Here is a 72,089-nt window from a genome sequence, read left to right as displayed (position 1 = left end):
ATATTTAATGTTAAATTGTGTTGTATTGATGATTTTTAAATTGTTTTATTTCATAGCAAACATTGTGCTGGAAACCTCGACTAAGAAAGAAAAAGATAAAGTTAACGAGGAGTAGCTTGGAAGTTCTGGTTTGTATTTCTATAATTCTAATTTAATAATTAATTGTTGAATTTGTTACTTAATGTGTATGGTAAGTAAATTGAGGTAAGAAATTAATATTGTGATATTGAATGGAATGGAATTGAATTTTATAAGCATATGTGAACAGATGAATTGAATTTATGAGAAATTATGATTGGTGTGGATTTTGATTGAAATTGAATTGAGAAATTGAAATTGAAAACCCTATTAACTGTATCGGGCTAAGTCAGATATAGTTGGCATGTCATAGGATTGGAAGTGTTCAGGGATACTTCGACCACAAGTTAATGAGACACTTGGTGTCAAACTATTACTTCGGATAAATTCGATGAGGTACTAGGTACCAATTTACTTCGGCATGGCCGATGAGACACTGGGTGTAAAATTATTATTTCAAATTATCCGATGAGGCACTGGGTGCCAAATTGGTGTGTTTTGGTTGGATCCGTGTATCCGTCTAAGTTCGAGTCTTGTCAATATGGGTAATTGAATAATAAAGTCTTACAATTGATATTGAAATGATATGATATGAGAAATGGAAGTGATATAGTGATTGAAAATAGAATGTGAAATATGTTGACAATACATAGAATATATAAGTTATATATTCATGAATTGAGTACTGCATGACTGATGCCATTGTACGAATAAATATGGTTGATATGTGAATAATCATTTATATAGCAATTGTGTGAATTAGGATATTGTTTAATAACTAAAAAAAATGATAGTTATGATATGATACTGAACATTAATATGTCCTTATAAATTTAATTGTACCTATTATATATATTATATTATATTGTTTTTAAATATTCAAATTATAGAAATACCACTGAGTTTTTACTCAGCGTACGGTTTTGTTTTCCGTGCGTAGATTAGGTACAGTGATTTTGAAGAGTTGTAATTGAGGTCGTAAGCATTCATCTCATCACATCTCCAAGTGCCAAGAGGGTATGTTTCAAAATTTTGAATAGAATGACATGTACTTAGGAAGATCAAGTATGTTCCAAGTAGTAGGGACTAACATATAAATTATAAAATTTTTTTAATGTTCAAATATATTAGTGATTAGCCAAAATCACTTTGGCACCAAATGTAATATTCCTATATCAGGTTCCTTGGGTCGAACCTGGTATAGGGGTGTTATAGAATAAACAAATCATATGCTAAACAATAAAGCTCAATAGTACTTTCATGATTCAAATCAACAATACAATAAACATAGCATGCTAGGATTGCTTTCAAAAATTGTCTAATTTCCAACAATTCCAATGCATCATTCATGTCTCAAATAACAACTCATGTCATCTTTCATTTGGCAAACACATAAGAGCAATCCATACTATATCTCTATCATCATATTTCATTCACTTATGTTTCATAGAATATTACTAGCTTATATGATTTTCTTATTCCTTTCTTGAATCTATTGATTCATTTTATTACCATATCGACCCTCAGGGCTCATTTTAATCGATTCTCATAATTTTTCACATATTATCATTTGTCTCATTTGTCACATTTCATATATATATTCATCACATACCATTTTTAATTAACAATCAATATCAGCTATCATTTAGTAAGTTCATGTTTTAAAATCCCTATTAACTATATATAGACTCAAGACTGATACATAGATCATTCAACCATCAAACTAATCTAACACTCGGTGCCCCATCAAAACGTCCAAAGTAAAAATTGTACTCTGTGCCTCATTGGTATAACCAAAGCATAATATGCACTCCATGCCTCATCAGTATAAATCGAAGTATAATCCCGTACACTAATCTTATGGCATGTCAAATATACCTGACTTTGCCCAAGACAGTTAATAGGGTACCAATGTTCCAATTACATATCATAACATATTTCACATATCATGTTTTCATATTATGCTCGGTTATTCTATGATCATCTCAATTTAATTCTCAACATATTATATCATAAAACATGAACTGATTCATGAGACAAGTAATAATTCTTACTTAATAGCTAGTTTGGAACAATCATGCATGTTTATATATTAAACTTGAATAATAAAAGTACAAACCGAAAATTTTCGTCACTCATCTATGACTCTCGTCTTTCTTTTCTCTCAAGATGGCCTGACGTTGTCTTTAACTACATTGGATAATTCAATTATAAAAACAATATCAGTTCACATCCAAATCACAATAAAACACATACTCAACATATTTTGCATTTTATTCATTTTAGTCCTTATATCGTAATACTCTCATTTTTCAATATCTAACATTGAATCAAAATCCAATTTCATATTCTTTCATTAGGGACCTTGTACTATTCATCTATAGCATAATTTCATGGTAGGTTTTAATTTATTCAATTTAGTCCCTAATGTCACAAAATTTTCTAACAAGATTAATTTAATATCTAACTTAATCCTTAACATAATTCAAGCTTTCTAACTACAAATGTCTTCACATTTAAGCCTAATTCATCAATTTCACTCTAATGAAAATTTGTTACATGTCTAACAATTGAAGAAATTGATACACAGGCTAGCTAAATCAAGCTCCCATGATCAAGAATCTATAAAAATTTCAAGAAAAAGATTTGATTACATTAGCCAATTTTGAACCAAAATGGAGAAGATGAAAATAGCAATTTTTCTTTCTTCTTTCTTAGCTTGGACTGTTGTAAGAGAAAGATGATAAATTCATCTTTCTCCAACTAGTTTTATATTTATACCATGATTAAAATTTAATTAACCTTAATTAATCATGCTTGATTCCACTAATATAATGTTTACATCTTTTAATTATTATTATAAAATTTTAATGGCTATCATCATCATTCTTCACTATCTCAAATAAAACAATGGTTTATTAACCATTTCTGTCTATTGGATAACTGCTAACTAGGTTCCCAAACATTTTCTAAATTAAAACTCAATAGTGATTAGACTTTTACAATTTAATTCATGAGCTTTAATTAAGGATTTTCTCAGTTAAACTACTTAACAAATCTCTAATATTTTTTCATACTAACTCTGTACATCTTCCTATTTTATCCTTACGAACTCAGTTTATGAAAATGGAATTCCAAAATCGCATTTTCTGACACTAGTAAAAGTTGGGTCATTACAAATTTACTAGCTTTAAAGCACTAAAATTTTTTTAACAATTGTTTTGAAAGAACTCATGTTTAGGTTTTTTTAAAAGGGTTTATCAAGATAGTAAATACTTATATATCAAATTAGCCATTTTCGCATGGCATATTATATACAACAATTCAAATATAAATGTTGGATTTTTGACTTGTTAAAATATTTTTTTTAGGGTTTATAAATGAAATAGATTTGACACTAATTTTGACTTATTCAATGATTGTGTACTTTTATTTAAGTTTAGTGGTTTCTCTTTTGTTATGTTTGTGTTAAGATGTAAGGGTAACCTTTACTGTCGTGATTTTTGACTTGTTGAAATTTCATCTCAAACATTTTATGTGTTTAAACTTCCATTAAATCTTTATTTTAGTTTTTTTTTCTTATTTAACTATGATTTGTGTTGGATTTAAGGTTCACAGTGCAAATGAAATCTCTCTACTGTAATTGATTCAAATAAGTGCAACTTTTGTTATTTAGTGGATTGGTAACAAAGGTAAGGAACAGTGAAATTTTGTTTGGTGTTTGATATGTTGTTTAATATGTTATTAATAAATACTTTAATTAATATTATTAATTTATGTTTTGTACAATACAAATGGCTTGCCCCAAGTACACCCTACACATGCATTCGGGTTGTAATTTTGAATAGAACACTATTGTATCATATGTTAATGGTATAGTAAAAGAATAGGACATAAACTCTGATTATTTATCCTTTTATGTGTTAGTTGGCATAGTAGAAGAGAAAGATTTTAGGTCAGCTAGGAATTTCTACGACTATGAAACTAGCATAGGATTTAGTGATGGAACTAGAAATTGCTATGATAATTTTTATTGAAATGAGTAGTCATTTTATGAAATTAGGTTCCTTGCATGTATATATAGAACATGGCATTGACACACCTGAAGTTGTTGAATTGCCAATGCTACCATGTGTAGACAATGTTACAAGGGATGGGATAACTACAAAGGTAGAAGGTGCTAGTAAGGATTGTAATGAGGGTGGTGAGTGTAATGAGGGTGAAGGTGTTGGTGGGAATATTAATGTTGTTGACCAATGTGGGCAACATGCGAGCAATAGTGGTAAGGCTCAATGGGTCAATGATGAGTAGTCTATTAATTTAAGAAGTATAGGTGATAGTGTTGGCTGTGGGTTAGCTCTAAAGATGAAGTACGAACTGTAAAGCAATATGCTAGAGCTTATATAGATAAAAAGACAAAAAAAAAATGTTATGGAAGAAGATATAGAGGCTAAAACAAAATTTCCTGGCCTGGGTAATAACTTGAGGAGAAAAAAAAAGTTAGGTTAGCAACTGCAATAGATGGTAGTTCGAATGGAGATACATCTTATATAGATTCTTTTGATTTTGGAAATTTTGAAAGTGGTTTAGAGGATGAAATAGTTTTAATAAAAGCAAGGTGTTGTTTTATGATCATACTAACACAGTACCAAGGTTGGAGCTCGGTATGGTCTTCTAGATTTTAAATAAATCGTGGCATGGGACCTAGGATTTAGGCTTGATTTTATTTTGCATGACATTCAATTTTAAGTTTTAATTAGGATTTTAGGCTATTATTATTTGATGAACCCCGAGATTATTAAAAACATAAGTAATTGTTATCTTTTCCACTGTTAGATAATAAATAAAACTTGAGGAATAATAAATCAAGTATTTAACTAAGCTTTCTAAACAAATTAAAAAAATGTTTTAAAATGACCATTTTCAAAAACTCTGATGGCTTACTGGGTCACTTTGGTGGCTAATGTAATTTTTGAACTCCGGTTTAATATTTAGGCCAGGTTAGGGAGGTTACATCTCGAGTTTAGGGACTAAATTGAACAAAATAAAAATATGTTTGACTTTTTATTTGAACATAAATTGGATGAATTTTGATATTTTTTACTTATTTAATTGTCATACGTAGCTAAAGATGACACCGATTCGTCAAGAGGGAAAGGAAAAACAAGAATTGTTAACAAGTGACGCGAGATTTCGATTTGTGCTTTTATGGTTCAAGATTAGTCTATTGATTTCATATGCATGTTAAATTGTATGTTTGAGCATTGAGGTGAGTTAATAATTGTAGTATGAATTAATTCATTATGATTGGTATTGAAAATCTAGATTGGACTGAATTGAATAAAATGGAAAGTAGCATGATTAAATTTATACATGATACATGATACGAAAATTGTTTGAAAAATGTTATATGATATGAGGAAATTGGTAATTGATGATGAATTGAGAATGATGATATGTGAATTGGTTATATAATGTAATCAGAATATTGATTACCCTATTAATTGTTAGGATAAGGCTAGATATAGTTGGCATGCCATAGGGTTACGATTTGATTAGAAACCATCGTTGTTGACAACCAAGGGTGGTAGAATGTATATATAGAGTCATCATTATTGGGCAACCCAGGATGGCAAATCATGTAGACTGCGAAACTCATCATTGTCGGGCAACCTAGAGTTGTAGTATGTACATGTTTCAAAGTCATCATTGTCGAGCAACCTGGGGTGACAGAGTATAGATCCGTGTATCCATTCTAAGTCTGTGTTTGGTTAATATGGTTATAAAATATGATTTGTTGAATTGACAATTGAGATTAAAGTAATTGAATTGGTATACTAGTATATATGTGACATGTAGAAAGCAATAGCATGTGAAAGACCTCTGCGAATCGATTTATATGTGCCTTAGGGGCCGAATCAAATTTGAACGAGTTAGTAGACTCAAGAAAGAAAATTGAATTGTAAAATGAATGATTAGATAGCAATGGATGAAATAAGATTGAATGCCATAATGATTTATGAATATATGAATTTGAGATGGAAAGGGTTATATCCTTGATAATTGAATGTCTAGTATTGTATGTTTAGTTTGATTATCGATTGGAATGGTGTATAAGTGGCGCATTTGAGTATTGATTATGTAAACTGATTTGATTGAATTGTGGTATAATTGGATCGAACCTTTATATTTAATATGTTCATTTTATGACTTGAACCATAAAAGTACCACTGAGCTTTATCAATAAGCGTATGGTTTGTTTATTCCGTGCATAGGTTTAGGTAAATCTCAAGGTCCAGAGACATGATTCAACATCTAGCCAATGATCCTCGACTCACCAATATTTGTATAGTCCTTTTGTTTTAATATATGGCATATACCTAGGTTTGAGTCGGTTTGGTATATCATAGATGAATAGGTTTAAACTTGAGTAGAAATGGTTAACTTAATATGGTTAAGGTAATGTAAATGTCATGTTTGAGATGGTTGAAATTGAAATTGATCATGTTATGTTATGTTAAATGGAATTGACTTGGTACCAAATGTTCAAATGGTTCAAAATGGTTGAAATTGTCATAGGTATCAATGTATTAAATGACATTTTGAGTAATGTATTTGTTAAGTGTTGTTTTGTGGGTAGAATTGAGCATACAAATGTGTCATTTTTGGTTAAATGGTTGAATGGAAGCATTGGTTATGTGTTTGAATAATTTAAATAGGTACCAAATGGACCCTTTTGGAAATAGCCGGTCATGTTGTGACGTTGAACCATTGTCGTTGCAACGAGGAACCCACGTAGTTGTGACAACAACCCGATATTTTGCAAACATTACAATTTAGTCACCTTAAGAGCTTCCGTAAGCTCATAAAGGACCTCAAAATGAATGTTTATCATATAGTGAATGAATGTTCCAAATTAATAACATGTATATATCGTTAAATAGAATTGTGTTTGATTGTAGTTGCTCCAGCAATAAATGTGACATCCCGTAGCTTGGACTTGGCGATTAGGTTGGGTATGGGATGTTGCAGAAAGAATATTTTCTTTGTTGTTGATGCCAATTTTCTCGATGTGTCCTTAATAGTTAGTTGTATATATACTAAAAAATAGCTTTCTTTTTGTGGTTATTGTGATTGAAAAAGACCTTTGAATGTGACGGTGGCACTATAGATGGCTAAGGTTAAGAAAGCAACAACAGCAAAAGAAGAAGAAGAAGAAAAAGAATAGAAGGAAAAATAAATAAAGGCTTATAGATATAAAATTAAAAGGCCCATAAGAAAAGAAAATTAAAAAAAAAATCAACTAAGGCCCTCAACTTAGTTCACATCCAATTGAGCTCTTGCATTAACAAAAAAATCAATTAAGAATTAGATAGTGACACATGACAACCCCTAGTTTAATATTTTATTTTCCATGTAAATAAAATCATAAAACCAATAAGTGGTTAGATGTAATGGTAAGACACATTGCACTCCTAAGGAAAGAATGCAGGTTCGAACCTTGAAGATGATATTATTGGGAGTGATAGCGAAGTACCTCGAACATGGACTCTGTAAAATGGACATGGAAAATACAAAAAAATATTAAAATATTAAAATTACAAACTTATAAAAAATATAAAAAAATTATAAGAACTTGGAAAAAACTCTAAAAATGATATACAAATTTATAAAAATAATAAAAATATAAAACATATTTAAAATTTTATATAACTTATAAAATTATTAAAAAATAAAGTCTAAAAATTATAATTTTTTAAAAAATATTTGTTATAAAAAGTCATTTATTGGTTCCTCATTTTGAGAATTGAATCCTTAAAATCAGAATAAACACATGACATCAGACCAACTATTGGATAATGAGAATAGTTGTCAAAATATTTCACATTGACATATAATAATATTTGCAACCGTTGGATAGTAAAATTTTAGTTTTATAATATTTAATCAAATTGAAAACACTTTATAGCATACAATTTTTAGCAAACACTCTTTAACTTTTCAAGTTCCAAACTAATGTACTTTACTTAAAAATTGGAGATAAAAAAATAAAATATAAATCAATAACATTAGTGATTATATAATAATTTTTTAAAGTTTAGTGATTAAAATATAAATTTACTTAAATAAAAGTGATTAATTTTATAGTTTACCTAAAAACAATGGATGAATTTACGTTTCATTCATATATTGTTTATATTTTATGTGTTGAAATTATATTTAAATATTAAAAATTATTTAAATTAAAATATAATTAATAATTTTTATGAATTTTAAAAATATTTATATATTTTTATCATGTGTTTATTTATCATATTTTTACTATTTCTAATTTCTTTTATTGAATAATCCTATCGTATACAAAATTGTGTCATTTCGAGTTGAAGTGTGAGCATAATTACATTGGGTTAATATTTTATTTCGCTCTTGAATTATAATTAAAATATTATTAGTGTGGTATTTATATATTTTTAATAATAATTTCAAAAATAATCTAATAATCATAAAATTCTAAAAAAAAAACTTCATAATTTATTTCATAAAAAATATTTTTAAAATTATAATTTTTTAAAATAATTAAAATTTCATAAAATTCTAAGAAATGCCTAAAATTTCAAAAAGAAAAGTTAATATTTCTATTTGTGTTAATAAAATTCCAAAAATATGATAAAATAAAATAAAATTTGGAATTGAAATTTCCAACACTGGTTTGGGTTTTAAGTATGAGATGATGTTGGGTGTGCATTTGTCTATATTCATTTGTATAGATAACTAATGACCTTAATTATAATTTTCTCTCTTTTGGAATATCTTTGTATTTTTTTGCTGATATTTAAAATGTTTTATATTAAAATATTTTTTTAATAAATTAAAATGTTCTTAGTTATAAAACTTTTATATATGAATTTATATTTCATATATTTACATCTATATTATTTTTAATCCTTTTATTGAGTTTCTATGACTTACGATTATTTTATTATTTTACTTATGATATAATAATTGAATAATTTTTTTTATAAAATATAATTTTAATATTAATTTTTATTTCACTTAAGTTGTGGGTGTGTCTTAATTTAACTATGTAGTATATATACAATCATGATGTGAATGTGTAATACATATATTTATTAAAAAATTTTATATAAAAATCAAATGAATTATTGGTTGAAATGATGAAGTTAAATGTATAGAATTTAACGAGTTCAAATATTATAATAATTATTTATTTATTACTTTTATATAAAAATGTAAAAAAATAAAAAAAAATAGTCTCTAATAGTATAACTTATTTTTGTATATATATAAAAAGAATACTTTAGTGAATTTCCATCCGAGTTAGTGTAAAAACAAATATTCTTTATATATAAATTAAATTATATTTTTATAAAGTGTTTTTTTTTGTCTTTTTCATATAATAAAAAATTAATCAAAAGGAAAAGTTTAAACCTAAAAAATATGCATAATAAACAATTAAATTTACCATTATAACCAAAGTATCTATTGGTTACAATGTGATATTTTTCATAAATGTATTTATTATATAATCATTTCTTCATGTGAGTGTGGGGTAAATTTAATTTCAAAAAAATATATTTTAAATCTCATGTGATGACCTAATGGTCCAACGTGTTTATTAGTCCAAGTGTAATTTGGATTCGAGTCGTCTGTTGTTTGAGATTTACTTGTTATTATAATTTATCAAAAAATTAAAATATATCTTACATGAAAAATTAAAATATTTTACTGCAATTTAAAAAAAAAAGGGCATCCAGGGCAAATCACTGTTTTATGACTAAAATCGACAGAAAAGATGTAGAAGAAACAACAAGAGAAAAGCTATACATAAAATAAATTGGAGATATTTAGATGATAATAATATGGATCGATAATAATGATAATTTTTGTAGTGTGAGAGCAGGGGTCATAATGTTGTAGAAACCTGGAAAACGAAGGGGTAAAAGCGGGAAAAGAAAATTTGGGGGTATATATACGTATATAAAAAGAGAGAGAGAAAAAGATAGAAATCCGCTGTTTGAAATTAGCCCATAGATTTGCGTTTGCAGGTGAAGTTGTATCCAAGACCATGGCCCCTGGTTTTTCAATCTCTCTATCAAATACCAACTGTTCATTCTTTCACCTTAACCCTAAACCTTCATTTATTTCCCCTTCTTCTTCTTGTCTCCCTCGCATTTCATCTCTTCTCCCTTTTTTTTTTCACCGAACTCCTACGGCGATGCGATATTTCACGTCTCTGTTTTCATTTTGTACGAAAATCCCATCCAAAATTACCTAAGAAGATACAATTTTTACTCCACTCTTTTCTGTCCCCTGTTCCTTCTGTTTAAACCCTGTTTTCCTTTTTTTTTTTGGCTTGTTCATCAGCATTTTCTCTGTTGTTTTAACTTTTTTTTTGATATCCAGATTTTGATTTCCAATTTTCGATAGTTTTCAGAAATACCCATATCGGAATTTAGCTCCCCTTTTTTGTTTGTTTGTTTGTTTGTGTCTATGCCTCTGATAGAGTTGATTCAGAATTCTAAATGGGGAGAGCAACCGTGGCTGATATAAAAGGGAGAGATTTTAGTGAATTGGATAAGGAAGCCAAAGAAAATACAGAAAACACTAATAAAGGTTCCAATACGAATAAGAATAGGAATACTACTACTTCAGATAGCAGGGGAAGGAAAAATCGGCGGCGGCAGAAGAAGACGATGGTGGTGCACCCCGTTCAACGGCTTTTCGATGCTTGCAAGGACGTTTTCGCCCATGCCGGGACTGGATTTGTCCCACCCCCTGATAAAATTGAGCAGCTTAGCGCTCTTTTGGGTATGTTTTTTTTTTCATTGTGATTATAGTGGATCGCAGGTTGACTTTTTGAGTCTAAATGCAGTTTAACCATACCCAAAAGTCCTTAAATGTGTTGATATTTAAGATCATATGTCTCGAATTTGATTGAAGTTTGGGGATAATTAACCATGAATTTCTGAAATTGGTTCAGCATTTGTGTTCCTGAACTACATTTTTGATCCTACACTTGAAAATGGCTTCATTCTATAAATATAATAATATTTTACTAATCTTTTCAAAGGGGTTTCCTTGGCATTCAGTCATTGGCTTATCATTTATCCACCTATGCATTTGTTTGTATTTGAGGACTATAGGAACCTGATATCATAAACTACTTTGTAGGTACGTATGTCACATTATTTAGGCAGATAAACTGTAAAAAAAATGTTGGGAAGTGTACTACTGTTGTTTGGGTTGAGTGCATTGCTATTTAATCATGTCGGTCTTGCATGTGATTCATTATTACATGTATTTTTTGTGTTTGTGCGTGTGTTTTTTTATTGTCCAAGTGTCGGTTAAAGTCTCTCAATAAATTATATGACAACTTGGTATCGTGCGTTTCAGTCTTTGAAATGTCAAATGGAAGATATCTCATGTCTGTTTTTCCTTTTGTTTGCTCTAATTTTCATGCAACTTGGTTATGTATGATACAAACTCTCCCATCCTGTCTGTATTCGGTTGGTTAGTGTGGGAAGAGATAGAACTGATATAAATATCTAATTTCGTTTCATTTAGTTGTTTAATCTCTCAAGAAAGTGTTAAGTGATGAAGACAGTGTGATACTAACTAACATTGCTTCTTTTTGTTCATTGGTGTAGATGACATTAAGCCGGTTGATGTTGGTCTTAGTCCACGAATGTCATTTTTCAGTCCGCAAGCAGCTCGGCGAGCTCCAACAATAACCTACCTGCATATTCATGAATGTGAAAAGTTTTCGGTAAGTACAACCTAATTGAAATGCTTCTTTGGTTATCAAGCAATAATTTGGGAGTTGTAAAAATTTTCATGTAATGCAGATGGGCATCTTTTGCTTGCCTCCATCCGGTGTTCTTCCCCTTCACAATCATCCTGGAATGACGGTATTCAGTAAGCTTCTCTTCGGAACTATGCACATCAAATCGTACGATTGGGTTGTTGGTGCCCCTAGCAATGCATCAGCTGTTGCGGAACCTTCACAAAGTAAGTTTTTATTTTTATAAAGTAATTGTTTACTATTATTTTCGCATTATAAAGGACAGGATGAACTTCCATTATTGTGATTTCATTAGCAAAGAAAATAGATTGATCATGTTAAACCAAATTCTTGATGCTGTTAGGCACCGATTTTGGATCGAGTTATATTAGTAGAATGTAGATGCTTACTGTGTTTTTATGAATTGTTAGTGACAATAGTTAAAAGCATCATCCATGTAAAGAGCTTACCCTGACACCATTTTTGTTAATGGTAACAGCAGCACAATGTTCGGAAGTTCGGTTGGCTAAAGTTAAGGTCGATTCCAACTTGACCGCACCTTGCAAGACCTCCATACTTTATCCAGCTGATGGAGGCAACATGCATTGCTTCACTGCTGTCACAGCATGTGCGGTGTTGGATGTTCTAGGCCCTCCGTACTCGGATGCCGAAGGACGGCACTGTACGTACTACTTGGCCTACCCATTCACAAAATTCTCAGGTACCCTTTTCCCATAACTTAATCCAAATTTCCCTATCATGTTTGGTTATTGAAATCAAACTAAAGAGTAAAAAGATGATACAGGTGATGAACAAGTATCAATTCCGGATGAAGAGAAGAATAACTATGCTTGGCTTCAAGAGAGGGACAAACCTGAGGATTTGGTTGTGAAGGGGGCTTTGTACACTGGTCCCGTCATCCGGGAAAACTGATCTCAGAGTCTCATTACATATCATCTTGTAATACAAAAAAAAAAAAAAGAATCATTTTCTTATCCATGTTGTCTTGTCAGTGGTTGCTGTTCCAGCTTTAGAAACTTCTATTTTCCTTCTTTTATTTTTTGTTTTTTCCTCTTTCCCTCTTAGTGGGACATGGGTACTCTGTTTTTTTTTTTCACCACAGTTTCTTGTACATAAAAGGGAAAAATAACAAACAAAAAAAAAGAAGAAAAAAAAAGGGGGAAAAGGGAAAAACTTTTGTAAAGTGCACCGGATGAAGTTTGTAGTTGAATGAGAAAATTGTTAAGAAGTGCACATTTATAGGGCACCTCTCTTATTTCCCCCCATGTTTTATCATATTGTAAATGAGTGAGGTTGATGCAAGTAGTAATTCTTTTTATCCTTTTAGCATTATCCCAAAGTAGCATACTTTTATTTTGATGCTATTTGCCTTAAAAGGGATTTAAATCCAGAATATTGAATAACCTAGAATTAGCAAAATTCGAATTATGTTTTATGTTTTGGAAGGCAGGTATGGATTATGTGTTACATCTTTTATATAATTTTTTGGTATAAAATAAAGCTTTAAATAAAGTAAAAAAAAACATATATTTGACTTATGAAAAAAAATTAAAAAAATAACTCACTAATTTTTGTTTGTAATATGGATAGTGATGTTGGTAGAAGTGAAATATTTAAAATTTATTACATAAGGTTAAATTGCATGACAATTTTTAAAAAAATTAAAAACTCAATTTTGAAGGAAAAATAATTTAAATATTATTAAATTTATACAATGATTTTTTTTGCCCCAACTTTATAGAAAAAAGGTTCTTTTTGTCATTTTAAACCTTTGATTTTGTATTGCCTATTAAGTGGAAATGTTAATTGTTTGGAAACTTTGTTGACATGATATCTACATGAATTGTCATGTTAATAATTAAACTTTTAAATTTAAAAATTATAAAAAATTATAAAAAATATTTTAAAAATAAAAATATTACAGTTATTAAAAAATATAAAAAAACATATATATTTTTTAAAAATTAATTGGTGATGTGGATGCCATAATTTTGAGGTAATTTAACAAACAATACAAGTTTAAAGGTGAAAAATTAAATGAAATATTAAAATAGCTTTTTTTAAGTTGGAGGGCTTAAAAAGTCATTATGCCTTTATTTTATGTTAGACACAATTTAATATCCTATAGTAAATAAGATATATGAGTTTACAGTTTAAATATATATGAAGTAATCATTTAATATAACTATAATTATATCTTTATGTTAATTGAATAATATTTTTATTTTTATAATAAGTATTAAATTTAAATTTAATATTAAGATAAATATTAAAATAAACATGATTTAACTTGATTTTAATAAAATATTATTATTTTTTAAGATAAATATCATTTTATTTTTATTTTTGAATTTTGAACTTTAAACTATATTTTTATAAATTAAAAATATATTATTTAAATTAAATTTCCATAAACTTTTTAACTTTATACTAAACATTAAAATCTATCAATTTAAAATTAGAATTTAAAATAAAAATATTAAAATTAAAATTGTGTTAGGATTTTTATGAAAGGATAAATAAATTTTAAATATATAGATAAATAATATTTATCTTTACGATAATATTTATGAAAAATATTAAAATAATTTTAACATTAAGATAAATATTATTTAACTTTAATTTTCTTAAAAAATTTAATTAAATAATATTTATTTGTATGATAAATATTATATTATATTTTTATTTTTAAAATTTGAACCTTAAACTATATATTTTTAAGAATAAATAAAAAATAATATTTAAATTAAAATTTCTATGAAAATTTTAACTTTAAAACTAAATATAAAAATTAATGAATTTAAAATAATAATTTAATAACACAATTAAAATCCAAAAGTTAGAACTCAAGTTATCTTAAATTTTTAAATAAAAATAAAAATTTAGAATCAAAACTAAAATAATAAAAAAATGACTTAAGTATAAAGATATCAATAAAATAAGATATTATGATGAAGTTACTTAAATGAAATAAGTAGTTAAATCATAACCATGTAAAATATAAACGATCTAAAATGAAATTAACCCAAATTAAATATTTGAATATCCATTCTAATATGAAATATCAACACTATTCGGGCCTGGGTTTTATTTCTTTTCATTTTTTTTATTTTGTCAATGCTAAAATTAACCATATAAATAATATTTAAATTGATTATTTTGTTTTATTTAGATCATTCGTTTATTTACTTCATAATTTGAAATTACATGTTATTATTTGATTATTTTATTAACCACACTAATTTTTTAATAATACAAATAAATAAAATTTTTTAAAAAAAATGATCAATTTACTCTTTTATTTGATATATAAAAATTAATTTAAAGGATAAAAAAACATTTTAACGTTTTAGTACCATAATTTTACTGTACTCTACATCTACCAAAATAATAATGTCTTTCAAGATGTCCCTAGTAACTTTCAGCTAGACTCTCACAAAGGGGGACAATGGAGGTACGGTATTATTTTACAGGTTTTTTTTTTCTTTATTTGATGGAACAAGGCAAGAAACATTGTTTGACTTTTAAGGTTCTCGTACTTTAAATAAATCAAACAACAACAGGTGTTTTGTCTCATGCCATGTTCCTAACAAGTTTATATGATGATTGATGATGAGATCATCAGCGTCATGTTATATAAATGTGTAACAGTACTGATGATAATCAATCAACTAATTGAGTTGTTCTTTCATTTCCAAAAATGTTTGCTGCATGCTTTTTTATTCCTAGACAACTTCGGGGAAAAGTAAGTTTCGATAATATTAATCTAAAAATTTAGAGAAATTATGCTCGAGTTGTTGTCATGATTATTTAATTTTAAAAATTTTTAATTTAGATATTAGTGTTTGAGTTGGTTCCAATTTTAGTCACCACTCATTATATTGGTAACTGGATAACGGAAATTTTTTTAGTGGGTATAATAATATATTTAGTTTTTAATACTTATATATTCTATCAATTTGGTCCTAATTCTAAATAATTTAATAAATTTAATTCTTCACATTTTCAAATTCTATTAATTTGATTCTCAAACTTCCTAACGAAAGCTTTCAACTTTTAAAACAGTGCATTTCAAATAGAATTTGTAAATGTGAAGAATTAAATTTATTGAACTATTTAGAATTAGGATCAAATTGATAGAATATACAGTATTGAGGACTAAATGTATTATTATTATATCAACTAGAAAAAAGGCTTTTTGTTATTAATTTAACAATAAGTGACTAAAACAGAAATAAACTTAAATATTAATATCTAAATTAAAAATTCTTAAAGTCAAGTGACTAAAGCAAGAACACGAATATAATTGGATGACCATTTATAAAGTTTACCCAAAATTAATTAAAATATGATATTAGATATAAATGATTAATAAAATAACACGGATTTTACATGCAACTGTAGAGAAGAATCGTGGTGTTTTCCGGCCTTCTCTATATCATTACCTAGTAAGTTTGTTGTATGTGGATTGAGGCTTTAACTTAATTATCACTATTATTATTATTATTATTATTATTATTATTATTATTATTATTATTATTAAAAAGATGTGAATTTAAGTCCATCATAAGGCACTTTGTTCTAAAAAAAAAATCACTAGGAAATATTGATATGTGTAAGAGAATAAAAGTAATTTAAAACCTGCTAAGAAAATGTTACATTATTCGGATTTTTAATTTTGGGATTAAATGACATTAAAAAATTTAGTCTTTTTTGCATTAATAAAATTAAATCATGTTATCAATTTTTAAAATATAAAAAATATAAATAGAATTTAAATTATATTAGAATGTCCCACAATTTTTTAGGCATCCAATAAAAAATGTATCTTTATATTTTTTTAAAAGAATTCCTAATTAATATCATATGCTTTCTAACACTAGATCAGGGGCAAATTCAAAAACTTTTTAGTAAGGGTCGAAATTGAATTATAAATTTTTTAAGAGGTCAAAATATAATTTTATCATTTATTAGTTTTTTATTTCATCATTTTCAAAGGAACTCATCATAATTCTTTTCATTATTTTGGGAGTCAAAGTACAATTTTATCATATATTAACTTAAAGAGACTAAATTGCATGATTTTCATTTTTTTGGAGAAGGCAAGACCACTGCCTTCCCCCTTAAGTTCGCCATGACTATATCGATTCTCAATAGTATTTTAATCTTAATTAGTGTTGATTAACTAAATAAAATTAATATAAAAAATTAAACAAAATTAACAAATAGTAATAGTAAGGTAAGGTTTAAGGTTTTTTTGTTGAACTAATTTTATGATTTATGGTATGGTGTGTTAGAATTTAGAATTTTAACATTTATGATTTTAGGGAAAGGGTTTGATTAGGATTTAGGTCTAAATTGGTTTAGCATTTAGAATATTAGGGTTTAAGGTTTAGGGTTTTAGAATTATATATAAAAACAGATTAATTTTAGAGTTAAAAATAGTATTAAGAGTTAATTTGATGTTTTTTGATGTATTATATCGATAATATGTCCAATTTACATGTTTATTGTGCTTTTTGACAAATTCTTCAATGAGATGCCATTAATTTTGGGTTTAGTACTTGATTTTTGATTAGGTGAAAAAGCAAACCTAAAAAGTCAAAAAGAGTCAAAGATGCGGGTTGTCGTAAAAGTTTTAGAGCAGGTTGTCGTAAAAGTTTTAGGCAAAAAACAAAGTTGATAGACAATGATCTATTTTAGGAACTTTTATTTTAGAATTTTTTTGTAAAAATAATAATTTTAATTTTTTATTAGGATAATATTTTTATTTTTCTAGTATTTTATTTTTACTTTATTTAACTTCCCAATATTAGAATTTTCATATCCCTAAAATTGGGTTAGAAGAAATTGGGTTAGTGAAACCAAGAGTGGTTACATCTTGATTTTTGAGTTAGAATATTTTGATAAATAATTTGATTTGGTTCAATGGTTAGGTGTTGGATGTTGTATGTGTGAGGTTTTAGGTTTGAATCTTATTCCATAAATTTTGTTAAATTTTAGTTCAACCCATATCTCTAGTCTTTTGGCTTAAATCTTATTTATGTGCAAGTTTTGATAGAATGAGCTTGCTGGTTTAGTAAGACGGTGTCAACTTAACTTAAGTCTTAAGTTCAACTCTTGAAGTGTGCAAATTTGAAATATTTTTGCTATTTGTTTAACTAATATTTCTTGGTAGCTTTTTCTTTTATTAATGTTTGCTGATGGTTTCGTTGTAGGGGTTGCATTGCTTCTCGGTGTCAGTCATAAAGAGAAAATAGTGTAAGTTTTGTCGTTGATTTTTCTGTTATTGTTCGATTTAACTCGTTCTTTGTCAAGATTGAATTTTAAAATATTAGTTTCGTTCTATAATTTGTTAAATGTCCAACTAGTTTTGTTTTAGGCGAGAGGGTTATGTATTATGATTCTTTAGCAGAGGACGCTCGATTTTGGGTGTTGTTTCAAAGAAGTAAGTAATTGAAATGTGATTTTGGGACTAAAATTTCGGTTTAAGGATGTGATTTTAGATGGGTTTCTTTTGGTTAATTAGTACAAGTTGGTGAACAATTGTAGGTTTTTGGGAGTTCCAATTGTGTAGCCGATTAAATCAACAATCAGGTGTGTGAAATCGACCCCAAAACTCATTAGAAACTTGATAAAATCATGAAACTGGGTTGTTCTTCGAAACTGCCCAACGCCACTTGGCCGTGTGAAATCGTGTAGATTGTGTAGGTAGACCGTGTGGACCACACGGTCGTGTGAAATTGTGTAGACCGTGTGGGCCACACAATCTTGTGAAATCGTGCAGACCATGTAGGTAGACCGTGTAGACTAGATGGCCGTGTGAAATAAGGGAATGTGATAGGCCATTGTGGCCAGGTGATTCGATAGAGAAATAAAGGAATGTCGAGCAATGCTCTATTCATCGACTCCATTCATTGGGGATCGTAAGGGTATACATTTTCGGAGAGTGTGAGCATTCGTGCTACACTTATATGGCGATTTGAATGACTCTGTGAGTCTTAGGGTGTGTTTTGGGAGATCAGTTTATCTAATAAGTATATGATTTAACTATGTTTCCTTTTTACGAACTGCCAATATATCACTGAACTGAACTGGGTTGGATATATATATATGAACCGATGATATTAAGTCTACTATATGTGATTTGTTTGTATGTGAGTTGTTTGGTATGTGGCTAATTGATGTGTTTTCGAGTGTTGTATACATGTGTATTCACTGAGCTTTCGCAAGCTCATATCTTTATTTTTCTTTTCCCCTTCAAATAAGTTGTGCGCGAAATAGAGAGAAGGGTGGCAGTTCAGTGATCCATTGCACACACTTTCTTTCTATAGTATGTGCGTTGAGCTTATAAAACCCCAATAAGGCAATATGGGGCATTCTTAGGCTAGAGACTTAGAATGAGACTTAGATAACTTCATAAAATTTATAAATCATTTCTTTTTCAAGGGTTGTAAATAAATTGTTTCGAACTATTTAGTTTTTGGGACTTTTAAATCTCCGCGTTTGCTTGTTTGGTTGAAACTGCTGCTTGAATTATATAATACTACTTAGATGAACTAATGAGACATTCTGCAGCTAGTAGAGCCTGCCGAAATTCAAGTATTCCTTATTCCACTGATTATATGAGTTATTGTTTGATTTGGAAAAACATGCTCTTAAGACTAAATGCTTGTATGAAATATTCTGTATATGTATGGTGAGTATGGATGTTTGGTGTGATTTGTGGTTGTTTAACAGAGAGTCACCTCAGTGGCTAATGTGTAACTTGAAATTCGGGTTGAACAGTCTCGACCAAATTTGGGTTGTCACAAATCTATACAAAAAAATTAAAGAACAATTACTTAGGGACTTGAATTTCTGGTTGGATGTAAAAGAAATGTTGTAGGTGTAACAACCCGATTTACACCCTATTCGGAATGGTGGTTTCGGGACCACGAATCTGAGTCAGAAAAATATTTTAAAATTATATTCTGTGTTTATTATGTGTGAATTTATATGTGTGAAATTTTCATGATTTAATTTTGTCATTTGAGTGTCCGATTAAATAAAAGGGCTTAATCGCGTAAAATGAAAACTTGATAGTTTAATGTGTAAGGGCCAAATTGTTATTGTCTTTTTAAATGGAAGCATTTAAGTTGCAAATAGACCATTGGAGTTAGTGATGGAATGTTGTATCCTTGATATATATGTTTTAGTTATTTAATTATAAAGGTTATATTTGTAAAATATATAATATGTTAATATATCATAAAACATAAAACAATTATAGTTCATTCATATTTTTGTTCTTGGTGACCGAAACTAAAGAAAAGAGAAATAAAATATAGCCTAGGTTATTCGGCCTTTGTCAAGCTTGATTCAAGGTGAGTTCTAGCTCGGTTTTTGATAATTTTTACGCTTTTTAGATTGTTGCTATGTTATCTACAAAGCCCATGCTTGAATTTTTGATCTTGATGAATATTTTGAATTATTCCATTGATGAATATTTGAGCTTTATGAAGTTAGTTGGTGAAATATGAAAGATATGTTTTGGATTAACATGTTTTGTATTGGAATTTTGATGATTTTGAGTAATTAGGACTAAATTGAAAAAATAATAAATTGAGGGACTAAAATATGAAATAAATGAAATGTATGGACTTGTATGAACACTAGGAACATTCGACCTAGGCATGGTGTGTGAAAATTTTGCATGTTTTGTGTTTTGCGCAATTTGGACTAAACTGTAAAAAGTGTGAAATGTCAGGGGTAAAATGGTAATTTGTCCACTTATGTGTTTTTGGACTAAATTGAGTGAAAATATGTTTGAATGAGTTTAATTTGAATATGTTTAGATCAAGAACCAAAGAAATCAGATTTGGATCGGGGGAAGACCAAAGTTGTTGATTAGTCATCTCGTTCTGATTTTCATCATTCGAGGTACGTTTATAAGCAAATAGATATTGTTAATTTTAAATAAATATGAGATCTATATGCTGAAATGAATTATTTGAAAATATATATATGTTAGCCGAAAGTAAATAAGCTTGGGAGATATGTTAACGAATTTGTTTCGACTGAGTTATGACGTCCGAAAGCCCCATACAAACCATAGGATTTTGATATATGTGATTTCATGTAAGACCATGTCTAGGACGTTGGCATCGATATATGTGGTTACGTGTAAGACCATGTCTGAGACATCGGTATCGTATTCGATTCGTGTAAGACCACGTCTGGGACGTTGGCATCGATATATGTGGTTACGTGTAAGACCATGTCTAAGACATCAGCATCGAATTCGATTCATGTAAGACCCTGTCTGGGACAGTGACATCGATATGAGATAGCATGTAAGACCACGTCTGGTACATTGGCATTGTTCAATATATGTGATTATCCGAGTATCCTATTCGACCCTGAATGGTTCAAAGGGCAATATCAAGTTTAGATCGAATGTGAAATTGAACTAAAATATCAAGTATTTGTTAAGTTAAATGTCTTAAAAGATAAAGTGAGTATATATTTGAGATGAACAAATGAAATATGCATTATGGAATTGAGAATTATATATGCTTATAAACTATGTGTATTCGGCCAAGTTAATATAACTACATATCGTTTATGTGATGATATATGAGTTTCAAGCATGAAAAATGTGTATTTGATTATAGATTATTTGATTCAGTTTAGTTGACTCAATACTAATGTTCATTTAATGATTTTTTGCTTATGACTTACTAAGTTTAAATAGCTTACTGTGTGTTATGTTTGCCTCTGTTTTTATAGATTTTGAGATCTAGTTACGAGCTCGGGGATCATTAGCAAAGTCCATCACACTATTGACCATTGTTGGTATTTGATAAGTTTACACTTGAACCTATGGCATGTATAAGCTAGATTGTTTTTGGTCAATTTTGAAGTATGTATATATTAAGCCATGCGAAAATGGCTAATAGAAACTTTAGTTAAGCTTATATATGTTATATGCATGGAACATGGTTGACGATTTTGGTTGTGATTTGGTTGAAACGGTTTTCGTATATACATGATTATGAAATATGTTTGTTAGGTTACTCATGGTAAAAATGATGTGCGTATGTTTTGTATTAGATATTAATAGTCATTTTGGGTTGATGAGTGAATTCGACTAAATGCTGAATATGGATAATGAATATGTTTAATTGATGATTCGGCACTTGCATATATATATATTTAGGTATATATATAGGTATGTATGAGATGTTTGATATATTTGTTAACGGTTAAGTCATATGTTTAATGAATGACTTTAGTTGATCATGTCTAATGGTAATGTGCATTTACTGACATAATATATGTGTAAGAAATGTATGATATCATGGATGGATGTATTCGGCAACTAAGATTGAAAATGGATTAATATGTGATATTTAGTACATGTTTTGGTTAAGCTATGTGATGACTTTGCTATATAGTGAAATTGGTTATTTGGTGTGTTTTTAGTCCTGACACAAACTTTGATATATAATTTGACTTGTAAAATTTGCTTGGAATTGGTAAATGATATGTATGTATATTCGGCTAATAATATATATATATATATATATTAAATACGTATGCATATAACACATATGTTGGTGATTTGGTTAGAAATAATGAATTATGAGTATAAGTAATATTTGGCTATATGGTCATGACATTAAAGTTGATTATGAGTTTAGACAATCCTTAATGTAATAGTTTGTTTGAATTGTAATAAGCAGAAATGATTTGTCATGTTAATTAGATATATTGGCATATATTCAATATTTGTGTTTGAATGTCTTATTGTTTATATATGGAGTTTGTCATGTAGACATCTATGTTATGATTTTGATTAAACGAATGTTATGAGAGATGTAAATATATTTCGTATAATTGAGTTATAATCTCTTAAACATGAATAACAATAATTGATATTTTTTAAGCTGTGTATGGTTCAGTAATGTCTTATACCCCTAATCTAGCGACGGATATGAGTTCGGAGTGTTACAGTAGGTTTATTTGGTTCTTCAAAAATAGTGGACAAGGAACAAGATGAAGTGTTTTCATCTTTCTTCCCACTTTCTTTGTTATTTATACTAACTTTAATGATTTAATTAACTTAATTAACTATTATTAACCTTTAATTAAAACATTTCTTATACATTAATCTATTATTAATTAACTTAAGTGACATATATCATCCTTTTCCACTAAGCTTAATAGAATAATGGTTTATTAAGCATTCTAATCCTTTAGATAATTGCTTAAGTATTTTTTAAAATTAAAATTTAATAGCAATTGGATTTTTATAATTTAGTCCCTAAGCCTTTATTAACCATTTTCTTGGATAAATTACTTAATCAAATTTTATTATATTTTCATATTAATTCCTTAAATATTTCTATTTTATATTTACAGACTCGATTTACAGAAACGAGATTTTGAAATTGTATTTTTTGACAGCACCGGAATTCGAGTCGTTACATTGATAGACTCCTATAAACCCAAGCTAACATGCTTACCCTATACACTAAGACCTATGTCTCTTGAACGTATTAGAAGAAAAAGCAAAACTATCCAAATTTAAGAAAAAGGACAAAGCATTAAACAAGGGTACTCGAGCAAGCTCATGAGCCGCCTTGATAGCAATTCGTCAAGTCCAATGAAATGACAAGTGCTAAAAGGATGCACACAACAAAAAGCAATCTTTAACAACTACACGAAACTCAGAAAGGTTCAAACTAGTCGAATTAAGAGCCATAATCATATCATTACAGTTTGATTTAAGAACTACATTATCAAAGCCTAGGTCCTTAAGCCATGAGAGAGCCTTGCAGATAGCAAGGAGTTCCACTATGCGAGTAGGGGCGAAGCTAGAACAATTTTTGAAGGGGCGAATGAAATTTTAATTTTTTATAGTTTATATCTTTATAATTTTTAAAAGATTAAATCAAATTTTTATAATTTTAGAGGGGACAAAGTACAATTTTACTTTTACTAATTTAAAATTTAAAAAAAAATTGTAAGAACCTAAATAACAATTTTTTATTTTAAGAGGGTCGGGGCCTGCTAGCTCCCCTGGATTCGCCTCTGCATGCGAGGTTCATAGATACTTGGAAAGGAACCACAAACCCCCTGCACAAAATTGTCGTCATGGTTCTGAAGAATGGCAGGAAAAGAAGACACCCTGGGCGACATGAGTTGTGGCATCCAAATTACATTTCAGAAGATTTCTCCTCGGTCGAACCCAGTTAGCATTCAGAGTCTGGCATCAGCCTGCTACAATCGTCCAAAACCCTCACGGGCTGCTGTCCAGTCCTGCACAAAACGATCCGCCACCGAGATAATGGTATGGTACGAGGCTGACACCCCTTTTGAAAGTAGGAGATTGCGATGTAGCCATAAACTCCATGCACCTCTCATTAGACGCTGCAAAATTGAGATGCTAGACAAGCTCAGTATTGAATCGTACTTTTTTTTCTCAATCTATGAGCCTTGGACAAGCTCATGGTTATCTTATACACAATGGGGGAGTCAAAAATTGGTGACGCTCAAAAACGAACAACATACTGTTGGTGAGCATGTGGTCTGCTACAGTATTACAATTCATCAAAACATGTTGTATAGTTACTCTCCAATCCTTCTGCAGAAGCTTATTAATTTGCTTAACACCAAACCACTTGTTGTCGATCTTCCTTGCTGTAACAGCTCAACCATTATCATATCAGATTTGAAACACACATTTTGGTAACCATTCACGCATGCCAAGAAAAGGCCGTCAGAGGCCCAAAGCAAATACCAATACTGCGAGAGTAACCCAGGATTTGGTCACCACCCACATTACGCACGCTTCAATTCAAATACAACAATTTCAAAAACAAAGATTACTATACTATAATTCAACCCAACAAACATATAAATAATGCAATTTGACATCCATGCATGCAAGATTGAAGCCTAGTTCCCTCCACTACAGTGCTTAGCCGAGCTCAAGGGTGAGCCACCAAAATACAAATTACTCTTATGGAGATAAATAAAAGCGTACCCACCTATGAATAAACTAGTTCTTACATACCTTTGTCACCTTAACAGATTGTCTTCATTACCTCTACCAAACTTACTTCCTCTACAACTGATGCTCTCCTAAGCATGGGTCAAGGGAGTTAATAATATAAGACTCTTTTCCAACAAAATTCAAGCTAGAATTCATTAATTTAGGGGGTGGAACTTACGGTATAAGGCTTCTGTCTCTTTTTCTTTTTGACTCTTCCTTCCCACCGATCTTAAGAGAACATAGCAATTTTTCTTTCCTCTTTCTTAAAACTCGGTTAGAAGCAAAAAGAAAAGGGTAAACCCTTTAATTTCATGAGATGTTTAGACCTTGATCTAAGGTTGATAAATCAAAGTAAATGGGAATTAAAGTTGATCAATGGCTATAGTTGTATTCATCCACCAACAATTAGGTTAAAGGTTTAATTGCCATAACAACCTTAATCGATTTACTCATTTGGTTCCATTCATTTCTGAAATAATTCAATTCTTTTCTTCATATTTGACTTTCTAATTTGTCCTCTTACAATTTAATCCATATCCCAACTTTAACCATTCTCAATTCAAATCAATTTCAAAATTTTTTTATGTCAAATATAATTAATAAATATAAAATTATTACGGTGCTCGTTCTCGAAAATTAATTCATTAAGTTCAGTTTTTTTGAAATGGTGTAATTGATGACACCAAAAATTTCAAGACGTTACAAATTATCTTGGAGATGATATTGTAAGTAGTGGTGTACAAGATGAGAGGTCTGAATTGATTAATGGTACTAGCATCCCTTGATTTCCAGAAAAGTATGATTACAGTGTGGAACCAAAAATATACATCTATACCTTTTATTAAAGTTGTCCTCAAATTTAATGTATTCTAGAATTTAACTTGTAAAAGCTTTGGATATTATAATTAAACTAAAAGGTTGGGTAAATTAGGAAGATTATTTGTATATTTTAGAAAACAAAATATTCATTATAATTAAGGGTCATATATCAAAATTATACATGAATGGTTATTTAATATTTAAATCGATATATTAACTTTGATTTTTTACTATTTAATATGTGAATATTAATTTCAGTTAATTTTTTACAAATTATTAACACCATTGATGTAGCATCAATTTAGGTTTACTTTTTGCATATAAAAAATTATTTTATTTATTTAACATAAAAATAATTAATATATTAACGTTTTATGCGTACAATTGAAATAAATTAAAGTTCATGTATCATATTGTGTATGAAATCTAAGTTCATGTATAATTGGTATATGATTCTATTACTAACATTAATTGCATCCAAAATTATTGTTTGATTAATGAAATATGAATAATATAAGCTATTTTGGCCCATAATTAGACATAGCATTTATAATTATGTTATAATTTGTCTCTTTGGTGTTATATTTTAATTGTCCAAAATACTATAAATTTATATAAAAGCATTACATGTTAATAATTTATTCTAATAGACTTTAACATGTTGATATATCTATGTTATGTTCATGGTATTTTTTTTGGTCATGTTTAATTATTATTTTTATGTATTTGTGTTGATATCTCAGTCCATAAAACATTTCATATAATTTGTTATAAAAATTTCATTCTTACGTCTAAATATAATTACTTACAAATTTGATTATTATATTTTTATTTAATATAATTATCATAAATATTGTTTAAAATTGTAATTCAATTTTTCGCAGTATAACAAGGGCATGTTCTAGTTAACGTAAAAGTCACTTGAGCTTAAAGTGTAATATCTTTTCTTATATTTTCAGGTTTTTAATAATAATAATAATAATCAAGTGCTGAATGAAGTGATAAAGATATATTTCATTCTTAAAGAAAAAATGTAAGTTTAAATATTAAAAAACAACATTTTCAATAAAAAAAATATAAATCTTGAATATAAATAGTAAAATAAGCCTAAAGAATACAAAGTAATAATAATAGTAATAGTAATAATAATAATGGATTTGACTTTATAATTTACTTTGAAATTATCATGAAAATGGCTGTGCAACTTCAGCTTGACATTGTTCTAAATAGGAGGCTAACTTCCCATGATGAGTCACGATTTGTGAAATTACTAATCCATTGAAAATGTCTTAACATTTTTCTTTTTGTTATTATGTGTGAAAAGATTTTTGGTTTTCTCAAGCCAATGATTCCTATTGTTTTAATTACTTCTCTTTTTAGATGAGCATTTAATAATGATATACATTTATTTAAAAGGTAAACAACTCAATTCTAACTTCCATTTGAATTCAACTTCAAGTTGGTCAAAATTAGTACATAATTATAAATATATATTTAGATTATCTAAATCTGTTGGTTCCAATTGAAGATATTTTTTAAGGACTTCACAAAATAAATAATATATGTTTAGATAATTATTATTAAAATAAATTAATTTAAAATATAATTATAATTAATCTATTCAGAAAAGCGAGGAATAAATCCCAAGCCATAACATAGAAAAAAGATTACAAAATAAGAGTGTCAATGTTACAACTAGCCAATAAATTATTAAAGCTTCCTTAAAAACCAAACTAAGCAATAAAGTACCTTGTATTTTTCTCTTCGCGTTAAGTTATTTCGCAATATCTTCTACACCTTAGCCCGTAATAGTACCTTGATTGACTCCAAATTCAATAGAAACAAGAGCATGACCTACACATGATGAAATTTAAATTTATAATAAATTTGAAGTAGAAATTAAATATAATGGCTAGAACCTAAAACATTAAAGTTCTCAAGTCTTCATTGACTCAATTCTTGAAGAATAAAATACTCCCAATTTGGGTAAAATAAGTTTGGTGTTGGTTCATAATCTTATGTTAAATGAGGATTGCCATATAAATAGATATTATATCCTTGCTTAAAGCATTGCATTTAATTACAAGTCTTAAATACATAGATTTTAAAGTGGTTTTGAGTCTTTGATTTTAATGCAAAGATGACGCTAAAAGGCGTTGACCCTTTCATTTACAACCTCGTCTCTCAATGGCCTATGCTTTAAATTTAGGTATTAAGACAAGGTTGCTTCACGGGTCTTGTCATTTAGATAGTAAAATTTTTGTTTGTTTTAAGGTTGTATTTTGGTCTCTCTCGTCGGGTTTGAAAAACTGATTTATTATTATATTTCAAAAATATTTATGCTAATATTAATATATTTTATAAGATAAATAGTAAATTGAGTTGTGTAAACCATGTTTAAATCTTAAATGTATTATTTCAAATTCGTCTTAAACAAATATGAACATAATTGACTTGTAAAATTAGCAACCAAATCCAAAAATTCTTCTTCTATTAGTATTCTATTAAGAAATAAATCCCTCTATTAACTATATTATTTTAAGTAATTAAACAAATATAATTTCCTAACCATAGGTCGAAGGTCCATTAAAATTTCAAAGTTCATCGGCTAAAAATAATATTGGTGACCTTTTATTATTATTATTATAGTTTGGGCAGCTCTTATGGCCAACTTAATGGCAATATGAATAGGATCCATCCACCAAACATTTAATTTGATAAATGGGTAATAAAGTTTATTATAACAACTGAGATTTCAAACTCTATATAATAAAACCTTGAGAAATCATGTACTTTAAAATAATACAATGTTTTTATTTAGGCTAAATAATACAACTTTTAGTTTGAGATACGTTACGCTATATTTATAAAATCTTATAAATTAAGAAACACATTGACGCCATGATTTTATTTTATTTTATAATGACGCCAAGATTTTTTAAATTTTATTTAATTAACCTGAGTTTGATTGGTAGTCTAAAAGAAATAAGTGAAAAGAATCAAAAGATTAAAAAATCAGCATATTCATCATTAGTAAAAATTACCCTTTTTTTTTTTTTAACTAAGGATGTGTTTGTAAGTAAATTTTTTTGTCTTGTTATAAGTTTGAAAACTTTTAAGTTGTTTACTATTTTTCTTTTGTTTTCTTTTTCATCGGTAATGTCGGTTTTTATGTTGGTTACGATTCACCTTTCTTTTTCTTTCCCTTTTCCTCATTCATTTCATATGTTTTTTTCCTCTTTTCAATTTGTAAATGTATTTTGTGAGTGTTTTTGTTGACTTCACAAGTTGTGATGGATAAATGATGTTGTTTGTCGTCACTAAAAATACCAGTATTTTCTCTTGAGAAGTGGGTGGCTCTTCGTCGTCTTCTTAATCTATTTATGGTCTGAGAGTATTTAAGAATAATAAATGATTTCATAAGTCGGTTTGAACCTGTTTTTATCATAAGTTTTATATATTTTTTATTTGTTTTTCATTATTTAATAAGTCTTCACTATTAGAAGTTTTTATCTTCTCTTGTAGCACATTTTTTTAGTCTTGCTTATGCATATAGTCTTGTTTTTGCAAGTGATTTTAGGGATGATTTTGTTGTCTTTCTCTCTAAATTAGTGGATACTCAGTTCTTTTGTTGATTTTTGCTCGTCGCTTTGGACCATCCGATGCTAATTTCCTTATCGTCTTTAGTGTTTGCGTTCACTCCAAATATGCCATGCTTGTGACAAAGTCAATTGTCAATGAGTCATAATGTTGATTTGATGCTGAGGCTAAAGTTTTTATTATGTCAATAGAACTTATTCTTCACGTAATACGAGTGTTTATTTTTTTCTCATATTGTTTGATTCCATTCATAGAATAAATTAATAAATTCTCCTTTAAAAAAATTCAAAACTTTTAGAGCAAACATTTTTTTATTTTTAAATTATTATTAAATATGCAAGTAAATTATGTTCTAGAAAATTTATTTTAATGGCAAAATATGTACTACTAAAGGATAATGAAAAATAGGAAGAAATTAAGATTTGAGTGATTGGTAGAAAAAAATGCCAAAGAAATTTGTGTGTGTGTTTTTAATAACTTATTGTGTATGGAAAATGTGGGAACATTTTCTGCTTCTTCAAAAATTATGGAAGTTATACATCCTAGCTTTAGAGTGTACTAGAATATCTATCATATGCATAATTATGTATTTAGAATATTGGAGCATGTTGAAAAATAACATAAAATAAATAATAAAATGTATAATTTAAAACTGATTAATAATAACAAATGCAATATATACGATATTAAAATGAAAAAAATTAGATTAAATTGTGAGTAAAATGAAATTTAAACACATAAATACATCAGATTAAGAATACTAAATGAGTACAATTGTTTATTATGATGTTATCATCAATCATTAGTTGGTGTCGAGTTAACTTGTGATATCAACTCAATCAAGAACATTATTAATAGAAATACGATCACACCGTATATGTGTCGAAACTACATAATTACTGTTAGAATAACAATTATTTCTGTTATTCTGTTATTTTTGGTTAAGCAAAGCAGTTAGCCGTTAAGGTTTAGCTAAACTGTTGTTATCATTTCTATATAACATGTACAACACCTTTGTGCAAGGACACTTCTTGAAGAATAAAGTTTTCTTCTCTTCATGTATAACTTCAACATGGTATCAGAGGTGCCTATCTTCTTGGGGTTCTCTACTTGATCCACTGTGTGTCCCATGGATTGTTCTTCCAGTCTGTTTGTGGTGCAATCTACTACACCTGTGATGGTGTCCAATCTCACTAATGGGGTCGTTGACAGTCGTTTCTTTTCCACCAAGAAAATCAGTGTGTTTCTTGATGACAACAACTACTTGTTGTGGCGTCAACAAGTTCTCTTAGCAATCAAAATATACAAACTTCAACATTTTCTTGATTCTCAAATTGTTCCTCCGCCGCAACAGCTTCTGGATGATACTGGCCTGTTACAAGAAAACCCTGCGTTTTCTATATTCAAACAACAAGACAATGCACTTGCATATTGGCTATTGTCATCGGTTAATCCTGTGGTTCTTCTTCATCTCATTGGTTTGGATACTTGTGCTCAAATTTGGAATACACTTGTCAATTTGTATGACAACCAAACCACCTATCGGTTGATGTTTTACAGAAGGGCGCTGCACTCCCAACGCAAAGCTGATCTTTCCATGAAAGATTTTTTGATGAAAATCAAGGGATTTTGTGATAGCCTTGCTAGTTGTGGAGAAGTTATCAGTGAACGTGAACATGTTACTGCCATTCTTAATAGTTTATTGCCTGATTATGAGTCTGCTATCACGATTATCACTGCGAGCCAAGTACACTACACTGTTCAGGGTGTTACTTCCATACTTCTTGATATCGAAGCACGTCAATAGCTCACCATGTTGGAGACCCCTAGCTCAGCCAACATGGTCTCCATCAACCTGTAGCGCCTGAAAACAACAGTACTCCTTCACCATCGTATTGATCCTCATCAAATAGTCGAGGCCGTGGGTGCGGTCGTTCCTCTGGCTCCCGCATTCAATGTCAGTTGTGTGGAAAATCAGGTCATTTGATTGATCGGTGTTACTACCATTTTGATGCATCCTATAAAAGTGCAGGCTACAGACCTCATCCTTCTCCACAAGCAAATGTATGCATGTTTGGAAATGGACCTCCACTTCCACCCTAGACAACAATGTCTATACCTATTGCCCTTACAAGCTCGCAACCAGGTTGGTCCTTCCCTCTTGCATCAGTTCCCAACTGGACCAATCCTTTTATTGTTAACACTTCGCAGCATGTCAATACACCTACCTCAGCAGCTCCGACCTCTCAGGCTTACATTGCAACTTCTGACACAATCGATGACAATGCTTAGTACCCTGACTCGAGTGCAACACACCATCTCACGAACTTAACTGCTTCTCTGAGTGAACACATCCCTTATAATGGTCCAGGTAAAGTATATGTGGGTAATGGTACTGCCCTACCTGTCATGTCTACTGGTCAGTCATCACTTCTTACTCGTTCACGACTATTATTCATGAGATCTCTATTACTTCTACCTGGTATAACCAAAAATCTCTTGTCTGTGTCCAATTTTCCAAAGAACAATCAGCTGATGTTTGAGTTTTTCCCTCAGTAGTGTCAGGTTCGTGATCTACAAACCAGGGAAGTCCTTCTTTGAGGTTCGATGCATGATGGCTTATACAGACTCTCCTTACTTGGCTTGCCTAAGGCTACTTTGTCTCCTGATCCAACTCAGTGTTTCACTGCTACTGTTACAGTGCCTTTAAGTATATAGCTTTCTAGATTAGGCCATCCATGTAAAGCCACGCTTACAACTGCTCTAAATCACTATAATATACCCTTTGATACAAATAAAGATCCTCTAAATTGTATTGCTTGTCTCTTAGGGAAAGAACATAAGCTGATGTTTTCAAAGTCCTTTTCTGAATATGTAAAGCCACTTCAGCTTATGGTTGCTGATGTTTGGGGACCAGCTCCAATCCCTTCTGTATAGGCCCAAATCTGCCCGGGGCCCAACAACCAAAATAAAACCAAATTTTAAACCAAAAATCCATAAAAATAAAAACAAATTAATAGTCCATCAAAGTCCAAACTACATAACCCAAAACCCAAAACATTACAAACCCAAAACTAATACTAACCCTAGCCCAAGACTATACGGCCTAGCAGGCCCAAAAAAATTAAAACATAAAAAACCTAAGGTTTTTCCCCCTTGCACCGCAGCCAGGCCACCATGCCTCAGTACGCTCCAGCACTTCAGCAGCCACCGAGCTCCTTACCACTCATGCTGAGTGCCACGTACCCCCACAACTGGCCTCGTACCTCTATACCTGCAAACCAAATAAGACATGCACAGCAAAACGAAAACAAAAAGAATATTGTATTTTTCTTTTATTTTTTTCCTTCGGCTATAAAACCCAAAAAAGAATCATCTGTAAGAGGTTATGCACACTGAGAGAAGCATATTAAAAAGAAAAATTCAAAAGCAATTTAAAAGGTGATTTCTGTTTTGAGTCTCGGGATCTTTTGTGTTTTTTATCTCCCTCCTTCATTTTTTTATGTGCATTTTCGTTTTTTATTTGCATTTAAAAACCAAAAAGGGAAGGAGAGTGCTTACCTTCGCAAATAGGCCATCGGAATCTTCATCTCCTTTGTTGAAATCAAATGTCAAGATGAGATTTCAAGGGCTGAGATTGGTAATCTTTGAACCAAGGTTCTAAGTGTGGTGCGCGTATGTCGATAACCATCTATTAAAATGGTGGCGATTGATTTGTTCAAAGTTTTGGGGGTTAACCGAATGGGGTAATGGCTTGTATATTTTTTTACTCTATTTTTTAGAAAAAGGGAAGGAAATGGTGGCTTTGCTTCATTAGGGTTTCCTTTTTTTTTTTACTTTTTAAAGGACATGAAATAACAACGTTTTGAGCCAATATTAATGGCTTTGAAATGGCACCATTTGGTCCTTGAGGGTTAATTTTATGGCAAGTCCCTCCCCTTTGTGCTGGTTTCCAATTAACTTTTATTTCTATTTTATTTGTTTTAAATTTTCCCTAAAATTTGTGTACAAGCCCAATATTGCCCGGGCCCATAAACAAATAAAATATAACAGCCCAACAAATAATTTCACAAGCCCAGACCCAATAGGCCTAAAACTAACCCTAGCCCAACTACCCAAATTGTTTCAGCAACCTTAGTCTCTTTCTTCAGCCGCCGCTTACCCCATGCATGCTGAACCACCGCGCATGCCACCTCAGCCACCACGCCCTTGACCGTCGCCTACAAGCCCAATATTGCCCGGGCCCATAAAAAAATAAAATATAACAGCCCAACAAATAATTTCACAAGCCCAGACCCAATAGGCCTAAAACTAACCCTAGCCCAACTACCCAAATTGTTTCAGCAACCTTAGCCTCTTTCTTCAGCCGCCGCTTACCCCACGCATGCTGAACCACCGCGCATGCCACCTCGGCCACCACGCCCTTGACCGTCGCCTCTTCCACGCGTCGCATAGCACCTGCAATGAAAGCAAATACAAAGGCAAAAGAAAGTACGCGAATGATGGGGGAAGAAATAAACAAAAGATCAAAAACAAAATAAAAAATGAAAGAAATGTTTTGTAGATTGGCTTTAAAAAGCCAAAATCTCATCTTTGTAGAGAGAGGACAGATTGTAAAAAAGGGGGAGGGGGAATTGATTGTATTTGAGGAGGGATTTTCAGTATTCAAAAAGGGGGGGATTGTATTTCGAAAAAAGAAAAGGAAAAAAACAGAGAGCACCCAATACAAAAAATCAATCAAAAACCAAAACTTTAAAGGTGATTCCTCTTTTGTTTCGTTTTTTTCTTTAAAATCTCTGTTGCTTTTATTTTCTTTTATATATATATATTGTTTTTGTTTGAATAAAAATAATAAAAATAAAACAAAAAGAGTAGAAAAGGAGGGTACTAACTTTCGTTGGCCTCTTCGGCGCCGGAAGAAATCCGTTCGCGCAACACCGACCACTGGCCCACAACGGCAGCGCAATGGACCTCGGGAAATCCTATCGTTGGACATAGGGAGTGAAGGGAGAGCAAAGAAAACTCTCTGTCTACTTTTTTTTTTGTTTTTCTAAATAATGCTGAAACAATAAAAAAAAAAGAACAAATTTGGCTTAAATAAGCCAAGCAAAACGACCGGGGGGGAAGTTTGAAGGGGGACCCGCATGCTTTTGAGGCCCTAATGGGATATTTTCGGTTATGGTCCCTCCTTCTTTCCTATGCCATTCTATTTGGTCCCCTTTTCGCATTTGTTTTTCCTTTTTAAATTTTGCATTTTATTTTACTTCATTCCCGTTTTAATCCTTGACTTGGACAGATGAAGCACAGCACATAATGATGTGGGATATTGTCCCATTTTATCCTCATGCGTTTAAGTGCATTTTGATTCAGTCCCTGTTGGTCTTTTTCTTTATTTGCAATCGATACCTCAAATTTTGATTTAGTTTCAATCACACTCTGAATCCTTTTATTTTATTCATTTATTTATTTTGTTATATCAAAATAAGATTTATGTGTTTACTCAAATATTTTATAGGCTGTATAGATAAGATTGCTTATATGTGTTATTTATTTTGGTTTGTTTAAATATGTTGGTTATTTAAAATTGTATTATTATTTGTTTCAAATTGTTTCTTTAACACTATGTATTCTAAATTGTTGTACATATTATATTTTGGCTTTTCACATATTATCTATATAGCATTTCAAATCTTTTACACATATTATAAAAAATTTTTGTTTTGTATATTACTTCTTTAAATCTCTTTTACTTTAAATTCTTACTTATTATTTTAAATCAACTTACATGTTATTTATTTTTAAAATTGTTTTATATATCTTATATTAAACTCTTTTATTTATTTAAAAAAACATTTTTTATTATTTAGGTTTTACATATGTATCATTTATTTTACACTTATATATATATATAGGTATGTATATATATTATTTATTTTAAAATTACTCATAGGAATCCTTTTAATTTGCCTTGTAATATAGATTTTAAAATTCTTCTACATTATTTATTTTAAACTCACTTTATGTGTTATTCATTTTAAATCATTTTATTATTTACTTTAAAATTTTATATCTATTATCAATTTCAAATCGTTATGTCTATTTTTATGTATGTATATACTAGTTGTTTCTTTGATGTCCGGTATATTACTTATTCTAAAATTTTCATACATATGATCTATTTTTTTAAATTGCTTTGTATATTGTTGATATTAAATTTCTTTTTTTCACAATATTTATTTTGAATCTATTTATTATCATCTTAAAAGTTGTTTTACATTTTATTTGCTTTAGTTGTTTTTAAATTTTCTTAAGTTGTTGTATATATTATTTAATTCATTAGTTTTCGATTATTAACGTTAGTATTTAAATGATGTATGTTGCGAGATTATTGTCATTGCGTATACTATGATTCGTTTATTTGTATTCTCATACTATTCACTTGTGTAGTATTTTTTATCATCGTTTCATGTCGCACTATAATTTTTCATATCATCGCCTCATGAATCAAGTCTTGTGGCACTTATCCAATAAATCGTTCTGTTTTAATTCAAGCCAGCGACACGTCGTTTAAACATCGAATTCGCTACCATTCAAAAAAAACAAAAATCTTCTAAATAAGGAAATGTTTCGTGTTTGGAATTTCGAGAAAACCGTGCCCTAACTCACTGGGCTTTGATTTTTCTAATTTAATCCAAATAACGAAATATTCCTTTAAATCACAATACGAGTTTTGAAAAATGCTTATTCTCGGAGATACGAAGTGTTGTGCCCTAACTTACCGGGTATGACATTTCGTCACCTCGAAATAAGAATTTTTTTTAAAAATAAAGGCAACATTCGGTGTTTGAGGATTCGAGAAAACGTGCCCTAACTTACTGGGTTTCGATTTCTCTCGTTTACTCTAAATAATTGAATACCCTTTTTATGAATTAAAATACGCAAATTTTATATAAAAGGCAAGCTCGCTCTCAAAAATCCAAGATGTCGTGTCCTAACTTACTAGATGTGACATTTCATATTTTGAGACGAGAAGATCTTTAACACTTGAGCATTTTTATAAAGAAGGATCGCATTTCAAAAGTATTTCAAGTTTTCAATCTTCGATACTAAGACACTAATTAATCAACTAGGTACCAATTTTGAGCGTAGCGAGGGTGCTAACCCTTCCACGTGCGTAACCGACTCCCGAACTCATTTTCAGATTTTCGTAGACCAAAAAAAAATTATCGTTTTAGTAAATCTTAACTTTTATTAAAATGATTAATTTAAAGTGATCCGATCACACCTCATCAAAAAGGATTGGTGGCGACTCCCATTTTTCATTTTCGTTTCCAAAACTTAAGTCGATTCTCGTTTTCCAAAAAAATGGTTACAACAGCTTGGCGACTCCACTGGGGACACGAATGAGAGAGTCAAGCCACAAGTTGATTAACTCTTGTCTTTTTATCGAAAATTGAAAACTTGGTTTTGAAATACGATCCTTTCATTGCATTTCATCAGCTATTTTTGTGGTACAATAGCTGCTGCGTTGGTTCGAGTCTTTAAATAGTTTTGCATATTGCATTGCATGACCGCTGTGGTCACATCCCTTTAAGTGGGAGTGAGAAACTACTCCTTCGTGAGGTTTTCACCTCCGTGCAGGATAGTGGATCACTTTCGGGATACATCCGTACCTATGTCTTCGTGAGATTTTCATCTCCGTGTAGCCATAGGGAAATGTATTCCCCTAAACTAAACTCGGTCTGTATGAGCCTATAATGGGTGAAGATCGAGGAATCTACTGGTTCAGGTACCCTTACTCTAGAACCAAACCCTATGTAGCGAGCCTTAAGAACCCGCCCAAGGTAGAGCCACTCCGAAACCCTAGTGGTCACCTGAGCAAGTGTTATATTTATTATTCTTTGTTTGCTTTGAACTGTGTATAAATTACTGACTTGCTTTGTTTTACTTTGATTGTATTTGCATGAAATTTTCATTATAAAAGGTGTTGATTCGCATTCGGTTCTTAAATAGATAGTTTATCATGGAAAAGGGGTTTTTTGATAAAGTAGAAGACAACGCGGCTGTCCGGATATGGGCTGAGACAACACAACAAGAGAAAGGTGACAGTCTTACCGAGGGGCACGTGTTAGAGTTATGGAATTTTACTCGGATCAGCGTAACTCAGAATAATCTCCAAGAGATGAAAGAAATTTGGGGTCAGTGGGATGATGAGGTTAAATAGCTATTCTATTGTCATTACGGTGATTTACCTTATCTGCTCGATGTCAAGGTAGATGAACACCTGTTTCGAGCCCTTGCCCAATATTGGAATTCTGCTTACAGTTGCTTCACTTTCGGGAAAGTAGATTTTGTACCTACTATAGAAGAATACACGACCTTGCTCCATTGCCCAAAGATTCAGGTTGACAGAATTTATGCCAGACCTGCTAACGTCCCAGCATTTTCAAAAAAGCTGATGAACATCACAGGGATGAGCGAACAGTGGGTGACAACCCGGATCAAACAAAAAGGAGATTGTAAATGCATTCCTTGGAGGAACCTGAGGGATCTAGTCTTAGCGCACCTCGACGTGAAGAAAAGGGTAGATGTCTTCGCCTTGAGCATTTATGGACTGGTCATCTTCCCCAAAGCTTTGGGGCATGTAGACGAAGCTGTTGCCGACCTTTTTGACAGGCTTGGTAAAGGAACCACACCTGTACCCGCAATCTTGGCTGAAACTTTCAGATCATTAAATGCTTGTAGAAGAGCCGGTGAAGGGAGATTTATTGGATGTGCACAGCTCTTGCTATCCTGGTTCCACAGCCATTTTTGGAAAGTGGAAAAGGTCTCGTATCGTATCTTCTTTGAAAATTACTCTCTGCTGAAAGAGTTAGTGGCTACACCGAGGCGAGATGATGTGACAGAAGAAAATTGGATGACGGTTCTCCAAAATCTGTAAGAAGAAGATGTTGAATGGAGAGCCCCGTGGATGGCTCCTGATGAAATATTATACCGATGAGGAGACTTCGATTGGGTTCCCTTGTTAGGAGCATGGGGGGCCGTCGGGTATGCTCCTCTGCTTGCATTGCGACAATACAGATCCAGACAATTTACACCACCAACATACGGGTTAGCCCAGTGCGAGTTCGTGTTCACAGGGAATAATTACAAAAAGAAAGTTCGCGAGATATCAAATGCCTGGAACCAGACTCGTAGAATGAAGAAGTTTGCTGCCAATCCCATGACTACTCCTGAGTACGACCGATGGTGGAATCAGAGAATTAATGACAATATCCCTACATCAGATCAAGGGAATACTCAGTCGATAGAAGAGCACTTGAAAGTAATTCCATCTGAGCTAGAAATCATCAGGCAAGATTTCGAGAGAATGAGTCTGGAGCTAGAAAAAAGGATCGAGCAGTTGGAAGAAGAAAAGATGCAGTTAGGGTTAGATGTCGATGTCCAGAAACTAGAAGCTGAAAAACTCAGAAAAGGGAAAAACAAGGCTGAAGAGGACTTAGATAGTTTGAAAACGGACTATAAGAAGCTGCGCAGATCAATGAGAACCGCTGGGTTAGGAAAAACATTCGAACAATGGCGACATGAAGTTAAAGAAGAACAAAGCAAAGCCAACCAGTGGGAAGAAAAATTTCGCGATGCTCAAGCTCGAGAAGGTGCACTGAAAAGAAGTTTGGTAGAAAGCCAGAATGAGAAAGAAGGGTTAAAGATCCGGGTATCAGAGTTAGAGAGGTTATTGTATCAGTATCGCTCGCGTAACTCTGCAATCGAGTTGAAAGCTAGTCAGAATAGAATCAAAGAATTAAAAGAGAATATAGAAGAACTCAAAACAGCGCTGCAAAATCGTGAACTTCAGATAGAACTCCTCGAGGTAAATAACGAGTGATGGAATGAGCAACTTCATCAATCTCAAGACCAAGTCAGGAGCAGGGACTACGTCATGGGCGAAGCTTTGACTCAAGTACGAGAAGTGGCTAATCACTTGTAAACATTAGCAGTACAAGCCGATGTGCTGAGTTTAAAATACGAGTCAGAATCGGGCCGAGGACGAGAGCTAGCTTGGCTTCTTAGGCAGGTCAAGACCTTAAGTATCAGGGTCAAGCCTTATATGTAATCTATTTTATGTAAAGAAACTTATTTTCTAGAAAAGTTACTCTAATAAAATCGAATTGGAATTAATGCTTTTTTGCATTCATCGCATTCATTGCATTCATGCATCAGCATTGCATCATACGCACTAAAACTCACAAGAAACCCTAAAAATCATGACAGTTACCCTGGAACATCGTTACGGTACAAGGGGAAAAACAAGGGCAATGGACCAAAGGCTAGAGAGATTGGAACAAATGCAAAAAGAGATGCAGGATCAATTACAAGCACGTATGCAAGAACAGCTTGCCAAAATCCAGCAAGATATGAGGGACCATATGTTGGAGTCCCAGAAAAGCATGATGGACCAACTAACTCATCTATTGGCTGGCGGATTAGAAAAAGAGAAAAGCCCTTTGATTAATGCGGGAGAAGATAATGGAGATTCTACCTACCCTCCGGGTTTTGCCCCAGCGGACGTTCAGACACAACCTGATATGTACCCAAGAAGGCCATCGGTCACAATTAGGCTCCAACCATTTCAGGCCGGTGTTTCAGCACCGATGAATTATCAGGCCAGCTCGGGCTCTAATCCGGGGGATAACCCGACCAATCCTGTGGTCCTCAATCTCGATGAAGTAACAGAAGCAGAAAAGACAAGGGTAGAACTCCCAAGAGAGCTTGAAGAAAGGTGTAGATGGTTGGAAGAAAAATTTAAAGAAATGGAAAGCACTGACTATCGTGGTGGAATCGATGCTAAGGAATTAAGTTTGGTTCCGGACCTGATACTCCCTCCCAAGTTCAAAACTCTGAAATTTGAGAAATACAACGAGACTAGCTGTCCCGAAGCTCACATTACTATGTTCTGCAGACGAATGGCAGGCCATGTCAATAATGACCAACTATTAATTCACGGCTTCCAAGAAAGTCTGGTTGGGGCCGCTTCTAGATGGTACAACCAGCTGAGTCGCGCCCAGATCAGTTCATGGAAAGATTTAGCACAAGCCTTCATGAAGCAGTACGGTCATGTAGCAAACATAGCCCCTGATAGAATCACTTTACGGAATATGGAGAAAAAGCATAATGAGAGCTTTAGGTAGTACGCCCAGCGATGGAGAGAAGTGGCCACACAGGTCCAACCCCTTCTGTTGGAAAAGGAAACCACTATGCTCTTCATCAATACCCTGAAGGCACCTTTTATTAACCACATGCTGGGTAGCGTAACCAAGAGTTTTTTGGACATAGTAATGTCTGGAGAAATGATAGAAAATGCCATAAAATGTGGGAAAATAGAGGCTGGGGAAAACGCTAAGAGGTCAGCGCCAAGAAAGAAAGAGCACGAGGTGAATAATGTAGGCTCATATTCGAAATCGATCACCGTAAGCCAACCAAGGTCGACAACTACTGGACAGCAGGGCCCACCCAGACAAGAGCCCAACACAAAAGAAAATAGGGAGAAACTTCAATTTACGCCCATTCCAATGACGTACAATGAGCTATACCAGAGTTTATTTGATGCACATGTCGTGTCTCCCTTTTATCTGAAGCCAATGCAACCTCCATACCCCAAATAATATGACGCAAATGCCTAATGCGATACCATGCGGGAGCCACAGGACACTCGATAGAAAATTGCACCACTTTCAAGAAATTGGTTGAAAGACTCATCAACATGGGGATTGTGAAATTTGATGATGCATCCAATATAAAAAACCCATTACCTAAACATGGGGATAAGGGAATAAATGCGATAATCGAGAGTTCGGGGAAAGAAATTAAGATGAGTATTGCAGAAGTGAATACCCCGTTAGAGGAAGTTTGGAAGAAAATGGTGGAAAGAGGGTTGATAGCACATAATTCAAGGGTTAGACCTCGAGAAGCGAAGAATTATTGTGAGTTCCACGATCAAGAGGATCATGAGATTCAGAAATGCAGATAATTCAGGGCTTTAGTACAAGGATTGATGGATAATAAGGAGCTGGAATTATTTGAATATGTCGGGAGCCTGGAAGAAGCAGATGTGTGTGCCTCCGAAGAGGGGTCGATAAAAGATGTTTACAAAGTCAACAACCCAGTAGTTATCATATCACGTCTGAGAATGAATGAAGTCGGGGCACAAGTTGCGCCAAAGGTCGTAATCCGAAAGTCCGTTGCTTTTCCTTACAAGGATAGAAAAAGGGTACCGTGGAAATATAGCTGCAATATGACATTCCCGGGAAAGAACACCCCGATTAATGCATCAGAGGAAGTTCAAGACGAAGGTTTTTATACGCGCAGCGAAAGGCGTTATACCCCAAATACAAAAGCCGAGCAGGTTAAAGAAAAATAATTAGCAATTGAGCAAATGAAAGAGAAGCTGGCGGGGCTTGAACCAACTGTTAATGAATCAGTGACTGAAAAAGAAGCCAAGGAATTCTTAAAATTTCTAAAGCACAGCGAATATAGTGTCGTAGAACAGTTGCACAAACAGCCAGCGCGTATATCGGTACTGGCCTTACTTTTAAGCTCCGAAACCCATCGCAGCACATTGATGAAGGTGCTGAATGAAACTTATGTTGCTAACGATATCTCTGTAAACAAACTAGACCGCTTAGTCAACAATATAAGTGCTGACAACTTCATATTCTTCAATGACGATGAGGTACCGCCAGGGGGCCGAGGATCAACTAAAGCTTTGCACATCATGACCCGCTGTAAAGGGTACACGTTACCGGGGGTATTGATTGACAATGAGTCTGCACTGAATGTCCTACCCCTATCTACGCTGAGTAGGTTGCCAATGGATAGTTCCGATATGAAGACATGCCAAAGTGTAGTGAGAGCATTTGATGGCACGGAAAGGAAGGTAATAGGGAGAATTGAAGTACCCCTCTTAATCGGGCCGAACACATACGAGGTAGATGTCTTGGTCATGGACATTAAGCCTTCGTATAATTGCCTATTAGGGAGACCGTGGATACACTCAGCAGGGGCAGTCCCTTCATCGCTGCATCAAAAGTTGAAATTAGTGACCGAAGGTCAGTTAGTAACGATTAATGCTGAAGAGGACATCATCGCGGCAATAACCAGTGACGCCCCATATCTGGAGGCAAATGATGAAGCAATCGAGTGCTCTTTTTGATCTTTGGAGTTTGTGAACGCGACATTCATCACCGAAGGAAATAAGATTCCAATGCCTAGGTTATCTGAGACTACAAGAATGGGACTACGGCTAACTATTGGAAAAGGGGCTCTACCCGGAAGAGGACTCGGGAGATACCTCCAGGGAAGGATTAATGTACCAATGATGAAGGACAAACAAGACCGTTTTGGGTTAGGGTTTAAGCCAGACATGAAACAAAGAAAGAAGGAACTTGAGAAGAAGCAAGAAAGAAGGAGAGCGCGATTGAGCGGGGGAGAAATCGAATGGGAACCAATGATCTTCCCCCATATTTCGAAGACTTTTGTGTCTGGAGGGGTCATTCACTCTGAGTGGAAGACTTCGGGAAAGGAAATCTTGAAAGGAATGATGGAGAGTTTGGACATCAACGCCACATATGAAGAAGGGACGGAGGTAGAGAATTTGTCAAGCATTCGCCCCTATGAACCGGGAAGTGTTCTGAATAATTGGACTGCGGAAGAGATTCTTGTAGTCTTTAGAACTAACTCAGAGTAATGTCCAAAACACACTTATTGCTCTAGGCCTAGGAGTAATAAGTGTCCTTTTGTGAAATAGGCTTATGTTCGAAATCATTATTTCAATAAAATACATCCTTTTAACTTATTCCGTGAAAATATGCTTTTATTCTTTCATTCATGATCATACCATACATATCATTGTTCTTAGATTCTCTTGTTCTTTGTATCTTCCTTCGCACCTACAACAGTTCTCCAGATATCAATGATGTGAGTGACGTTACTACTAATTCAGAGTCTCCTTTTGAGCGGGATATGTGTCTAGAGGGATCTCAGGACTTTGAGGGTGACGGAGATTGTAACTTATCCCCTGATTTGTTAAGGATGCTAAAACACGAGGAGAAACAGATTCTACCCCACAAAGAGACCGTAGAAGTCGTGAACTTAGGAGACGAACTAGAAAAGAAAGAAGTAAAGATCGGAGCTTGCATTACCACAGAGACAAAGCGGGACCTTATTGAGTTACTCCAAGAGTTCAAGGATGTCTTTGCATGGCCATATCAAGATATGCTTGGGTTAAGTACTAACATTGTGGTACACAGGCTCTCCATCAAAGAAGAATACAAACCAGTCCAGCAAAAGCTTCAAACGATGCGGCCCGATGTTTTGTTGAAAATAAAAGAGGAGGTCAAGAAGCAATTTGATGCTGGTTTCTTACAAGTAGTTAAGTACTCGGAATGGGTAGCCAACATCGTCCCCGTCCCTAAAAAAGATGAAAAAGTACGGATGTGTGTAGACTACAGAGACTTAAACAAAGCTAGCCCAAAGGATAATTTCCCGTTGCCTCATTTGACACCTTAGTGGATAACACGGCAGGCTACTCACTCTTCTCCTTCATGGATGGTTTCTCAGGGTACAATCAGATCAAGATGCATCCTGAAGACATGAATAAAACCACATTCGTGACCATGTGGGAAACCTTTTGCTATAAGGTGATACCGTTCGGATTGAAAAATGCGGGAGCAACATATCAGAGAGCCATGATAACCCTATTCCATGATATGATGTATAAAGAAATTGAAGTCTACGTCGACGACATGATCACCAAATCTCGTACTGAAGAAGAGCATGTGCAAGTCTTGAGGAAATTATTTTTGAGGTTGAGGAAATTCTAGCTGAAACTCAATCCAGTGAAGTGTACCTTCGGGGCCAGGTCTGGAAAACTACTAAGATTCGTAGTCAGTGAAAAAGAGATTGAGATTGACCCAGATAAAGTCAAAGCCACACAAGAGTTACCTCCACCACATACTTAGAAGGAAGTTCGGGGATTTCTAGAAAGATTAAATTACATCGCTCGGTTTATTTCACAGCTAACCGAGAAATGTGACCCCATATTCCGTCTCCTTAAAAAACACAACCCTGGTGTTTGGGACGAGGAATGCCAGAAGACGTTCGACAAAGTTAAGCAATATTTGTCTAATGCTCCAGTGTTGACACCACCTAGTCCAAATAAGCCACTGATACTGTATTTGACGGTATTTGAAAATTTTATGGGATGCGTGCTTGGCCAACACGATGAATCAGGAAGGAAAGAAAGAGCGATATATTACCTCAGTAAAAAGTTTACTGAGTGTGAGACGAGATACTCGTTTATTGAAAAGTTGTGTTGTGCCTTAATCTGGACAACCCAAAGACTGAGACAATACATGTTGTATCACACAACTTGGCTAATCTCTAAAATGGACCCTCTGAAGTACTTGATGGAGTCGACTGCCTTGAACGGGAGAATGGCCCGATGGCAAATTCTACTTTCTGAATTCGATATAGTCTATGTGAACCAGAAGGCCGTAAAAGGGAGTGCGATAGCAAATTTCCTAGCCAGTAGAGCCCTAGAGGACTACGAGCCTCTAAACTTTAACTTCCCAAATGAAGATCTAATGTACATAGCAATCACTGAAGAAGACCCTCAAAAAGGTCATCCTTGGAAGGTAAACTTTGACGGAGCATCAAATGCCGTGGGCAATGGAATCGGGACAGTCCTGGTATCCCCGAACGGAGATTATTATCCCTTCACTAGTAAATTGGATTTTGACTGCACGAACAATATGGAAGAATACGAAGCATGCATCATGGGAATACGTGCGGCCATAGAACGTAAAATCAAGGTGTTAGAGGTATATGGAGATTCTGCCCTAGTGATTTATCAACTCAAAGGTGAATGGGAGACGAGAGACCTCAAGTTGATCAATTATCGAAGGCTGATCCTTGAATTTATTAAAGAGTTTGATGATATTGTCTTCTGCTACCTCCCGCGAGAGGAAAATCAGATTGCTGATGCCCTAGCAACTTTAGCTTCTATGATCAAGGTGGACCAACCAGAGGATGTGAAACCAATCCAAATGAGCATTTACGAGGCCTCGGCTCATTGTTACAACCTCGAAGAAGAAGAAGAAAATGATGATCACCCTTGGTACCACGATACCCTGCGATATGTGAAGAATCGTGAGTACCCTGACCAAGCTACTGAGAATGACAAAAGAACATTGAGAAGACTAGCCCATGACTATATCTTAGATGGGGAGATCCTATACAAAAGAAGGAAGGATCAAGTACTGTTGAGATGTGTAGATGCTATAGAGGCTAAGAAAATCTTAGAGGAAGTCCATGAGAGTGTCTATGGGACACATGCTAATGGCTTCACAATGGCTAGGCAAATTATGAGATTTGGTTATTATTGGTCCACCATGGAAGGAGACTGTGTTAACTACGCCAAAAGATGTCATAAGTGCCAAATTTATGGAGACAAGATTAATGTACCTCCTTCACCTCTGCATGTCATGACTTCGCCATGACCTTTCTCGATGTGGGGCATGGATGTGATTGGGCCAATTTCACCAAAAGCTTCAAATGGGCATCGTTTCATCTTTGTGGTCATCGATTATTTCACCAAGTGGGTGGAAGCCGCTTCATATCCTAATGTTACAAAATCGACAGTTAGCAAGTTCCTAAAAAAGGAAATCATTTGTCGATATGGAATGCTGGAAAGGATCATATCTGACAACGCATTGAATTTGAACAATAGCATGATAGCGGAGGTCTGCAGTCAGTTCAAGATTAGACACCACAACTCATCACCGTATCGCTCGAAGATGAACGGTGCAGTCGAAGCAGCCAATAAGAACATCAAGAAGATTGTGGGAAAGATGACAGAAACTTATTAAGATTGGCATGAGAAGCTACCATTCACCCTCTATGCTTATCGAACGTCTGTCAGGACTTCCACCGAAGCAACGCCTTTCTCATTGGTCTATGGAATGGAGGCAGTTTTACCTATCGAGGTCGAGATCCCTTCCCTCAGAGTTTTGTAAGAGGTAAAGTTGGATGAAGCAGAATGGATCCAGTCCCGATATGACTAGTTGAATTTGATTGAAGAAAAGAGGCTAAGGGCTATCCGTCATGGTCAAATGTACCAAAAGCGAATGATGCGAGCTTACAACAAAAAGGTTCGTCCTAGAGAATTCCACGAGGGAGACCTAGTATTGAAAAAGATCCTTCCCATACAAAAGGATTTCAGGGGAAAATGGACGCCGAATTGGGAAGGACCTTATGTGGTAAAGAAAGCCTTTTCGGGAGGAGCATTCATATTGGCCGAAATGGATGGCACGACTTTACCCAATCTCGTGAATTCGGATTCGGTTAAAAAATACTTCGCCTAAAAAAAAAGGGAGAGGCCAGGGTGAAAACTTACAAAGAGCACCTTGGGACCAAAGGGATTTTGAATTGAAAACCCGTAAAGGGCGATTCAAATTTTGATAAAAAGTGGAGCATGCGATGGTCTGATGATACCCAAATTAACAAGGAAGAGATATGTTACGTCTTGGGGTGTCTACAAGGGTACTCTAGATCCCCTAAACACATGTCGGGCAAAAAGGGAGTCCTCAAGAAGTTAGCACAGAGAAGCTCACGCTGCGATATCTGGGGCACCTATTCCCTTCTTATTCATTTTGTATTCCAGCAATGTTTGTTGACTGTGATGAATCTACTCCCTTCAAATTTTGTTTCTGATAAATTACAGTTCTATCATTATAATCTCTTTCAAGCATTTTGCATTGAAATGATGATTAATGGACTAAAAGCCATTTTCGCAAAAAGAGTTCTGCATATTACTCTGAAAGTTTCTAAATAGTATAGGGGCCTAGAACAGGACTATTATTTAGAACTAACCAAACCCAAAGATTCGAAGCATGTGAGAAGAAAGAGTTTAAATTGGGACTGCCTCTTTAGGTTTTCTGTTCAAAATTTGAGCTGAACAAGAAGATAGGGTACCATTTCAATGAAAGAACCTTGATGAACAAAGAGCAATGGCCACCTAAACATTAAAAGGGATTCACGCTCACAACATGTTGCACCCATACATTCAAAGATCATTCATAATGCATCTAATTAGGGGCATTTGATTCATTTTGATCATAGCATCCTAATTCTTTGGCATAAGCATAAATATATGAAACTGATTCTACAGGTCATGTTCCTAGAATCAGTGAATTCACCAAGCTTTAACCCCCTAAGCAGGAGGGTAACAGGTTGAATTTACAGATCTTAACCCCCTAGGCAATAGGGAAACAGATCGAAGGCGACGAGCTTTAACCCCCTAAGCAGTAGGGTAACAAGCTGAAGTTCATAGATCTTATCACCCTAAGCAGTAGGGAAACAGATCAAAGATAATGAGCTTTAACCCCCTAAGCAGTAGGGTAACAAGCCAAATTTACAGACCTTAAATCCCTAAGCAGTAGGGTAATAGGTTGAATGTACGAATCAAAACCCCCTAAGCAATAGGGAAACAGATCAAATGCGATGGGCCTTAAATCCCTATGCAATAGGGTAATAGGCCGCAGCATAGCAGATCTGGTTAAAGCAGATCCAAGATGATTTGGCATCCTTGTGCTTACAAGGAACAAATCGAAGGCATAGCTGATTTGGCTTTCACATACTTACGATGAAGCAAATCTAAGATGATTTGTCGTCTCTGTATTGTCAGAGAACGAATCAAAGTTTGGCATCTTCACTTTGATGGAGAGCAAACACATAGTAGATCTCGCCTTCGGATGTTTATGCTGAAGCGGATCCAAGATGGTTTGGCATCCTTGTGTTTACAAGGAACAAATCGAAGACATAGCTGATTTGGCTTTCACGTGTTTACGTTGAAACAAATCTAAGATGATTTGTCGTCTCTGTATTTTCAGAGAACAAATCGAAGTCTGGCATCTCCACTTCAATGGAGAGCAGATACATAGCAGATCTGACCTTCAGATGTTTATATTGAAGCTAGATCCAATAGGATCTGGCATCCTTGTGCTTACAAGGAACAAATCAAAGACATAGCAGATTTGACTTTCGGATGTTCCCACACCAAAGCAGATTCAAGATAACAGATATGGCATCTCCATTTCGATGGAGAGCAGATACATAGCAGATTCAACCTTCAGATGATTTCACTGAAGTAGATCTAAGATGATTTGGCATCTCTGTATTGTCAGAAAACAAATCGAAAAACCAGATTTGGCATCCCTGTGTTTATAGGGAACAAGTTGAAGATAACAGGTTTGGCGTCTCTGTGTTGACAGGAGAGCAGACTAAAGATAGCAGATATCGTATACCTGAGTTGCAGTAAAGCAGATTGAAGCCGTCAAGAGGCCATTTAAAGAAGATCAAGGATCAAGAACTCATGACTCGGTGAGCCCGGGAAAAATTGGCCCTTTTATAATCTTTACTCTATTCTCGTTACACGACAATGAGCAAAGAGGGGCAGCTGTACAGGCCCAATATTGCCCGGGCCCATAAACAAATAAAATATAACAGCCCAACAAATAATTTCACAAGCCCAGACCCAATAGGCCTAAAACTAACCCTAGCCCAACTACCCAAATTGTTTCAGCAACCCTAGCCTCTTTCTTCAGCCGCCGCTCACCCCACGCATGCTGAACCACCGCACATACCACCTCAGCCACCACGTCCCTGACCGTCGCCTCTTCCACGTGTCGCATAGCACCTGCAATGAAAGCAAATACAAAGGCAAAAGAAAGCACGTGAATGATGGGGGAAGAAATAAACAAAAGAGCAAAAACAAAATAAAAAATGAAAGAAATGTTTTGTAGATCGGCTTTAAAAAGCCAAAATCTTATCTTTGTAGAGAGAGGACAGATTGTAAAAAAGGGGGAGGGGAGCTGATTGTATTTGAGGAGGGATTTTCAATATTCAAAAAGGGGGGGTTGTATTTCGAAAAAAGAAAAGGAAAAAAACAGAGAGCGCCCAATACAAAAAATCAATCAAAAACCAAAACTTTAAAGGTGATTCCTCTTTTGTTTCGTTTTTTTCTTTAAAATCTCTGTTGCTTTTATTTTCTTTTATATATATATTGTTTTTGTTTGAATAAAAATAATAAAAATAAAACAAAAAGAGTAGAAAAATGAGGGTACTCACCTTCGTTGGCCTCTTTTCTTTTTGGCCCACAACGGCGGTGCAATGGACCTCGGGAAATCCTATCGCCGGACATGGGGAGTGAAGGGAGAGCAAAGAAAACTCTCTGTCTCCTTTTTTTTGTTTTTCTAAATAATGCTGAAACAATAAAAAAAAGAACAATTTGGCTTAAATAAGCCAAGCAAAACGACCGGGGGGGGAAGTTTGAAGAGGGACTCGCATGCTTTTGAGGCCCTAATGGGATATTTGCGGTTATGGTCCCTCCTTCTTTCCTATGCCATTCTATTTGGTCCCCTTTTCGCATTTTTTTCCTTTTTAAATTTTGCATTTTATTTTACTTCATTCCCGTTTTAATCCTTGACTTGGACAGATGAAGCATAGCGCATAATGATGTGGGATATTGTCCCATTTTATCCTCGTGTGTTTAAGCGCATTTTGATTCAGTCCCTGTTGGTCTTTTTCTTTATTTGCAATCGATACCTCAAATTTTGATTTAGTTTCAATCACACCCTGAATCCTTTTATTTTATTCATTTATTTATTTTGTTATATCAAAATAAGATTTATGTGTTTACTCAAATATTTTATAGACGGTATAGATAAGATTGCTTATATGTGTTATTTATTTTGGTTTGTTTAAATATGTTGGTTATTTAAAATTGTATTATTATTTGTTTCAAATTGTTTCTTTAACACTATGTATTCTAAATTGTTGTACATATTATATTTTGGCTTTTCACATATTATCTATATAGCATTTCAAATCTTTTACACATATTATAAAAAATTTTTGTTTTGTATATTACTTCTTTAAATCTCTTTTACTTTAAATTCTTACTTATTATTTTAAATCGACTTACATGTTATTTATTTTAAAAATTGTTTTATATATCTTATATTAAACTCTTTTATTTATTTAAAAAAACATTTTTTATTATTTAGGTTTTACATATGTATCATTTATTTTACACTTTTATATATATATAGGTATGTATATATATTATTTATTTTAAAATTACTCATAGGAATCCTTTTAATTTGCCTTGTAATATAGATTTTAAAATTCTTCTACATTATTTATTTTAAACTCACTTTATGTGTTATTCATTTTAAATCATTTTATTATTTACTTTATAATTTTATATCTATTATCAATTTCAAATCGTTATGTCTATTTTTATATATGTATATACTAGTTGTTTCTTTGATGTTTGGTATATTACTTATTCTAAAATTTTCATACATATGATCTATTTTTTTAAATTTCTTTGTATATTGTTGATATTAAATTTCTTTTTTTCACAATATTTATTTTGAATCTATTTATTATCATTTTAAAAGTTGTTTTACATTTTATTTACTTTAATTGTTTTTAAATTTTCTTAAGTTGTTGTATATATTATTTAATTCATTGGTTTTCGATTATTAACGTTAGTATTTAAATGATGTATGTTGCGAGATTATTGTCATTGCGTATACTATGATTCGTTTATTTGTATTCTCATACTATTCACTTGTGTAGTATTTTTTATCATCGTTTCATGCCGCACTATACTTTTTCATATCATCGCCTCATGAATCAAGTCTTGTGGCACTTATCCAATAAATCGTTCTGTTTTAATTCAAGCCAGCGACACGTCGTTTAAACATCGAATTCGCTACCATTCAAAAAAAAAAAACAAAAATCTTCTAAATAAGGCAATGTTTCGTGTTTGGAATTTCGAGAAAACCGTGCCCTAACTTACTGGGCTTCGATTTTTCTAATTTAATCCAAATAACGGAATATTCCTTTAAATCACAATACGAGTTTTGAAAAATGTTTATTCTAAGAGATACGAAGTGTTGTGCCCTAACTTACCGGGTATGACATTTTGTCACCTCGAAATAAGAATTTTTAAAAAAAAATAAAGGCAACATTCGGTGTTTGAGGATTCGAGAAAACGTGCCCTAACTTACTAGGTTTTGATTTCTCTCGTTTACTCTAAAAAATCGAATACCCTTTTTATGAATTAAAATACACAAATTTTATATAAAAGGCAAGCTCGCTCTAAAAAATCTAAGATATCGTGTCCTAACTTACTAGATGTGACATTTCATATTTTGAGACGAGAAGATCTTTAACACTTGAGCATTTTTATAAAAAAGGATCGCATTTCAAAAGTCTTTCAAGTTTTCAATCTTCGATACTAAGACACTAATTAATCAACTAGGTGCCAATTTTAGGCGTAGCGAGGGTGCTAACCCTTCCACGTGCGTAACCGACTCCCGAACTCATTTTCTGATTTTCGTAGACCAAAAAAAAAATTATCGTTTTAGTAAATCTTAACTTTTATTAAAATGATTAATTTAAGGTGATCCGATCACACCTCATCAAAAAGGATTGATGGCGACTCCCATTTTTCATTTTCGTTTCCAAAACTTAAGTCGATTCCCGTTTTCCAAAAAAATGGTTACGACAATTTGCGTGTTGTTGTGATTTAGACCGCGCCTGAGCAGAATGTTTTAAGATCTGGAATATTTCCAGATTTGGTCCTCGTGCATTTGCACGCGTGGCGCATTAGTCCTCAATTTAATTTAAAGAATTTATAAATTTTCCCTTTTATTTTAATTTTATTTCAATTAAGTTCTTTTCATTATTTTTAAAATTCGTTTCACATTCATTTTTGTTTTTAATTTTGGTTTGATAATTTGATATTTTAAGCTACTTGGATAATTGTGTTTTGTTTTAAAGTTATTATTATTTTTAATATCTCATTTAAATATTTTTGTATATTCGTACATATATTATTTTGGTGGATTTTTTTATTTAAAATTTACTTAATGCTTTTATGTATATAGGAAGCTATTTTAGAAACTGCATTTTTCGTGTTTATAAAATTATTATTTCAAGATGCTTCTTTATATTATATTATTCTAATACTTTATAGTATCTCATTTAAATGCTTTTATGTATAATGGCACATATATAATTTATAGCAAAATTAATTTAATCTTATACGCATTATTATTCCCAAGCTTTTTTTTTTTTACATTTAATTTCTTCTAAATTCGTTTATAATACAAATGTTTTTTAAATCTATTGTGTGCATAATTATTTTCTAAGATCATATTTTATCATGTATTTTTACTATCCTTTTATATTTTGTGTATCATTTAAATTCTCCTCCATTGTGTATATTGTCAATCTTTTTGTAAATATATATATATATATATATATTAATATTTGGCATATTATTTGATTTAAATGTTTTCTTTGCAACATCAATTTAAAAAAAAATTATATACGTGTTCTTTATTTTTCTTATAGATTATTTCAAGTCCTAACACGTGTTATTTGCTCATCAATGCATCATTCTTTAGAAGTTGTTTTGTATCATATTAATTTTATGTTGTTTGGTATCTCATGGGTTAGTCGTTTTTGTATTATTTCATGTATATTTGTCGTATTGTTGTTCTCCATCCATGCTTAGAAGTTCGATTACATTTGTCTTAGATTAGTTATACTTAATTATTGGTTTTGCTAATTTGTTAATTATTAGTTGGTTAATTGGCATTTTATTTTATGAGTGCATGTTACCCCATGTCTTTTTTATTTTATTTTTTCCTTTAGTCTACAAATGTTGCATTATAATTTTCAACTTTTTAAAAAAAATTAATTATTTCATCTTATTTCAAGTAAAATTAATACGTTTTGAGCTAGTTCTACAATTGTTTATTTGAAGATTCACTAAAACAAAGGTAATAGTTGATGTTTGGGAACTCGAGGAATCGTGCCCAACCGTGCTGGGTTGAAATTTCCCGTTTGTTCGAAATAATCGAATATTCCTTTAGAATTTCACTCATGTTTTCTAAATTCTAAAATAAGGCAATGTTCAATGTTTAGAAATTCGAGGAATCGTGCCCTACTGTACTGGGTTTCGGTTTTTTGTTGGGCTAAATAATTGGGCATCCTTTTGTAATTTTCAACATATGAACTTTTGGAAGTCAAAATTTATCGTGTTTTCGAGGGTATAAAGGATAGTGTACTATCGTGTTGGATGTGATGCTGTATTCCTCTAAAACAAGAGAATTTTGATGACCAACTTGAGCCATTCAAATGCTTCCAAAAGAACCATATTTCAAAAATAACTTTAAAACATAGACATAAAGACAGTACTTAACCAATTTGGAACCAATTTTGGGCGTACTGAGGGTGCTAATCCTTCCTCATACGTAACCAGCTCCCAAACCTGTTTTCTCAAATTTACGTAGGCCAAAATTGATTTAAATGGAATAAAATATTTTATTAGGTGATCCAATCCCACCTAAACAAAAAGGATTAGTGGCGACTCCACAATTTTTTTTAAAAAGTCGTTATCCGTTTTTTCAAAAATCAAAAATAAAAATAGTTTCGACACCTTCCAATGGATTTCGTTATTATGTTGTGTTCACTGATGCGTATACCAGATATACTTGGCTTTATTGTTTGAAGAAAAATTCTGAAGTCCTTAATGTCTTTCCACTGTTTCATAGACAAGCTGAACAAACACTTGGTTGCAAGCTACTTGCCTTACAATCGGATGGGGGTAGGGAATTTTAGGTGTTGAAATGGTATTTGGACCAGCAAAGCATATTGCAGTGTGTCACATATCCATACAATTTTAAACAAAATGGCTTGGTTGAACGCAAGCACAGGTAGATTGTTGAAATTGGTCTCTCCATACTGGCTCATCCGTCCATAGCCTTAACTTACTAGAACAATGCCTTTAGCAATGCAGTGTACTTGATAAACAGGCTACCTTGTTCTCCTTTAGGTAATATATCCCCATATGAAAAAATCTTTAAAGTTCATCCAAACTATGCTTTCCTTCATGTTTTTGGCTGTTTGTGCTTTCCAAATCTTAGAGCGTACAACAAGTGCAAACTACAATTTAGGTCATCACCTTGTACTTTCTTAGGCTACTCCCCACAATACAATGGATATAGATGTCAGGATAGCAGTGGTAGGATATATATCTCAAGTCTTATCACATTCAATGAGTCTGTATTCCCATTCTAAAACATTAGCCCACAACCTATTCCCTACATTTCCCCTTCATAGTCCAGTTCCAAGTTACTTGTACTACTACCTGATTCTCTGTCTATTACTTCCACAAATATGTCTTCTTCTAACCTTCAAGATAATCGTTTGACTACTACACCTCTGTCCAACTCACGTAGTACAAGTCAACCCCTAAGTCTCAGCCCACTAGACCCACCACCTCCTCCACCCTCTGTTCCATACAATTCTCATGCTATGGTTACACGCAGCAAAGCTGGGATCTTTAAGCCTAAGGTCTACCTGAGTAAAGCCACCTTTTTTTCAAGTGACACTCCTGCTGACATATATGAAGCAATGCGCAGTGAATGTTGGTAAATAGTAGTACATAGTGAGCTTCAGGTTCTTCTTCGTAATAACATATGGAGCTTATGCTCCCTCCCTGTTGATCGTAGGGCCTTTGGACGCAAATGGTTATTCAAGGTAAAAAGGAAGGCTGATGGGACAGTGGAAAAGCACAAGGCTCGGTTGGTGGCCAAAGGTTTCTCTCAACACGCTGGGTTTGATTTTCGAGATACCTACAGTCCCATAGTTCGCGCAACAATAATTCGCACAGTACTTGCCATTGGAGTCATACATGGGTGGTCATTAAGGTAAGTGGATGTCAATAATACCTTCCTTAATGGTGACTTAACCAAAGAAATCTACATGGACCAACCACATGGATTTTGAAGTTCCAAGCAGTAATGGACAGAAGTTGGTTTGCAGACTGAACAAAGCACTGTATGGTCTCCACCAAGCCCCTCGCGCATGGTTCCATACTCTTAAACAATATTTGGTTGCTCAACTCGATTTCCATGCATCCAAAGCTGATTCTTCTCTATTTATCCGTGAGTTGCCAGGAAATGTCTTGTTGCTCATGGCCTATGTCAATGACATAGTCATAATAGGAAGTTCCAGTAAAGCTATTGATGATATGGTGACTCGAATCCACAGCAAATTTGCCCTCAAAGACATGGGAAGATTGAGTTTTTTCTTAGGCATCGAGGTCCAACACACTTCACAAGGGTTACTTCTTAGCCAGAGAAAGTATATCTCAGAGATACTTCACAAAACGAGAATGGTAGGAGCAACAACTACACCTACACCCATGGTAAGTACTCCCAAGCTGGCTGCCTCAGATGGCAGTCCAACGTTTGCCGATGTTCATCTGTATCGGAGTATTGTTGGCATGCTACAGTATACATGCATCGCGCGTCCAGATTTGTCTTTCTGTGTCAACAAATTGAGCCAGTATATGAATCTTCCAAGTGAAACACACTAGAAAGCAGTAAAACAAGTACTGCAATATCTTATCATGGTTTGTACTTGTCAAAAGGACAGTTGAGGTAGTCTGTTATTCTGATGCTGACTGAGCCTCGTCCATTGAAGATCGTCGCTCTACCACAGGGTATGTTGTGTATCTCAGACCAAATCCTGTTGCATGGTGTTCTACGAAGTAGGCCGTAGTGTCTAGATCATCATCTGAAGCAAAATATCATAGCTTAGCCAACTGCGTTTCTAAACTTTTGTGGGTAAAATAGTTGATAGGAGAAATTGGAATATTGATTTCTCAGCCACTAGTGGTCTGGTGTGACAATACCTCGAGAGTATCTATAGCTGCAAACCCTACGCACCATGCCAAAGTAAAACACGTAGAGATTGATCACCACTTTGTATGAGAGAAAGTTCTTGACGGTATGCTGCAAGTCAACTATGTTCCATCGTCGAAACAAATTGCTGATGTCCTTACCAAGCCTATCACACCCAAATAATTTACATCATTTCGACAAGCTCTTTAAGTGCTATCAATAGATGCTGTTCTAAGAAGTTCAAACACTAAAGAAACCATGAGAATGTTAGAATAATAGTTATTTATGTTATTCTGTTATTCTTGGTTAAGCAAAGTAGTTAGCTATTAAGGTTTAGTAAAACTGTTGTTATCTTTCTATATAACATGTACAACACCTTTGTGCAGGGACACTTCTTGAAGAATAAAGTTTTCTTCTCTTCATGTATAACTTCAACAATTACAACACATATGTGTGTTTAAATATAACATATAATAAATAATGAAATGTATGGTTTGAAACTAATTAATAATAACACATGAAATATATACGATATTAAAATGAAAATAGATTAAAGTGTGAGTAAAATAAAATTTAAACATGTAAATACATCATAATAAAAATACTAAATGCATTACAATTGTTTATCATAGTGCTGTCATTAATCTTGAGTTAGTGTCGAGCTGACTTTTGACACCATCTCAATCAACAACATTATCAATATACAGCATATCCAATTGATGGAGACAGTAAAGTATGCATAATACAATTAAAATTTAAAATTTATATTAAATTAAAGCTTTGATTAATTAGTAATATTAATATTTTATTGATTTAAAAAACACATGTTGAAATCTCGTGTTAGGCGATTTTTTTATTAGCTTTTTTACACTATGATTAAGATTTCAATGAAGTTTTTTCTGCAGTTGGCCAACTTGTATATGTTCATATCTTCTTATGTTAACATAATATAAACTCTTAACCGGCAAGTTGATTGGAAACTTTTCATCTATTGTACTAAAAAAAAGGATAGGAAAAGAGATAACTTTTACGTACTTGACTTAACATAAAAGTATCTTTTTACATACGTATTTAATATGTTGTTGTTGATTTGTTCAAAAAACAATAGTTTGTAGTTGAATTTTTTTCTGCTACATCTAATAGGAGTTGCAGAATACATTGTATAAATTTAATTATTAAAAGTTGTTTTAATGCATTGAAAATTTTCTCTATATATACCTAAATCTTGATCAAGTTGAAGCTTTGCTATCGACATTTAAGAAGTAGCTTATATATATACATAGAAATATAAAATACAGAGAGGCAAAAAGGTCAAAAGGGCATATGGGACAGAGTCTGAATCCGTGTTAAGCAAGCGTATTGACCGGGAACTTGACAACGAAAACAAAGGCCACAACTAGACCACCACCAGCAACCGTTGAAACTTTGATCCTTCCTTGAAACCTCACCGCCCAAGAAACCATGGCTACCTATCTACTCAACTTTGACTGTTAACCCCATGTGATGTCCTCTCTCTCTCTCTCTCTCTCTCTTTACCCTAAACTCAAACTTCAAATATATATAAAAATAATGGGGGTATTGGCCGCAATTTTAGCTCTCTCTCTCTCTCTTTTTCATTTCAAAATCATTTTCTCTTTGTCTAAATTCTGAATTCTTGAATGTTGAAGTTGATTTCTTCACTTTTTTTTTAATATATAGAGGAAAAAGGAATAAATACTCTTTGGAAGTGTGGTTGGGGTGTTGACATTTGTGTTTGCCTGTGTAAGAATTGATAGATGACCACTAAGCATAGTTGAATTTTATTTGAAAGCCAACTGTTTTTTGATTGTATTATAAGAAGGGGAAGGTTTTTCATATAAGAAATATATATATATAAATTGAGATAAAAGAAGAGTTGAAGGCAAGCTTTTCTTTATCCTCCCAAATTAACAATGGAGGTTTTGTTGATGAAAATGCCAACAACAGATGCCGATATTGCTCAAGCCATTGCCTGCCATCAAGAAGATTGCAGTCCAGAAGCTAAGAAGGTATAGACTATATATATATATATATATTCAGTGATCCTTATTTAACTGGTTTGGTTTGTTCTTATATATATGAGAATTGGGTGTCAATTTCTCACAATCAGGGTCTAGTTTGTGGTTCCTGAAAGGTTTATGAATTATGATAAAAGTTGCTAATGGATTCTTTCTTCAATTCTTTGTGTATTAGACTGAAAATAGAAGAAAACTACATGAAAATGCTGATTTGAATTCATCATCACCTAGCGATGAAGACTTGGTGGATAGCAAGGAGGTAGATGTTTGCATTAAATGCTTGTTGACCTCCCTCATAAATGTAGCTGACACTTTTTATTTATTTATTTATTTTGTCTTATAAAATTTTGCAAAATTTGGTGTTTAGATCTATAAAAGTTAATAACAAAAGTTTTGGGTAGTTGCACTGAGCAATTAATATGGATTTGTACATTAAATCAATCATACATTCTAGTTTAATTAACGATTATATATATTTATATGGATTAGGAGGATGAACTTGAATCTGCAAAAGCTGAGATGGGTGAGGTGATGGAAGAAAATGAAAGATTAAAGAAGATGTTGGAGAAGATCCAGGAGAATTACAAGTCTCTTCAATTAAGTTTCTTTGAAATCCTTCAACAAGGAGCTGTCAAGAAATCGAAATGTTCATCAATTTCTTCGGATCACAATGATGAACCAGTTGTTGTAGAACCTGAACTTGTTTCACTTTCCCTAGGAAGAACTACTCCAATGGAGTCTGTAAAAGATGAGAAAACAACAAGCTCAATCAAAAGTAAAGATGACCCAGAGATCAAAGCCGGTTTAACTCTTGGATTAGACTCTAAATTTCAATTGTCAAGCCCTCAAAAGAGTTCAGAAGATCAAGTGAAGGAAGATGATGGTGCTGCAGAAACATGGCCTCCAAACAAGATTCAAAAGACAACAAGCAGAAATGGAGATGAAGATCAACAAAACCATGTAAAGAGAGCTAGGGTTTCTGTGAGAGCTAGATGTGATGCACCAACTGTTAGTATTGCAATACTTGTAAAAAGCTTTCCATCATTTTTGTTTCTTTTTTATGATTGAGTATAATTCATTAGTTCCATTACAGATGAACGATGGATGCCAATGGAGGAAATATGGGCAGAAAATTTCAAAAGGAAATCCATGCCCCAGAGCTTACTATCGTTGCACAGTTGCATCAGGTTGTCCAGTTAGAAAGCAGGTAAAGATTTCTTCTTCGACCGAAACTAGACTTTTTTCGGATGAAAATTAGGTTTAACGGATAAAACTTGGTGATATATATGTAGGTGCAAAGATGTGCCGAGGATATGTCAATCTTAATTACAACTTATGAAGGGAATCACAATCACCCACTTCCAGTTTCAGCAACTGCAATGGCTTCCACCACCTCAGCAGCCGCTTCCATGATGTTATCTGGCTCTTCAACATCTCAACCGGGGCTCAATGGATTAAACTTCAGCCACCATGATAATTCCACAACAAGACAGTTCTATTTACCCAACTCAACCTCATCATCTTTGTCCCCGACAATTACTCTAGACCTTACCTCTTCCCCTTCCCCTTCATCTTCATGTAATTATTTCAACAGCTTCCCTACAAGCTTTCCCAGATTTCCTCCAACAAGTCTCAACTTCTCTTCATCAGAATCCAACATTTTGCCTGCAGTTTGGGGCAATGGCTATCCTGGTTATGGTGCAGTGCCATATTATCAAACTCAGCCTGGTAACTCAATCCTTGGAAACGAGTCCCAAAACCAGATTTACCAGTCTTTACCGGGAAATAATCAGCAAGGGGGAGCTTCTCAACAGTCTTTGACAGAAACCTTAACGAAGGTAATCACATCAGACCCAAGCTTCAGATCAGTAATAGCTGCTGCAATTTCATCTATGGTTTGTAACGGTGCAAAATCTGGAGACCAAACTGATCAAAAAGCTCAGCATTTTGGTCAGAAATTGATGCAGGCCATGGTTTCTCAAAATGAGAAAGGTCAATCATCATGTTCATCAAGCTACTTCAATGGATTGGCATCTTCAAGTTCTCAAACAGGAGGTTCATTACTTCAGTCTTCTTTGCCTTTCTCCATTTTAAACAGTGCCTTTAAACCAGCTTCTGATGATAAAGAACTCAAGAATTAAATTTTTTGGGGAAAAAAGAATGGGGCCTTTGAGATTGTTATACATACTGATTTTGCAAATAAGAATCAATTACGAAGAATGTTGTCATGTATTTTAAATTGGGTAGTTTCATCCATTTCTCCTAACTCTTTATTATAATTTCATTTTAGTCCTTAATCCTCAAATTTTTCGATATCAATTAGTATGGACTTTCTCTCAACTAATTTCCATGTTGTTACCTGGATGGTTAATTGAATTTTAGTTTAATTAACTTCATAGGAGAACACTTAGAAAGGCTTGTAACAATAGGTTAAATATAACATAAAAATTGCGTATATATTTTACTCAGGTAATATATATTTACGAGAAAACACTTTCATTTTCTTTATAGCAAAAATCAACAATAAAATTACGAAAAAACTTATGTATGTATTTTTTAATTATTTACCTACAAGCAAAAATTAACGACACAAAATTGTTATAAACCGAACGTAGATGCTAATAAAAGAAATCCAAATTTCATAATCAGCTAAAAAGGTCAAGATTAGAAACTTTAATGAAAGAAAAAAAAATCCTAATTCATGCAGTCAGTTGAAAGAAGCCACATGCAACAAATTTGTTGTTTGATTTCAAGCATATTCGACTCTGTCCAAGTTGGGGGCTCTTTTATACTTTAAATAATAATACTTATTACCATGACAAAATCAGTGCTTTTCGCAAACAATCTTTCTGAATAGATTTTACTTGTTAGGGAGGTAATTGTTATTCACTTATGATAGTATATTGTTATAGAGAGATAGTCATTATAAACTTATCATAAAATTTATATCGTGAATTTCTATCAATAAAATAAAAGTAGGACTTATGTTCAAAAAATAAAAAAAATGAAAATTAAATCGACAAAATTATATATAATAGGTGCATATTGTTAAACTTATAACAAGATGAAGAATAAGACTTGTATTACTTCAAGAGAATACATTGAAGTTCATCATATTTCAGAAAGAAGCTGTATATATGCTTATATAGTAAAGCATGCAATCAATAACCGCTAATAACAACTAATAGTAACTAACAATAATTACTAACATTTATCAGTAACAGACTCAACAGAATAATAACAGATGCCAACTACTAGGTCAACTATTATTCTAACATTCTCCCGGTTTCTTTGCTGTTTGAACAATTGAGAGCATCATTTAGTGTGAGAACACGAAGAGCTTGTCGAAATGATTCAAACTGCTTAGGTGTAATGGGCTTGGTAATGACATCTGCGACTTGTGCTGATGATGGGACAAAGTTCACTTGTAGAGTGTCATCGAGTACCTTTTCTCGAACAAACTGGTGATCTATTTCTACATGCTTCATTCGGGCATGGTGTGTGAGATTTACAGCTATGGACACCGTAGAAGTATTATCGCACCAGATCACAGGTGGCGGACAATTTGACAGACTAATTTCATTTATCAGTTGTTTAACCCATAAAAGCTCCGACAAAAAGTTGGCAAGACTTCGATACTCTACTTCATAGGAAGACCTGGACACAACATTTTGTTTTTTGGAACACCACGCAACAGGGTTTGGTCTTAGGTACATAATATAGCCAGTGGTGAAACTTCGATCGTCAACAGACGAGGCCCAGTCAGCATCCGAGTAACAAACAACCTCAATACGGCCTTTGAAGAAATATAAACCATGACCAACAGTCCCAATAAGATACCTTAGCACTCGTTTTACAGCTTAAATGACAAAAGATTCATATACTGACTTAACTTGTTGACACAAAATGACAACTCTGGATGCGTGATGCATAAATACTGAAGCATTCCCACTGTACTACGATATAAATGAACATCAGTGAAAGGAGGGCTGCTATCTGAAGCCATCAATTTTGGAGTGTTTACCATAGGTGTAGGAGTAGCTACAGCTTCTACCATGCCAATCTTAGCAAGAATCTCTAAAATGTATTTCTTCTAACTAAGGAACACCCCTAGCGACGTATGCTGCACTTCAATACCTAAGAAGAAATTCAACTACCCTATGTCCTTAAAGGAAAACTTGTTGTGAAGCTGGTGAACCACACTGTCCACCTCAGTAGTTGAACTGCCTGTTATTAAGATATCATCAACATACACCATAAGAAGCACCACATTCTGAGATGATGTACGGATAAACAATGAGGTATCGGTCTTGGAAGCATTAAATCAGAGCTGAGTAACCAAGTACTGTTTGAGAGTATGTGATAAACCGTAATATATACATATTTTTATCCATGCTTGGCATGTTTTTGGATGAATTATCATAAGATTTGATGAATTTGATGCTTCTAATCCTTTAATTTCATGATTTATACTCAGGAAAGCTTAGGACAGCAAAAAGAGCAAGAATTGGGCCAAAAATGGACAAATTGGGCCTAAATCAGTGTTTCACACGACGTAGGCACTTCCACACGGGTGAGCCACATGCCCGTGTGTGACACACGGGTAGACTACACGCCCGTGTGTCATGGACGTGTCAACATTAATCCAAGTCAAAATTGCACACGGCCTAAGCACCTTCACACGGGCGTGGCACACAGCCGTGTCCTTGTCGAGCCCAAGTATAATTCTACTCGGAAAAAGGCTAATTTGGAGGGTTTTAAAGTACTCTAAAGTCTATATAAACACTCTAGAAGAGGATTAAAGGGGACACGCAGAGTGAAAGGTAGAAAATACTCAAGGAAAGCCATCGGAATCAACTTGGGAGCAGGATCTACACCAAGACTGAAGATTTCCATCCAATTTCCTAGAAGTTCTTTGGGTTTCTTTATGTTTTGTTGTTTTCCAAACTTTGAGATGTTTTCCATTATTATCATGAACTAAACTCCCTAAATACCTAAAGGAGTTAAAACCTAAGATGGATCTTATTATTATTTGAGTTATATGATAAATACTTGTTCTTATTCTTAATTGTGAGTTTAACCCTTACTTTAATATTCCAGGATATTAATTCAGGTTTTTGATGTGCTTATTCAGTGGAGGAAAAGTCCTTGTTTAAGAGTAGATCATTAAAAATTAAGCGGAGTTGCATGCAATCCTAGAGATAGAACGATATAAATCTGCTAAATTAGAGTCAAATCTAATAAGGGAATCCATAGATCGAGTTAATACGACAATAAGAGTTTTAATTAGAAAGAGATTTCAATTAATCAACCTAGAGTCAGTTGTTCTTAGTCTCGAAAAGATATTAACATAAGTTAGGGATTTCTGCAGATTAAGTCAATTGATAAATCATTTAATTCAGAAGTAATAAGTGCAGTCTAACTGGATTCTTCCTTGGGTATTGTCTTCTCCATCAATTTTCCAAAAGTATTTTTGAACTTTAATCTCGGCCGTAATCCTAGTTAAGTGGATAATTAGTTTAGATAGAACATTCTCTTAAATTTTAGGCTAGATAATAAGAAGATAGTAATTACTAGTACTTTTAGTCCTCGTGGATATGATATTTCCGGTCTCACCATAACTATACTATTGTTCGATAGGTACATTACCTTAATTCGAATTTTGTTAGTTTTACGACCATCAGTATGGAACCACGCTCGAGGTGTTTGGCGCAGACCATAAAGCGCTTTGTTTAGCTTACATACAAGCTGTTGGCCATCGACATCTGGTACCTCAAAACTAGGTGGCTGTTCCACGTAGATTTCTTCTGTCAGATCGCCATTGAGGAAAGGGTTATTGACATCAACCTGTCGCAAGGACCATCATTTCATGACAGCAATAGCAAGCACAATTCGGATGGTTGCTACTCGAACCACTAGGCTGAAGGTATCACAAAAATCAATTCCAGCATGTTGGGAAAAACCTTTGGCCACTAATCGGGCTTTATACCTTTCCATAGTCCCATCGGTTTTTTTTACCTTAAAGAGCCATTTGCATCCAACAGCCCTTCGATTATTAGAAAGAGGGCAGAGACTCCATGTATTGTTTTTAAGTAGAGCCTATAGCTCATTGTGCACTGTTGCTTGCTAACACGCACTCTGCATTGCTTCATGAATGTCAATAGGAGTATCACCTCATAAACAATCTGCCTTGGTTAGGTATGCCTTAGGTTTAAATATTTCGGCTTTGCTACGTGTGGTCATGGTATGAGAATTGGGTTGGGCAGTAGGTTGAGAAGCAGTAGGTTGAAGGGAAGGATATTGAAGTGACGGATTTGTTGAAAAATTACTAGGTATTGAAGAGGGAGTGGAATGAAGCAAAGGTTGAGCTGCACTAGATGAGTTGACCAAATGAGTAGTAGGAGTAGAGTTTGTTGAAGGCCTAGGGATCTCATTATGTACCAGTATAGGTATAGGTAGACGATTGGGAACCAGAGCAAGCAACTTAGAACTTGACTGTGAAGGGACCGTGGTGGGACCAGAGTTGGGTTTGACAGTTTTGAAAGGAAATGCTGACTCATGAAATGTAACATGGCGGGAAATGTATGTTTTGCCATTACCATCTTGACACTGATAACCTTTATATAAGGGTGAGTAGCCTAAAAACATGCAGGGTGTGGAGCGAAACTGAAGTTTGTGAGTGTTATATGGTCTAAGGTTTGGGAAACATAAACATCTAAAGACTCGAAGGAAAGAATAGTTTGGTTAGACCTCAAATAATTTTTCATATGGGGCCATATTGCCTATAGAAGAAGACGGCAGCCTGTTTATCAGGTACACAACACTGCTGAAGGCATCGGTCCTGTAGGACAAGGGAATAGATGCATGAGCCAGTATGGACAGACCTGTTTCCACGGTCTGCCTGTGTTTTCTTTCAACTAACCCATTTTGCTCAGAACTATACGGACATGTAATCTTTTGCTGAATGCCTTATTGAGACAAGTAGCCCTGCAATGCCTGGAACTCTCTACCCCCATCGGTTTGTAGAGCAAGTAGCTTGTAACCGAGAGTCCTTTCTACTTGCTTATGAAAAAGTAGAAAAAATATAAAACACTTCTGGCTTTTTCTTCAAGAAATAAAGCCATGTATATCTGGTACACGCATCAATTAAAAGTAACATAATAATGAAAACCATTAGATGAAATTGGAGTAGGGCCCCAAACATCTGCAACTACTAGTTGTAAGGGTTTAGTATATTCAAATACAGACTTAGAAAATGGCAACTTGTGTTCTTTTCCTAAGTGGCAGGCAACATAGTGGAGAGAATCTGTAGGTGAACCAAAGTTTATATTACAATGGTGTAACACCTTTTTGAGTATAACAGTACACGGGTATCCTAGTCTAGAATGCCCTAGAATGAGAGGGAGAGAAGCAGTAGCAGCAAAGCATTGAGCTGAAGCGGAAGATACAACTGTGTAGGACGAGTTAGTTAGGTTAAGCTTGTACAACCCATTGACAGTTAATTAGGTTAAGCTTGTACAGCCCATTATGTACTGAACCCCGGAGTAGAACCTCATTAGTTTGTAGATCGCAAACCTGACACTGTGTGGGAAAGAACTTAAACATCCCGTTGTTATCCTTTGTGAACTTGGATACAGACAATAAATTTTTGGTTATCTTTGGGTCAAATAGTAGAGACTTCATCAATAAATGACGTGATCGAGTAAGAAGAGAAGATTGACCAGTTGACCGGATAGAGAGAGCATTACCATTACCCATATACACCTTACCTGAGCCATTGTATGGAGCACTATCACATAGTAATATAGAAGAATTGGTGAGGTGGTGTGATGCTCCTGAGTCTGGATACCACGCATTATCACTCACAGTTTCAAGTGTAGCAATAAGAGCCTGATGGAGAGAAGATGGTGGTCCTGGGACAGGTGTACTGACATGCTGTAGAGGATTAACAGCAAACGAATTAGTCCGGGCATGAGGATGTGCAGAGGGAGTAAACCAATTCTGTTGTAAGTAGGGAGGCACTCAGGGATTGAGAGAAGGACCATTGCAAACCATGCAAACGTTGGCTTGAGGAGAGGGAGGAGGCCTATATCCGGTACTTTTATATGTGGTATCAAATCGATAATAGTAGCAATTAACAAGGTGACCAACCTTCCGACATAACTGACACTGAAAGCGAGAGCCTGAGGAACGATCACACCCACAACCACGACCACCTGAAGAGGGTCGATAAGCCAGTGGAGAGACACTGTTGCATTAAAAAACAACAGGCTAGTGGGTGACCATGTTTGTAGAACTAAGAGCATCAAGCACAGTGAAGTGTTAACGTGCTTCAGCATCAAGCAACATAGTAGTAACACCCTGGACACGGTTAGGCACCGGACTTGTAGTAATGATTGTAAGGACCAATTCATAATCGGATGATAAGCTATTAAGAATAGTTGTAACATGTTCACGCTCACTAATAACCTCCCACCAGCTAGCAAGACTGTCACAGTAGCCCTTGATTTTCATCAAGAATTCTCTCATGGAAAGATCAGCTTTTCATTGAGAATGTAACGCCCATCGATAGAATATTAGCTGAGAAGTGGTTTTGCTGCCAAACAAACTGACACGAGCATTCCATATTTGAAGACTTGTATCCATACCAATAATATGAGGAAGAACAGAAGGGCTTACCGATGATAGTAATCAAGATGCAAGAGCACTATCTTGCTGTTCAAAGCGAGCAAACTCAGGGTTTCTTATGAGACACCAGCATCATCAAGAATGAATTGAGAAGGAGGAACAAAACATGAATCAATGAAATTCTGAAGCTTATATGTCTTGATTGCAAGAAGAACTTGCTGATGCCACAATAGGTAATTATTATCATCAAGAAGCACATTGATCTTCTTGGTAGAGAAAAATCGATTATCAACAACTTCATCTGGAAGGAGAAGTCATGAGAGATTACGCCAGGAAGGAATGGACATCTGATACCATGTTAAACTTATAACAAGATGAAGAATAATACTTGTATTACTTTAAAAGAATACGTTGAAGTCCATCATATTTTAGAAAGAAGCTGTACATGCTTATATAGTAAAGCATGCAGTCTATATCTACTAATAACAACTAACAGTAATTGCTAACATTTATCAATAACAGACTTAACAGAATAATAACAGATGCCAATTACTAGGTTAACTATTATTCTAACATATACATTATTACTTTTATGCATCTTTTATATTACATTCTTTCATATGGTTAATTATAAAGTTCAATATGAGTTATCAAATTTAATTAATTAATTAAGTAATTTATCATGAGTTATTAAATTCAAGTAATCAATTAAGTTTATGATATTCCAAATTCATAGTAGAATTTTTAATTAGGGAGCTTAATAGTTTATTGAATTGATATCTTTAATTCTACTCATTGAAGATTATTTCCATTCAATAAAATTTTATTAATAGATTTTTTCACGTGAAATTTAATCTCTTTTTTTTGTGGGAGAGTTGTCACACCCAAAATTCTTTAAACCCAGAAATTTAGAACATTTAGCGGTAAATTGAAAGAGATTGCAAACTGGCGGTCTCTATTCAAAAACCAAGAAAAATTAACAACGAAATGAGATATAGTTGAAAACCAAGTCTAGTTAGGTTGAATTAGAACCAGGTGGTCTTTTCGTAGGAGACAAAATGATTATGGATGAACAGTTGATATATGGTTGGAGGCCGTGCATAAAGTTGATAAATGAATCCTTAGACGGATTCCTTTTAGCCTGTTTCATCCTCTCCTCTTCTTCATCTTCTATGGTTGCTCTGAAGAAGTAATAGTGTTGGAAAGCTCTGCATGGAGTGATGATCATGAGGGTTAAGTTGGAAAAATAAAAAAAAGTTGTAAGCTGGTAAGGTTCTAAGTCCTTCGTGGTATGTAAGATTTAGAAATAAAGTTAAGAGTTTCCAAAAACCATTTCTAAGGGTTTTGCATGTTTCTAGAAGACAAGTTTTAAATTAGGATTTCTAAGTTCAACCATGATTTGGTTGTCATGCTTAGCTGCCAGGAAAATGGAAACTCCGATGTTTGGAAAAACTAACCTAGAGAGTCTAAGGTGTACGAGGTGAGTTTTTGTACTCAAGTCCAAAACTACAAAGGCATGATGCATGCTTTTGATAAGTTTTATAAGTATCTGCCATTTTTGTTTAGAATAAGTGATAAAGGGAAATCATGAAAGGGGATGAACGATTGGTTAGATGAAGTTAGGAAAGGGAAATAGGATAATGCTATTATATATCACTACATGATATTGTTTAGTGCAAATCGTGATGAAGGCAGCTTTAGGCCTTGTGAAGGGGACACTACAGTGTTCGAGCATCAAAGTATAGGAAGGTGAATGAAGGAATGGATGGAATGTGATAGAGAGAGTGAATAAAGGATCATGGCTAGGCCATGGGACCGGTCGGAGGCTATACGCCTAAAAATTAGTAAAACCACAGCTGAAAGATGCTATGGCATCATGAAATAAATAAGTAAAACCATGGCTGAGAGATGTTATGGCATCAGGGTACACAGGACTAAGACCATAACTAAAAGACATTATGGCATCCTAATAACCTGTCTAGACAATAAACACGAGAAACATAAGGTGTAAGACCATAGTTGAACTATGACCACCAGTGTAGTCTGTTAGGACAATAAATACAGAGTTATATTGTGTAAGACTATAGCTGAAAGATACTATGTCACCAAGAGATTGAATTGACAATAAAATGAGTAAGACCATAGTTGAAAGATGTTATTTCATCGTTGTGAGTTGGACGGGACATTAAACACGGAGTAGTCTGTCGAGACAGTAAACACGAGGTTATAACGTGTAAGACGATAGCTGAAAGATGCTATGGCATCATAAGATAACTTGGTGGTAGAATGAGTAAGACCATAGTTGAAAGACACTATGGCATCGTAAAAAGTCTAACGGGACGATAAACACGTGAATCTTAAAGTGAATGACCATAGTTAAACTATAGCAACTAATGGAGTCCGTTAGGATATCAAATATAGGACTAGGAGAGTAAAGCCAGAACATGGCTACTGTAGCTTGTAAAGTTTGTAGGGACGTTAAGCATGGAGTATTCCATCGGGATGGTAACCTTGTGTGGATAATTAAGATAGTAAATGTAAGGAATTTCACAAAAAAGGAAAAATGGATTGGAAGAATAATGATTGATTGTGTGGACAAGAACCAAATAGTTATCGAGTCAAGAAAATTAGCCGATAAAAATGGAAGTATAAAAGAGAAAAGTATTTCTAGATGTATTAGTTGTAAAAGTCAGTAAAGTACATGGTGAAGTAACCCAGTTGGGATATTCACGGAAGTGGACGCACTAGTAATGTCTGATGTATCAGTCGTACATAAAGTTCCTCCAACAAGTGCCATCCGAATACGTTCAGAGAAACCCTATATGTTAAGAGGGTTGCCATGAGAGCACATGTTAGTTCATAAGGAAATGAGGGGTTAGATAGAACTCATTGAAGAAGAAGAGTGCATGTGATAATGGATATGTTTGTCAAGAATTTTCCTCCAAAATGGGAAACCATTAGGGAGTATTCGCCAAATGGTGAATTATGAGGGAATGCAGTAGGAAAAAGAGATCATGAACTCAGATGGTAGTATAGTGGCACTCAGTGGAGTACTAGAGGTCTTAGTGGGTCACGCTAATGCTAATTTCGAATAAGAAATCTGATCATTATTTCTGCTAAGGTGGCGTGGGATTGGGTTGGTCGTACAAAAGTATGGAAGGTGAGTAAGTTACATGGAATTGAGTTAATGCAAGAGTTTGCAACAAAAAAAAAGGAGATTGACAATAGGCCCCAAAAGTCTTGGGAAGATGGGACAGAAGACCTCATTAATAGGGTATAATGGTGGAAAGAATATACCCATATTGGGGATTAAGTAAAGGGTAGAGTTCGCAGAAAGAGCGAGACACTCAATAGAACTATCAAGCTTAGATGATGGCAGTAACTTGGCTAGAAGGAAATGACTCAACAGTCTATCTACCAATGGTAAAGATCGGGACTGGGAATCATTGTATTATTACTATTAGTATTATTATTTGAACCCTGAAAAGGTAGGGCGTGTTTATGAAAAAAAAACTCACTAAGTTCTTCTGAACTTATGAGAGTTGATTTGTGATTATAGGATACACAATATAAGGGACTCAGGAAGAGACAAAGCCAGATCGTGTGAAATCAAGGACTTATTGTTAGAATAGATTTTTTTTTTGATAAAAAGAGACCTGGGGTCACAACCTTTATTTTATTAGGAAGAATCCAAAATTACAAGATTATGGATACAACTAGGGTAATCCATGTCAAAATCCAGAAAACACCTATTTAAAAGCGAGAAGTTATAAAGTGTATCAGCAACTTTGTTACAACTCCTATTAATCCAATGAACACATGCCTTCAAGAATTGCTTTATTTGACCATCAATTTCTTTAGTATGAAAACAAAGAATAGTGATGTCATCTTGGCATTTTTGAAGACAATGAAGCATGTTGGCACAGTCAGATTCAAAAATGATATTGCCTAGGTTAAGATCAATAGCAAGGAGTACCCATTCACTAAGTGCAAACAGCTCAGCGCATTCGGGTTTTATTTGGACATCCTTTACTCCAGCTTGTCTACCAATAATGAGGCTGTCACTATCATGGATGATAATCCCATAACTCGTATTATTTCTGCATGCAATATCCACGTTAACCTTCACAAAGCCATTTGGTGACTTCTCTCACTTCTAACACTTGGAAACCAATAGAAAAATCTGTTTAAAAATCATGTTGTGAATACAAAAATATTCATTAAGGGCATTTGCTCTTTCCCACACCGTTCGAGCTTTCTCATCCTTACCACAAAATATATAGTTATTCTAGCTGTTCCAAACATTCTATAGAGTCGTCAAGAAATTTTCAAAAGATTTTTTCTCGAGTAATCGTATTACGTATTCAAGCCAGTCAATACAAAAAATGTAGTCACCATTGAGGAGCCTACCATCGAGCCTACCGTAAGCGAGAATGGCATGAGATTTGGGACAGTCCTTGAGGGTGTATATAACGGTTTCAACTTTAGCCCCACACATTGGGCAGCCTCGATCAATATTCTGCTGGATTGTAGCAATTTTAGCATTTGTTGGAAGAATCTCATGGCCAACTCTCCAGGCAAAAATATGAATCTTTGGGATGGCTTTCATTTTTCAGATAATTTTCTAAAAAAGACAGTGAGGCCCATAACCAACCTGCTTGAGGAGAAGCAAAGTATAGTCAGATTTTGTTGTAAAAACTCCATGAGCGTTGTGAAACCAAATGATTCGACTGTCAGGGCCATTCAGAAAAATCGAAAGATCACAGATGTGGTTACCCACTGTCTCCCCATAGAGCTCATAGACCTTATTAACATTCAAGTGCATGAGTTACACAGCCAGAGATCACAAACAACTGCTTCTCAAAAATTTGAGGAAGAAAGACACACAGCATCACCATTAAGACCTCGAAACCCTATTATCCCTTTTGATTCTTATAGATCTCCCATTGCCAACTTGCCAACCGAAGCCATCTTTGAGGGATTTAGCAACTGTAAAAATGCTTGACCACGTAAATGAGGGTTTTCTTAACACATTTTGAATGGAAGATATCACCATCAAGAAAATATTTAGAGCTTAAAACCTACTAGCACAACATATTTTATGGGAGAAGAGGCGCCAAACTTGACTCCCTAGAAGGGCTAAGTTAAACAGCATGAGTTTCCTAAATCCAAGATCACCCATCCCTTTGTAGAAGTAGACTTTATCCCATGCCAGCATAGCCCAACCTGCCCCT

At 33.5% G+C, this 72,089-nt stretch overlaps 3 protein-coding genes and 1 long non-coding RNA gene across 9 annotated transcripts; 3 read left to right on the top strand and 1 right to left on the bottom strand.

Moving 5' to 3' along the window:
- Window positions 1–10,099: 10,099 nt before the first annotated feature.
- Window positions 10,100–13,161, top strand: LOC107959814 (plant cysteine oxidase 2). 4 transcript variants are annotated; one of them, XM_016895970.2, is made up of 5 exons: window positions 10,100–10,908; window positions 11,748–11,866; window positions 11,946–12,108; window positions 12,384–12,602; window positions 12,687–13,161. In XM_016895970.2, the coding sequence occupies exons 1-5, from the start codon at window positions 10,623–10,625 to the stop codon at window positions 12,812–12,814; spliced, it is 915 nt and encodes a 304-aa protein (XP_016751459.1). In that variant the 5' UTR covers window positions 10,100–10,622; the 3' UTR covers window positions 12,815–13,161. The 4 variants fall into 4 exon arrangements, with proteins under 4 accessions (XP_016751459.1, XP_016751457.1, XP_016751458.1 ...); XM_016895968.2 differs by having other exon boundaries at window positions 10,101–10,908; window positions 12,678–13,161; XM_016895969.2 differs by having other exon boundaries at window positions 10,101–10,908; window positions 12,381–12,602.
- A 17,003-nt stretch (window positions 13,162–30,164) lies between these two features.
- On the top strand, window positions 30,165–32,219 carry LOC121229589 (uncharacterized). 2 transcript variants are annotated; one of them, XM_041114284.1, is made up of 2 exons: window positions 30,165–31,734; window positions 31,923–32,219. In XM_041114284.1, exon 1 carries the CDS (start codon window positions 30,493–30,495, stop codon window positions 31,168–31,170), a length of 678 nt encoding a protein of 225 aa, XP_040970218.1. In that variant the 5' UTR covers window positions 30,165–30,492; the 3' UTR covers window positions 31,171–31,734; window positions 31,923–32,219. The 2 variants fall into 2 exon arrangements, with proteins under 2 accessions (XP_040970218.1, XP_040970217.1); XM_041114283.1 differs by having other exon boundaries at window positions 31,920–32,219.
- Window positions 32,220–32,360: 141 nt separating this feature from the next.
- Window positions 32,361–33,231, bottom strand: LOC121229590 (uncharacterized). Its single transcript, XR_005927368.1, has 2 exons — window positions 32,925–33,231; window positions 32,361–32,637 (listed from the first exon to the last, which is right to left on the bottom strand). It is a non-coding gene; the product is annotated as an uncharacterized lncRNA (long non-coding RNA).
- A 24,524-nt stretch (window positions 33,232–57,755) lies between these two features.
- LOC107959813 (probable WRKY transcription factor 72) lies at window positions 57,756–60,602 on the top strand. 2 transcript variants are annotated; one of them, XM_016895965.2, is made up of 5 exons: window positions 57,757–58,218; window positions 58,403–58,486; window positions 58,717–59,235; window positions 59,321–59,434; window positions 59,520–60,600. In XM_016895965.2, exons 1-5 carry the CDS (start codon window positions 58,123–58,125, stop codon window positions 60,366–60,368), a joined length of 1,662 nt encoding a protein of 553 aa, XP_016751454.1. In that variant the 5' UTR covers window positions 57,757–58,122; the 3' UTR covers window positions 60,369–60,600. The 2 variants fall into 2 exon arrangements, with proteins under 2 accessions (XP_016751455.1, XP_016751454.1); XM_016895966.2 differs by lacking the exon at window positions 58,403–58,486 and having other exon boundaries at window positions 57,756–58,218; window positions 59,520–60,602.
- Window positions 60,603–72,089: the final 11,487 nt, after the last annotated feature.

This window comes from Gossypium hirsutum, chromosome A05 (assembly GCF_007990345.1).
Source record: "Gossypium hirsutum isolate 1008001.06 chromosome A05, Gossypium_hirsutum_v2.1, whole genome shotgun sequence".
NCBI classification, from domain to species: domain Eukaryota; kingdom Viridiplantae; phylum Streptophyta; class Magnoliopsida; order Malvales; family Malvaceae; genus Gossypium; species Gossypium hirsutum.
This window is presented reverse-complemented; position numbering and strand designations above follow the sequence as displayed.

Bases quoted from the DNA above. Each gene is read 5' to 3' on its own strand.
- LOC107959814 (XM_016895967.2), top strand. From the start codon at position 10,623: ATGGGGAGAGCAACCGTGGCTGATATAAAAGGGAGAGATTTTAGTGAA. The intron at 10,909-11,747 runs GTATGTTTTTTT...TCATTGGTGTAG, and splicing joins GCAGCTTAGCGCTCTTTTGG to ATGACATTAAGCCGGTTGAT. The intron at 11,867-11,945 runs GTAAGTACAACC...CATGTAATGCAG, and splicing joins ATGAATGTGAAAAGTTTTCG to ATGGGCATCTTTTGCTTGCC.
- LOC121229589 (XM_041114284.1), top strand. From the start codon at position 30,493: ATGGATTGTTCTTCCAGTCTGTTTGTGGTGCAATCTACTACACCTGTG.
- LOC107959813 (XM_016895965.2), top strand. From the start codon at position 58,123: ATGGAGGTTTTGTTGATGAAAATGCCAACAACAGATGCCGATATTGCT. The intron at 58,487-58,716 runs GTAGATGTTTGC...TATATGGATTAG, and splicing joins ACTTGGTGGATAGCAAGGAG to GAGGATGAACTTGAATCTGC. The intron at 59,435-59,519 runs GTAAAGATTTCT...ATATATATGTAG, and splicing joins GTTGTCCAGTTAGAAAGCAG to GTGCAAAGATGTGCCGAGGA.